This window comes from Chenopodium quinoa, unplaced genomic scaffold, assembly GCF_001683475.1.
Source record: "Chenopodium quinoa cultivar QQ74 unplaced genomic scaffold, ASM168347v1, whole genome shotgun sequence".
Lineage (NCBI taxonomy): Eukaryota > Viridiplantae > Streptophyta > Magnoliopsida > Caryophyllales > Amaranthaceae > Chenopodium > Chenopodium quinoa.
Window position 1 is genome coordinate 612574 of NW_018744656.1, and position 70945 is coordinate 683518.

At 35.6% G+C, this 70945-nt stretch overlaps 6 protein-coding genes and 2 long non-coding RNA genes across 18 annotated transcripts; 5 read left to right on the forward strand and 3 right to left on the reverse strand.

Annotated features, from left to right (window-relative positions):
- Positions 1–12192: 12192 nt before the first annotated feature.
- Positions 12193–16099, reverse strand: LOC110701758. 2 transcript variants are annotated; one of them, XM_021879391.1, is made up of 4 exons: positions 15838–16099; positions 13246–13471; positions 12771–12849; positions 12193–12604 (listed from the first exon to the last, which is right to left on the reverse strand). In XM_021879391.1, the coding sequence occupies exons 2-4, from the start codon at positions 13466–13468 to the stop codon at positions 12349–12351; spliced, it is 558 nt and encodes a 185-aa protein (XP_021735083.1). In that variant the 5' UTR covers positions 13469–13471; positions 15838–16099; the 3' UTR covers positions 12193–12348. The 2 variants fall into 2 exon arrangements, with proteins under 2 accessions (XP_021735083.1, XP_021735081.1); XM_021879389.1 differs by having other exon boundaries at positions 15802–16098.
- A 5564-nt stretch (positions 16100–21663) lies between these two features.
- LOC110701759 (subtilisin-like protease SBT1.7) lies at positions 21664–26717 on the forward strand. The gene is made up of 3 exons (XM_021879392.1): positions 21664–22898; positions 23265–23634; positions 25123–26717. The coding sequence occupies exons 1-3, from the start codon at positions 22149–22151 to the stop codon at positions 26301–26303; spliced, it is 2301 nt and encodes a 766-aa protein (XP_021735084.1). The 5' UTR covers positions 21664–22148; the 3' UTR covers positions 26304–26717.
- Positions 26718–28275: 1558 nt separating this feature from the next.
- Positions 28276–28981, forward strand: LOC110701701. The gene has a single exon (XM_021879328.1). The coding sequence runs from the start codon at positions 28591–28593 to the stop codon at positions 28852–28854; it is 264 nt and encodes an 87-aa protein (XP_021735020.1). The 5' UTR covers positions 28276–28590; the 3' UTR covers positions 28855–28981.
- A 2191-nt stretch (positions 28982–31172) lies between these two features.
- LOC110701760 (probable serine/threonine-protein kinase irlA) lies at positions 31173–32726 on the forward strand. The gene has a single exon (XM_021879393.1). The coding sequence runs from the start codon at positions 31351–31353 to the stop codon at positions 32554–32556; it is 1206 nt and encodes a 401-aa protein (XP_021735085.1). The 5' UTR covers positions 31173–31350; the 3' UTR covers positions 32557–32726.
- A 5363-nt stretch (positions 32727–38089) lies between these two features.
- Positions 38090–40602, forward strand: LOC110701761 (probable esterase KAI2). The gene is made up of 2 exons (XM_021879394.1): positions 38090–38674; positions 39951–40602. The coding sequence occupies exons 1-2, from the start codon at positions 38307–38309 to the stop codon at positions 40393–40395; spliced, it is 813 nt and encodes a 270-aa protein (XP_021735086.1). The 5' UTR covers positions 38090–38306; the 3' UTR covers positions 40396–40602.
- A 4409-nt stretch (positions 40603–45011) lies between these two features.
- On the forward strand, positions 45012–55104 carry LOC110701763. Of its 4 annotated transcripts, none has more exons than XR_002507392.1 (12): positions 45012–45432; positions 45527–45668; positions 47531–47644; positions 47760–47813; positions 49834–50066; positions 50432–50510; positions 50677–51121; positions 51692–52039; positions 52116–52420; positions 52605–52922; positions 53006–53112; positions 53196–53644. It is a non-coding gene; the product is annotated as an uncharacterized LOC110701763 (long non-coding RNA). The 4 variants fall into 4 exon arrangements; XR_002507394.1 differs by having other exon boundaries at positions 45570–45668; XR_002507393.1 differs by lacking the exon at positions 45012–45432 and adding an exon at positions 54802–55104 and having other exon boundaries at positions 45444–45668; positions 53196–53270.
- Positions 55105–56475: 1371 nt separating this feature from the next.
- Positions 56476–65049, reverse strand: LOC110701762. 7 transcript variants are annotated; one of them, XR_002507386.1, is made up of 11 exons: positions 64338–65049; positions 63263–63324; positions 60636–60724; positions 59605–59711; positions 59260–59344; positions 58689–58750; positions 58361–58541; positions 58217–58269; positions 57708–58084; positions 57518–57607; positions 56476–57023 (listed from the first exon to the last, which is right to left on the reverse strand). It is a non-coding gene; the product is annotated as an uncharacterized LOC110701762 (long non-coding RNA). The 7 variants fall into 7 exon arrangements; XR_002507388.1 differs by adding an exon at positions 61367–62147 and having other exon boundaries at positions 57518–58084; positions 60692–60724; XR_002507385.1 differs by adding an exon at positions 61367–62147 and having other exon boundaries at positions 57518–58084.
- Positions 65050–65057: 8 nt separating this feature from the next.
- On the reverse strand, positions 65058–67794 carry LOC110701708. Its single transcript, XM_021879332.1, has 5 exons — positions 67306–67794; positions 66851–67224; positions 65547–66472; positions 65246–65433; positions 65058–65096 (listed from the first exon to the last, which is right to left on the reverse strand). Exons 1-5 carry the CDS (start codon positions 67792–67794, stop codon positions 65058–65060), a joined length of 2016 nt encoding a protein of 671 aa, XP_021735024.1.
- Positions 67795–70945: the final 3151 nt, after the last annotated feature.

The window sequence follows — 70945 nt, forward strand, 5'->3', positions numbered from 1 at the left end:
TGAATCCGCATTTAGTACATCGGGTCGCATACTTGATCAATTTCGTAGTAGTTTGGGGCCAAATATGGTGGAAGCTTTAGTTTGTACTCAAGATTGGTTAAGGGCGTCAAATGTATGCATTGATATTGAGCGCTTCCTTGAGGATGTTCAAAAATATGAAGAAGGTAATACACTAATACTTCTATTATTTTGTATATTTATCTATTTTATTTCTCTAAGTTTATTACTTATATTGTTTACTGTTTTTTTTAGAATTGGATGGTAGTGACACTGGCATCACACAAGTTAATGAATTTGTTGGAAATAATTGATGTGACAAAGGTTTGTATAATTGTATTCTTAATTATATTGTATGAAAAGATATCAAATGACAAATATTCTAAGGACATTTTGGCTTTTGTTTATAGGGAATTTGTGCTTCCTTGTTGGCTGCTGCCTCTTTGCTTTGTTGTCTGCTGTATGCTGTCTTTCTCCGTTGCTTAGATGGTTGCTGACTTGCTGCTGGTCTTGTTGCTGGCTGATGGTGTGCTCAGCTGCTGCCTGCTGATGGTGTGCTCAGCTGCTGCCTGTTGCTGCCCTTCCTTTTCTTCCCTTTTTTTTTCTGAACTTTTATTTAAGTAGTTGTTTTGGTTATGTTTGGATGTTTGGACTTTGCAGCATTGTTGAAGTTTGTTGTACTGATATTTTAGGTTGTTGAATTGGTACTTTTTGGCTTATTAGTTTGTAATATTTGTATTTTGAAATATTTGTATTTTGCTAGCCTCCAAAACTAATTTAGGGATATTATTATGTTAATATAACTAGCCTGCAAAATTCCATTATATATAATAATATATTATATAACAATTATAAAGAAAAAAACAGTATTTTACTACGTTGAATAATACCGGGTACCCGGTCTTGGAACCGGTTCCTACCGGGTCCGGGACCAGTTCCAAAAAATTTGGATCCGGTATTAACCGGTTCCGGGACCAGTTCCAATTCTTGGGACCCGGTTATAACCGGTTCCGGATCCGGGTATTACAAATATGACCGGGTACCCGGTCTTGCTCACCCCTAAGCATATATACATTGGTGTGGAAATATGTAGTACATTCTATGCATATTACCAAATTCTTAAAAATGCAGAGTAAAGACATGAGATACAATCACTATAACTGGTAATGAAGTGGATTTCTCTAAGTCAGTTTAAGCAATACCATACCACCGACTTCTAGAATCAGCTTTCAGTTTCTGTACCTCTTATCTCTGATTGGACAAATCCACATCCCAGTACAAAGCAGAAAATAAAGCCAGTAGTTCATAAAAGGCAAGAGTTCCTTAGTCATGAGTCCTCATGAGTCATGACAATAGCATCATCAATCTCTAAAGTCCAAAAATTATGGAATATATTCTTAATTTGCAACACCGGTAGTAGAAGCAATAGTAATATGTTAATCTCATGCTCCGAATGTTAATCCTGCCATCCTTAAAGGCATTATAATGCTTTTCTTTTAACATCCAAGAATCAACACATTTCTTGAGCCCTACGACTCCTACATTCACACATAAAAAGAAGATGAAGTATAAAACAAAATGAGGCTAAGGATGATAGTAATTCATATCGAATCATCAAACAGACAAAAAGATGAGAAACAAATAAGAATTAAAAATAAAAATCAAAGAAAAGAACTAGATCTCATCTTCCTAAACTTTTTCACAAGCTGCCCTTTCACCCAAAGACCTAAGATGGGGACAATCCGATGTCGGGATCCTCACCACCACCACTACCTCCGCCACCTCCATCGCCACCGTTATTTGTATTTTCTCTTCTCTCTTTCTCTTTTATAGGTCATAATAAAAAAAAGGGCGAAATTCTTTAGGGCCGTTTGTTTTTTTGACAAAAAACATTTTCCATTGTTTAGTTAATAATGGATGTAAAACAATTTTCCCAAAGGTGGAAATAGTTCTCCCTAGAGTAGAAAATATTTCTTCATTTTTAAATGGAGGTATGCCACATTTTCCTCCTCACTCCTTACATTCCTCACCTCTCCTCTTATCCATCTTCTCCCTTTCACTCCTATTTTCCCTTCCTCTATCATTTTTCTTATAAGGTAACAAACATAGGAAAATTATTTGTACAATTTTTCCAAAAAATTGTTTTCCATTAAATCAAATAGAGCCGTAGAGTTTCACTACTCCATCAAGAAATAGTTCGATGTTTCAATCGAATTTGAGAAACAATGCCAGAAGATCAATCAAAAAACATAGAACAAAAATGGGGTCAGCGGATTGTTATGAAAAATTAAATCTATACCCTAGATTGTCAAATTGATATTATATGAACGGATAAACATCTTACCTCAAGAGGCTGCTTAATTGGATAAAATGAAGCATAAGCCTCTTGAATAACAACATACCACAGTGCAGTACTAGGATGATATGAAAGTCATCTTAATTCCAATAAATGAAAGCATCATGACGATATAATATGGACATTAATCATGTAGCATGAGAAAAGACTACAAGCATCCTAGCAACCCGAGCTGATCATTTAATTAATACTAGGTTTTGAGCTTTTATAGGTCCAATAATATGAATCTTAATCTTCTTTTCCTCATTGTAGTTGACTACCATCCATTACCATACAAGGCAATCCATTCTATGAGCGGGGCAGCGAAGCACCGCGAGGTGTGAAGCGATCTCGTACGCTAAAGCTATGCTTTTGGAGGAGCTGGATGACACACGATAGTACTTCCGCGGTCCTTGAGAAGTTGCGTGGTAATCATCATATTAATTACAGTGCATGTTGACAACTTTTACCACAACTCTCCATATCCTAAAACCTCAAATTCTACAGAGTATTTTTTTTTTAATAACACCAATAACTACTTGTTGCACTTTTAGGAATCAAAATACCTAAAATTGTTTTTCACTGAAACAATATACATCGTATATTAGCACGGATCCGTTCTAGTTTGTCGTAAAATACCTAGTCAATAACAGAGTATATCATGCCTTAGATGGAGCCTAGAATCATACCATCAATAATTTAATAATTAGTAGTATTCATATAGGGGAATCTATGTTGCTCCATCGGATTAGTACACAATAATCCATTTGGAAATGCAAAGTTCCCTGACAATATATGCACCATCCAGTTGCAGTGCTTTGTTGCATCTGATTCGTGATAGATGGTAACAGAGACAGACTCATTTTGTGTAGATAATTATACAAGTTCTTTTTTAAAAAAAAAAAATTATTTACATCTAGCAATTTATTAGATAATTGAGAAAATTATTTACACTGTGTTTGCATATTCCATCCCTATGAGGGAAGGGTGGGAACAGAAAGCGGGATATTCCATCCCTTTCATCTCCTCCCTTCCCAATACTTTAATGTATGTTATTTACTGTGTGTTTGCATATTCAATCCCTTTCATCCCCTCCTTTCCCAATACTTTAATGTATGTTGGTTTTTGTTGTATGATGACACGTAAATTTTACTAATCGCTGCATGATACGAGTATAATTGTACCGATTTTACAACTTTGTATCATCAAACTGTAAAAATATTTTTAAAATAATAATAAATAAATAAATAAATAAATAAAAGTAACTGCTTATGCAAACAATGTGTTATACACTACTGCTGAGTGAACTCATAAGAGATAAAAATATGACGAGGTCTTAAACAAGACTTACCTTGAAGTTGGAAGAACTGGATCCGCAAGGACTTTAAATGAAATTGATTCCTCTGTCTTCGCCTGTAAGCCAAAAAGTACAATATGAAAAAGTTCTGCATTGATCCCAACATATACACCAAAATTCCGAGGACCGAGGATATGAAGAAGCCACTTAAGTTCCACAACGCCAAACTTCTTAATCATCTGACTTTCATATTGCAATGAAGAGACCCTTTGATAATCTAATCTCACTTGATTCTTCTTTGAAGTTCAGCTTCTTGGTGGTTCCTGTCCACTACTTCACTAATAAGCACCTAACAATTTTGTAGCATTGCAAGCTCAGGAAAGAGAAAAGGATTTTTGAACAAAAAGAACAACATTTCATCATCCAAAGAAGCCAGCGCATAGTCTTGCCATGAGCAAGCCTTAGAGCTGGTTGTCGATTCAGGTGTACCAAACATACCTCTTGAATCCATGTTATTAGATCTTGGCTACATCACCGCATCGGGACCACATTGTAAAGGAATTTGAGCTTACTGCAACCGATATATTAGGCCACAACAGCCGCATTCCACCCGCATTGCCCGCGAAAGTGGTTACGCAATCACACCCGAGATGTAAAACCATGCTTGAATCTAATCTGCTAATATCAACAGAGATATTTTGCAATCAGAAAATTTGAAACCAAATATGCTACTGAAAATTTTCAACCTAGGCAAAATGCTGTGTAGATACAAGAAAGTTAAAAAAAAATCACATAAGAGCACTGGCTTGTGGGTTAGTACTAGATCCTTCAGTATCTTCTGTCTCTGACATTTGTGGCTTTTGGCTGATCTTTGAGCATGCATAGTGCATGAGGGTTGTGTATAGCTGGTTGCACTTCAAAGGCATCCACTGACTTCATCCTTGGGGCACGAGCAGCACACATAAGAGCATCTCTCTAACTCATTGTTGGATCATACATTCATACCAATATGTGAAAGAACAAACTAATATTATTGGACCAAACACACTAATAATTTGAGCTTTAGGGTCCTAAATCCTAATAATAGGACTCTATAACCCCAGAAGAAATCTTCCTTCCACACTCATATCTGCCATAATATGAATTTCCCTTGGATATCAAATTGAGAAAAGATTTCAAGGGTTTTTTCAATTTTGAATGAAAATTTATAAAAAATAACCCAAATTTTTAAACAAATACAAATTAGGAACATATATTGACTACACCAAGAATATTTGGTAATAACCATGTAAACACCAGTCCAAAACAAATTATAGAATAAAAAAATGAAAAAGCGAGTGGCATTAAACATAACAAAGCTAAGTAAAAGGAGCAGATTATAAATTAATTTAAGAGATACATTAACTTTACTAGACACTTGACAGTGCTTATTACGACCTCTAACATGTAGAAGAGTCGAGAGAAGACCAGCAAATTTCAACAAAGCCATAAATGAAACACCATAGAACATTCCATTAAAGTTTAGTGACAGACTAATTAGTAGAAAGATTAACACAAAAGCATTCCATTAACTTATTTTAAGCAACAATTTTTAAAGTTAAAAGTATAATTAATAAAGGAAGGGGTGGAGGAGGGGCACGGGATACTCACATGACATGGCACCCAGTGTCCAAAGCTCCAATTATACATGCCCTTTCAAAAATACAGCCAAAACTAATTAGAATTGTGAAGAAATTGAACAATTAAAACTAATTATTTCAGGTAATGTAATTTTCATTGAAAATATCAATCCATGTGTAACTGTGTCCTAAACTCTTTGGAAGCTAACTACTTTCCAAACATAACCTGAAAGTGAACAATAAAACATGGAATTCCCAAGGACAAGCTATATTTCTCATAGGAGAAATATTTCAGCAACTTAGTAAGTTACAGCACCAAAGTCAACAGCATTACGATACGAAAACCAGAATCTCTGTAATGTAACAAAATATAACTGAGCTATAATATGCTAAGAGACCAAATTCACCCCAGAATGGTCTAAAGCTTTGTTGATCTTGATCTAAAGATTGCCAACAGAGTCCCCCCCCCCCCCCCACATCTCCATTTCCATGTTGCTGCCAGGCTCGGCTGCTACGTATAAAAATATATAATTATATAGTATAATAAGGTACGAAGTATAAAGACCCTAAAAACTAGATAGCAGCCATTGAATCTATAATCAAGCTATGAATTAAAAAAGCTCGTTTGTGATTCCACTAATTGGTATCAGTTATTGAAATTTTCAAACAAATTACAGCATAATCATAATTATATGAATATATATATCAACTTTTCATTCTCACGATCAAACTACTCCAATTCTTAATTTATCTCTCTAAACCAATAAGACTCGGCGTGACACATTAAGAATCAGAATAACAATACCGAAATTAAGAAAATTCATAGTCTAATTCCTTATAAAAGGCAGGAAATCTGCTTGGATTATCACAAGAATACAATTCAAACTCATTTCATAAGCTAACAATTGAATATGCTGCTGCCAGATTGATATATAAAATCTAAAAACCAAATAATCAACTACTAGTTGCAAAGTTATTAACTAAAAAATACTACGGAAATTTCATGATATACCACTGAGTTTCTTCAAAATTCACCATATACCACACAAAATCTTTTAATTCACCATATACCATTCAGCTTAGGTCCGTTAGCACAGTATAGCATTAATGACAACTGCCGTCAGTGTGCCGTTTGGGGTAAATTACCAGTATGCCCTTACGAATTCAACTGGCGCCATTGTTTAGGGTTGACTTCCCCAAACACAACGTTTGTCTTCAATAAATTGACCCCCATCGTTCTTCTTTTCCATTCAAGAAACTCTCTGTTCTTCTTCACTGATCTGGAACCCTAAAAATCCATCAAAAATTTGCAAAGTGTCGATTTTGTGAAGTGAATTGCAAGTAGGAAAGAAAATTGGGAACGACGGTTGAACTTAGTGGCTGTTTGACAAGGTTTGTGAGGCAGCGTGGTGGTCGTGACTGAATTTCGCACAAAGTTCGCTAATTCGGTGGATTAAGCATACGCAAGGTATTACTATCCTTATCCATTTTCATTTCGAGTTTTGATTTTGTTGTTTTTTTGCAAAATTGAGTTAGGGTTAGGGTTTGGTGGAAATTGATCATCTGTGTCAATTTGTTTGCTATGAAATTCGAATGTGAATTATGTGAAAGTTAAGTGTGTTGTGTTGCCTGCGAATTTGAATTATGCTAAAGTGATGTGTTTTTGTTTTGTATGCGATTTATAGTTTGGATTGTGATGTAATGTGTTGTTGGTAAATGATGTTGTTAGGATGAGTGCAATGTGGTTGGTAGTTCGTGCTCCAGGGGGTACTTTTGATGTGAGGGTAGATGACACTGATAAGATCAATTTGATGGAATTGATTGAGTATATGTTTGAGGATTCAGTGAAACAGAACGTATATCTCCCTAAATACTTCACCCTGCTTGTGAGTAAACCTAGAACAAATCGTAAGTTAGAGTTAGTTGATGATGGGGCAATGTTGAAAATGTGGGAGTGGAATGAAGGGAATGATGAAATTGAAGTGTTTATAGAAGAGACAGAAACACCATCTCTTGTGTTTCAGTCTGCAGAAGCTAGTTGGGCAAAACTCTGAAGAACAGGGCTGAAAATATTAGGCTAATGGAGGAAGAGAATAGAAGGAAAGCAGAGGAAGCAGAAGCTGAGGAGCAGCTTTTGGCCCAGCAGGCATACACTGTGGCTATAGAGGTCCCTGTTGTGGATGTTGATGATGATGGGATTGAATATGTAAGAGTGTTTGCTACCCCGGCAGCTGATGAGGTGTTTCCAGGGGATTCACAACCTCAACCCTCACAACCTCAACCATCACAACCTCAACCCTCACAACCTCAAACATCTCAACCAAAAAACCCTCCAAGAAGAAAAAAGCTTACTCCAAAGAAGAAGAAAAAACCCCCAGGACAGTCAACTCAACACAGACAACCCACACCTACATCACCCAATGTTCCCCAACAGCAGCCTTCCCCACCACAAACACCAATAGACCAACCCAGGCAGGCTACACCCCCTCCACCACAAACAACAGACCAACCCAGGAAGCCTACACCCCCTCCACCACAAACACCAACAGACCAACCCAGGCAGCCTACCCCCCCTACAGCACAACCATCACACCCAACAGCTAGAAGGCCTAGGCAACCAACCCAGCCCAAAGCACAAACCAGGCTTAAACCCAAAGAATGGAGGGTGCCTAGAAGCACTGTTGTTAAGTTTGGCCTTGATGTTGGCAAGAAAACTGCAGCAGGGAGGCAAATCAACACTAGGAGTGTTTCGGGGTTTTCTGATGTCCTGCGGGAGAGTTACAATTCCGAGACTGGAACCGGACGCCTGTACCTGCAAAATAACGGAGACTCCTGAGAGCTCCGCCTCCAACGGTCAAGTTAGTACCTGATTAAGGAGTAATTAATACGGAAATTAAAGTAATAAGACCTCTCTAGGTGAGAGTGTTTAATGTTGGTAATCTGCTTTGTTAGCGAGATTAGCCGGTTATTAGTGTTCCGTAATGTTTCTGTTCTTCTCTGTTCTTCAGGTGAGATTAATTGCTTGATCCATTGCTCCCTCAATTGCTTCATTCCTTTTAATGAGGATTAATTAAGTATTTATAGTCTTGAGAAGCGTGCCACTCTCTAGGTTTAGGGTAAACCTAGGGCTGACCGGGCCTCTAGACAGGATTGGGCCTTGTTGGCCGGTTTTCCCATTTGGCATGGGTGGACACGTGGCGTGCCTCGATTGGTCCGTAGAGGACGTATCTGTGATTGACACGTGGCAGGCTCCTATTGGCCTACGTGAAGGACACGTGGCGGAACCTGGTTGGTCCACTTGTCAGACGGTGATTGGTGGATAAAAATCCCCTAATCAAGGAGCAAAACAAAATTGGTGGTTGAAGAAATTGATGTTGAGTCTGATGGTTGGCCTTCTAGTGATAGTGAAGATGGTGATTATGAAGCTTCTGATGTTGAGGCTGATTCTGATATGGAGTTGGACATTGAAGATGAGTACATTGTGAGAGAAGAAGATGTTCCTGATAATATACATGAGAAGACCTTTGAGGATTACTTAGATGGGTCTCATGTGTTAGATAAAATGTACAAAAATGGTATAATCTGGTCTCACTCACCATTTGGATCCATTGTTCTTGAGGAGTGGTTGATTTTTGAAACCAAAACACAGTTTCTAGAGGTATTCAGAGATTACTGCATACAAGAGGGCTTCTCTGTTTCAGTTGACTATACTGACAGTAAGAGGTACATAGCAAGGTGTTTGATGAGGGATTGCACTTGGAGGATTCATGCTTCAGTTCTAAGAGACAAAGTCAGTTGGGCCATAAAGAAGCTAGAAGGAGAGCATGCAACTTGTGGGAGGCTGGAAGAGAATCCTATGGTCTCTTCAGCATGGCTATGCAGACATTTGCTTCAAGACTTAGAGACAAACCCAGATGTCCCAGTTGAGTCATTGCAGAGGCTGTGCATGGAAAGGTACAGGATCACTGTGAAGTTGAGATTGTTATACAAAGTGAGGAATTTAGCCAGGGAGCAATTACATGGTGGGTTTGCTGAGTCCTATGCAGCTCTTCCAAAGTATGCTGAAATGATAAAGTCCACAAATCCTGGGTCATATGCCCTTATTACATGGACTGGCAGTGAGGATCACAGTTTGAAATTCAAGGCATGTTTCATATCTTTTACAGCTCAAGTTAGAGGATTCTTAGGGGGTTGTAGACCTATCATAGGAATAGATGGTGCACATTTAAGTGGGTATTACAAAGGGATTATGCTCACTGCAGTTGCAATTGATGGGAATAATGAGATCTTTGTGTTAGCATATGGGATTGTTGACACAGAGAGCATAGATTCCTGGACTTATTTCTTCAGAAACTTGAGGTGCCTGTTTGCTCAGTATGGATCTCAGAAGGATGACTGGACTTTTATCAGTGACAGGATGAGAGTAAGTTTCTTCTTTGTCTTTAATTTGTGATTATGAAGCTGTTTACTAACTACTCTACTTTTGTTTAGGGGGTTGAATCAGCATTGTTTGAGGTGTTCCCAAGAGCTACAAGGAGAGTATGCTGCCAGCATTTGTACTCAAATCGCAAGGCTGCAGGATGGAGTGGGACATCATTTCATAAGTTGTTTTGGATTGCTGCAAATGCCTACAATGAGTATGTCTTTGGAAAAGCTATGTCAAAGATAAAAGAGTATGATGCAACAGCATTTGATTATCTGACAAAGGTTGAAGAGCAATGGAGTGTGCACATGTTTGACAGGACAGTTTGTTGTGATCATAACACAACAAACTTTGTAGAGTCATTCAATGCCATAACAAAGGCCAACAGGGACATGCCTGTGTTGACATTGCTGGAAGGTAAATTTGGTTCCCTGTTTTGCTCATTTCAATGCCTGTGCACATGGTTGACTTTTTTTTTTTTTTTTGGAATGATTAAGCTGTCAGGAATTGGTGCATGAAAAGGATGGGTTCCAGGTTTGATAAAGCAGTGGCCATGGATCCTCATGAGCTGACAGAGCATGCAAAGGGGGTGTTGGAGACTAGGACTGATGAGTCTAGGTTCTGCCATGTCACTGCAGCTAGTGGTGGAGAGTTTGAGGTGAGGGATGGCCATGTCAAGTTCCCTGTCACCCTTGGAAATATGACTTGTGGGTGTGGGAAATGGCAAGGATCAGGGATCCCATGCAAGCATGGTCTCAGGGTCATTTACAACCAGAGACTTGATCCTAGGGACTTTGTATCTCCTTTCTACAAGGGGGCTGCATATAAACAGACTTATGGAGACCACATCCACCCCATGGCTGATCCAACTCACTGGCCTTCACTTGATGTGCCAGAAATTGCACCTCCCCAAGGGAAAAGAAATGCAGGCAGACCACCTAAGCAAAGGAGAAGAGTTGCTCATGAAGCAAAAAAAGGGAAGAGGCACAAGAACAACAAATGCAGCCTGTGCAAAGAACTAGGACACAATACAGTGACATGCAAGGCAAGAAAGGCAGCAGCAAAGAAGGCAGAACATGCAGCTTCCTCTTCACAGCAACCCAACACAAGGGGGAAGAAGAGAAAGGCTGCTACTTAGCATTGTTGAAGCTAGTTGTGAAGTGTAATTTTTTGGTGAACACAACTCAGTGTCCTGTGTTTTTGAACAAAATGTTGCAGCTAGTTGTGAAGTGTAAATTTTTGCTACTACTTGGTTTATATGGCACTTCTTATTTAATGTATGTAATGCTAGTACTCAACAATTATGTAGGCATATTTTTTTGACAAACAATGTTACCAATTTAAGTACAACTTATTTAAAATACGAAATATTTTGTCTTACATTTTTCATTTTAAGGCTAGAAATACAATAAACACAAACAAAATTGCTCCTATTTTAATTGCTCCATTCACTATCTTTTGCTGTTTTGCTACTTTTTTCTTTAGCTCCTTCAACTCATGCTTCAACACGGTCTCACTTCCATGCGTGGTATTCCCTCCCCTACTTTGATTTTCATAACCCCACGAGACATTTTCATCAACATTGCCTTTGCACCATCTGAATGTATCACAAACATCACACTTGTAGTACAACCTTTGTGGATTTTTTGCCGAATCGGAGCTTCTTATTGCAAACTTCCTACCACAAGAACATGCTTTGTTTGGCACCCTTACATACGATGAATTAAAAGAAGACGACGACGATGATGATCTTGAGTTTGTTGACATCTTTGCAAATGCTTTTAGAGGTTAGAGGTGTGCCTTGGTACGTGACTCCTTCAAAAATCACATATATATGCACAAACTAGCCGTTACACTCTTCCAACGGCTACATTTTAAAAAAAAAATGGTATTTCATGCAAAATAAAAAAAAGTAATGGTATACGGTGAATTAAGAAATTACCCCAAACGGCACACTGACGGCAGTTGTCATTAATGCTATACTGTGCTAACGGACCTAAACTAAATGGTATATGGTGAATTAAAAGATTTTGTGTGGTATATGGTGAATTTTGAAGAAACTCAGTGGTATATCATGAAATTTCCGAAAATACTATGAGTATACCAAAATTTTCAAAATCCAATTCAAACCAATATAAGGTGCACGCAAAACGGCATTATATCAAATTCCAATATAATATATTATTATTGTAATATCATAAGAGATTAAAAAAAATAATAATAAATAAATATATTGGAAATTACCAGAATCTAAATACTGAAAATTAGGATGAAGAATACCAAATCAACGAACACCAACTAGTTAGTCGAGTCGACTTGCCGGACTTACTCGTCTATGTTTCTTCCTTAATTTATTCGCTGCTATCTAATGTTTAAAGATGATACCAACAAATATACGGAGTAGTGTTTATCTCGATCTCCGCTATCTTCAACCTAGCCCAAGAAGCTGGTATCAGAAAATTGAATTAAAATCGAAATTAATTGAGATTTTGGAGGAGAGTTGGTATTTGGTACGGAGTAATAAAGAGGGCAATACTTTGGTTTATTTTACGGTACTAGATTAGGTCCCGTAGGCCGTATCATGTACGGTAATTGATTTCACTATTGTTTATAATTCACACAAAATTTTTAAAAATCAAAAATAAAATATTATTTTGCTTAAATCAAAAATAAAATATTATTTTGCTTTGGTGGAAGAGGAGGCTGGAGCCTTGGTGGAAGAGGAGGCAGCAGGCTCATCATACAAAAATTTACTAGCTCTTTCCACTGCAATTCTATCCAAATCTGGTTGAACTTTCGGTTGTAGTCTTTTTATCCATTTGAGACAAATTTTGAATATTTCATCATCCACACGCACTGCACCCTTCTGATCATGCACATATTTATAAAGGAGATATGCTTCCAAAATGTTATTTTGCTTTCTGTTGGCATAACTGCAAGGCATTTTAAAAAATTTAATTAATGTCAACGTGATTAAAGATGACTAACTATTGTCTACTGTATTGTCTGTATAGAATCAATTCAAATAAATATCTTGTAACAGTTACATCATCCTGATAATTTATCAAAAATCCTTAGAAAGGAAGATAATAGACTTACGCAAACATAAACCATTCACCAAGTGCCAAAGTCGTTTTATGTCCAAATTCTTCGAGTCGTTTTTGCAAAGCCAATACCTCTGATCATACAAAATTAAATGAAAACATTAAGATAAATGAAGTACAAAATAATACAAATTTACAATACAAATAACACAAATATGCTTTCCAAATTTCTAGATAAGTCTTAATCTAAACAGTTTAACCTAGTCAATATTTATTAGCTTTCATTATCTCTCAAGTTGTTAATTTCAAATTAATATTCGCTTGCTTTCTCTATTGTTTCCTTAGGAAACTGAAAATGTTGTATTTATCTTTTCCAAGCTTTCTTTCCCTAAGCCTTAAAGCCACTCACTTGTAAAAGGAAAATAATCAAAAGCTTTCTAAATCTTACCGATCCTAGTAGAAAATAAGAATTAAAGCAAACAATAGACCATACTACATCAAACCATTTCATTGGAGGAAAATAAACTTACCTTCAAACCGTTTCAAACCTGCAAGTACATGCACTTTCATAGAATAGACTTTTAAATTTTTCAACCACTCATCATCAAGAGAAATGATAAAATCCAAGCACTCTTGTAATCTTTCTTGCTCCCACAAAGCTGAAATCTTCTTTGTTATTTCATCCTCTGAAATTTTATCCTTTGAATTCTTTTTCTTTTGCTGCCGTTTCTTCTTTTTAGCACCTTGAGTCATTGTCTTCACTCAAATTACAAGGCAAGTCATTGATAAGAAGCTAAAAAATTGACATCGCTTGGCATAATATTTGGTTGTGACACTAACAATAGTAAGAGAGAAAAGAAACAATCGGTTGGCATAATAATAATAATTATTACTGTATTATTATTGAAGTATGAGGAAAAACAGTTGGGTAAACATCACCATATTAATATTACCAAGTATTAATTAAGGGAGTATTGTATATCTTGTTGAACTAATATGTGATGGATCACCAGGAAGTCAGTGGTCAAGATACGGCAATCAAGAACAAGAAAACAGCAGCATCAAGGGAGGAAGACTAGAAGGGGTCAACAAGCAACAAAGAGCAAGAGACAAAAGTCATTAAGAAGAAGTTTAGGAAAACTAGCAACAAGTATTAGCTTTGTCATATTTTGGTTTTGCCTTTTCGGCTAATATTTTACATGTAGGCTAATTTCCCTTAGATCCTTGAGTATTATAAATGTAGTAGCAAGTATGTAGTTCACGCAGGCAGAAAATTGAGAAATTGGGCAATGAAAGAGTTGTAGCCTAAAGCTACTTTGGAGATTTATAGCCTAAAGCTATTTTTATCAAATCAGTATTACATTGTACTACTTGTATTACAGTGTAATTTACAATTCCTATTTCAGTAATCTAAGCTCTGTTGCAGTATTATTGTCGTATCTTCTGTTTGTGAGCTCCGTAGTGTTTGTGGTGAGGTTGATTGTTGTCGGGTGCACTGTTCTGGCAGCCCAACAATCTGGTCCATAACAGGGGCCTATGACTACTACTCGTAACTCTTTTTAGACTCTTACACTATATTTGGATAGCAATAGTGAAGGGAAAGGGAGGGGAAGGAAAAAGAGGGAAGGGAAAGGGAGGCGAGGGAAGGGAGAAGGAGACCTTCCATTTTCCTTCCAAATCTCTCCAACAATGGAGGGATTTGGTTTATTAAAAGTGGAAAAAATGGATCCCTCCAATTCCCTCCTTACATTAGATATCCAAACAAGGGAGGATGCATCCCTCCATTTCTCTTCTCTTCCTTTCCCTCCATTTCTCTCTATCCAAACATAACATTAATAAGAGTCTTAACTCTTAACCCACAAAATTATAAGCAAAAAGGCAAGACATCCAAGAGAAAATAAATTTATACTCCATATATACCCAAAAAATCAGAGCCTTCAAATATGGCAAGTTTCACAAACCAAAAAACGGCAAGTTTCACAAACCAAAAAATGGCTCCAATTATACATGCCCTTTCAAAATTACAGCCAAAACTAATTAGAGTTGTGAAGAAATTGAACAATTAAAACTAATTATTTCAGGTAATGTAATTTTCATGGAAATTATCAATCCATGTGTAACTGTGTCCTAAACTCTTTGGAAGCTAACTACTTTCCAAACATAACCTGAAAGTGAACAATAAAACATGGAATTCCCAAGGACAAGCTACATTTCTGATAAGAGAAATATTTCAGCAACTTAGTAAGTTACAGCACCAAAGTCAACAGCATTACGATACGAAAACCAGAATCTCTGTAATGTAACAAAATATAACTGAGCTATAATATGCTAAGAGACCAAATTCACCCCAGAATGGTCTAAAGCTTTGTTGATCTTGATCTAAAGATTCCAACAGAGTCCCATCCCCCCCCCCCCCCCACATCTCCATTTCCATGTTGCTGCCAAGCTAGGCTGCTACGTATAAAAATATATAATTATATAGTATAATAAGGTACGAAGTATAAAGACCCTAAAAACTAGATAGCAGCCATTGAATCTATAATCAAGCTATGAATTAAAAAAGCTCGTTTGTGATTCCACTAATTGGTATCAGTTATTGAAATTTTCAAACAAATTACAGCATAATCATAATCATATGAATATATATATCAGCTTTTCATTCTCACGATCAAACTACTCTAATTCTTAATTTATCTCTCTAAACCAATAAGACTTGGCGTGACATATTAAGAATCAGAATAACAATACCGAAATTAAGAAAATTCATAGTCTAATTCCTTATAAAAGGCAGGAAATCTGCTTGTATTATCACAAGAATACAATTCAAACTCATTTCATAAGCTAACAATTGAATATGCTGCTGCCAGATTGATATATAAAATCTAAAAACCAAATAATCAACTACTAGTTGCAAAGTTATTAACTAAAAAATACTATGAGTATACCAAAATTTTCAAAATCCAATTCAAACCAATATGAGGTGCACGCAAAACGGCATTATATCAAATTTCCAATATAATATATTATTATTGTAATATCATAAGAGATTAAAAAAAATAATAATAAATAAATTTATTGGAAATTACCAGAATCTAAATACTGAAAATTAGGATGAAGAATACCAAATCAACGAACACCAACTAGTTAGTCGAGTCGACTTGCCGGACTTACTCGTCTATGTTTCTTCCTTAATTTATTCGCTGCTATCTAATGTTTGAAGATGATACCATACAAATATACGGAGTAATGTTTATCTCGATCTCCGCTATCTTCAACCTAGCCCAAGAAGCTGGTATCAGAAAATTGAATCAAAATCGAAATTAATTGAGATTTTGGAGGAGAGTTGGTATTTGGTACGGAGTAATAAAGAGGGCAATACTTTGGTTTATTTTATGGTACTAGATTAGGTCTCGTGTCAGGTATAGTAATTAATTTTACTATTGTTTATAATTCTAACATAAAATTTTTAAAAAACAAAAATAAAATATTTTGTATAATGCATGTGGACAAAATATATAACCATACTATTTTTGTTTTTATGTATATAATGAAATGAAACATGAAATATAATGACGATAGAATAATTATACAAATAAGTTTAAAATTTTAATGATAAATTAATATCGTTTTTCTTTTTATTAACTAAATAAGTAAGTATTTTAAAATTGTATATTAAACACTATGGGATTGTAACATAAATAATTATTATAGTGTATTTGATACAGTTTAGGATAGTTTAGGCTTGCCCAAAACGGTCAGGCCAAATGGGCTTTTTGGACTTCTTTTGGGTCGGGCCTAAAATAAACTAAAAATGCATAAAGGATTCCCAAGCCCACCAAAAAAGCCTTATAAAAATCTTAGTTTTGCATGAAAAACTTTATTATTAAAAAAAGGAAAAATTGAAATTAATAATCCCACCTTTGTATCATATTCTCAAAACAATCCCACCTTTATATCATATTCTCAAAACAATCCCACCTTTACATATTCCAGAAATAATCCCTCCTTAACACCTCATATTCTCAAAACAAGCATTTTTACCTTCAACCAATTTTACAGGTTAGATTTTATTTTTATTTTATTTTTCTTTAATCCCTCTTCTCCTACCTCACCCCATTCCTCCATCACCACCACCATCACATCACCACCCACCACCAAACTGACCCCCACTTGAATCAAGGAGGAGGGAAAGGGAAGGGGCTGCCATGTCCAATCCCCACCCCAAATCCCCTCTTAACCCCCAAATCCATAAAAAGAGTGTTAAGTTCAGGAGTGTTTCTTGGCGTTTGGGCGGACCAGCAATGGCAATAACAGCAACAGCTACAGCAGTACTGCCGCCACTTCCGCCGCTTAAGAACAGGGATAGTCCACCGATGCTACTGTATAAGCTTGAAGATCTAACGCTGTTCAGCATTGGAGGAAAGAGAAAATACAGGGTAGTTTATAAATTGCCCAAGAATGGGGGATTTAGGTAATGAAACCTTTTAGTAAATGAGTCATTTTTCTTCAGTAAGGCTCAATACATAAATGAAAAAGGCAATATTGTACAAAATGTTTCGCCCCCCTCTGTTCGAAATTATTACAGGTCCCAATTGAATGAACAACTAGATCATTGGAGTTATCGTGTTATTAGTATAGGATTTATCTTTTTAACCATAAGTATTCTTTTAGGAGCAGTATAGGCCAATGAGGCATGGGGATCATATTGGAATTAGGACCCAAAGGAAACTTGGGCATTTATTACTTGGACCATATTTGCAATTTATTTACATATTCGAACAAATAAAAATTTTTGAGGTGCAAATTCTGCAAAGAAAATTACAGTAGTTTTGATGAAGAAGATAATGAAATTGGGTTTTTTTTTTCTTTCTCTCAAATTTCTGCAATTTTTAATTTGTCTTAATTTTTAAATTGTCTTTTTTTGTGGAGGAGAGAGAGTGGGAATGCAAGGAGGAAAGAAATGGGAAATGAGAAAGGGAGGGCGACTCGCTGGCTGGTCTGGCTGTTCCGGCGGCGCGGCTGGGTCTGGCTGGTCGGCGAGCGACTCCAGCAGGGGAAGGAATACAAAGGTTTTTTTTTATTAAAACCCAATTAAAAGGTGACACGTGTCAAATTACATTTTAAAATAAGTTACCAATTCAATCAACCGGTCAATAAATGAAAAAGGAGCATTTTGAGAATATATGGGGTATGAAGGTGGGATTATTTCTGGAATACGCAAAGGTGAGATTATTTTGAGAAGATATGCCAAAGGTGGGATTATTCTTTTCAATTTTCCTTAAAAAAATCACCAAGTTTATTTTTTTGCAAGAAGAAACATTACCTAATTATCCTCTAATTACTTTATTACTCTTTAATTTTCTCCAATTTTCCTTATTAACCTTAACTCACCTAATTCTTTAAATATTTAATTAAAATAAAAAACAAAGAAAAAAAAACCACCAACCAACCACCCCCTCCCCCTCCTCGGTAGCAGCCCTCTCCCCCGTCAAATCCGCTGCCCAAATCCCCCTACCCCAGCGACCTATCTCCATTGCCATTCGATCCTCCCTTTTCCCCTTTATCCATGCCATCGTCTTTAGTGTATTTGTTTAGAAATAATGTTTCGAATCGAGTTTGGGCGAAGAAGATGATCAATGGTGGTGGTGGAGGATGTAGGATAAGGAGCCGATGGGGATAATTAATGGACAGGGCTGCCCATTAATAATAGGGTCGGGCCAAAATTTAAAGGGTCTTGACCCTTTAATATTTTAGTGGATAGGGCCACTAAATGGCTTTAAGATATAGGGTGAATAATGGACTTTTATTGACAGTCCATTAATATCAAAGAAAAATTAAAGGGCCAAAAAACCCAAATTAAAGGGTCACTAATCTCTCCTCCGCCCATTTCTATTTTCTCTCTCCTCCTCCCCATACTCTTCTCCGCCATTACCGACCACCTCCGATCACACTCCCCCCTTCTTCTCCCCCTCCACTACATTGTTTTGTTACTTCTCCTCTCAACCATCTGACTCGGACTTCACTCACTTGCTTAACCCAGTCTTCACTTACTTGCTTAACCCAGTCACTGAGTCGGTGCTCCATATATTAGGGTTTATCGACGGTTCTAAGATTTCTGATGCTGTTGGTAGCCTTTTAGATGATTCTGTTCTTTCGATTCGTTATTTTGTTTCCGTGCTTGATGTTTTACATGATCTCACTTGTCTTCCTTGGTAATTCATTTGTTTAAGTTGAGTTATTTTTGGTGATCGACATTGTTTGATATTTATTTTAGCTGTAGAATTATAATTGTTATTTTTATTGATTTCAATTCGATAAGATTTACAGTACTGGCTATTTTCTATTGTTCTTAATTAGTTTTTACTTTTTCAGACTTCTTCAATTTCAGATTCTGCCTTTAGGTTTTGGATTGGTTGATCGTTTCTAATCTGATGATTGTTTGTTTAATTCAATCCCTGAAGAATTAGGGTTTCGATTGAGTTATTGATGTTCAATTTCTGCGAATTGTATCGACTGTTTTGTTGATTGTTGCTGCTTTCATATTAGTCCGTTAATGGCTCGTTTCACTTTTACCTCGACCCTGACCCGCATTGACCCGGCCTGACCCGACCCTAACCCGCTAAATATTTATCATGACCCGCAACCGACCCGCCCCGCTAATGACCCGCACTGACCCTCCCAATAACCACCCCTAGGAGCCGATGTTACATTGGTAAGAGTGGGGTTTCATCGAGGATTTTGCAGTACATCTTGCTCATGGATGATGATATCTTGTATATGATGTGCTTCGTGTAAATAAAATATTTTTTTTCCAAAAAAAACTCTTATTAGTTAACTAGAGGTGATTAATTTTCAACCATCGACCATCAATGATTGAGTTTTTCAAACAGTGATTTAGTTTTTTTAGCTAGGTAATCTTAATATTTTTTGGCCGAAAATACACTTCCAATCATCAAAGGGTGAAAAATAAAACTTGATCAACAAAGGTGAAAAATACAAAAACTTCATCATCGTATTTATGCTTAACTCTGTTGATGTACTTAACACTTATTTCACTGTTGTTATTTGTTACATTGATGAATCTTCTATCTAATTTAGCAAATCCAGGCCATTAGTGGTTGTATATTTATTACTGTATGACAATGTGTAGGTAGACCTATTTACTTTTATTTTTGGGTTTTTCTAAGTTAAGCCCCTAAACTTCTTTATTTTCTAAGTTGTACCCTCCAACTCAGTTTATGTGATCAACAATACCCTTGGCACCCATAATTAACGGATGTTAAGTTGGCCGTTAGTGGGCCCACTCTCAAAATATCGAATTATTTTTTCTCGTTTTGTGTGCCGAAAGGTGTTTCCTTAAGGTTGTGGGGGCTATGAGCTCGAAATTGGCAAAAAAAATTACGTAAAACCCTCGTTTGCTTGTTTAAAAGTGCATCGGTTTGCGTGTCGTTTATTGTTTTGCCGATAAATTTGTCTGGGTAAGATTTTAGGGGTCTATTTAGTCCTATGGATCCAAATTGAGCTCGAAATTGACAATAAAATAACAAAAATGTCTCGTTTTCTGTGTTTAAAAGTGCATCGGTTTGCGTGTTGTTAATTGTTAAGGTTTTGCCATGCGTTTATGTTACTTTGGTCCGACCCGTAAGCCCGACTTGATCCGCCTTAAAAATGGGCGAGTTTGGGCAAGCCAAAAAACAATATTAGTTAAAAAACTCGGTCTGGTCCAAAAAACCCACTTAGGTCTGACAAGCCCGACATTTTTTTGCGGGTTTAGGCATGGCATGAGTTTTCTTATTAAAGCTTGCCTTAGCCCGAATTTTGATCACCTTTACTGCTGATGTACTTAACACTTATTACATTGTTGCTATTTGTTACATGATGATTCTTCTATTTAATCTTGCAAATCCAGGCCATTAGTGGTTGTATTTATTACTGTATGACAATATGAAGGACTGAAGGTAGACCTATTTACATTGTTTTTTAGGAAAGGACCTATTTACATTAAATGTTCTTCTAACTAAACTTGTTGAATGAAAAGCAAAAAATATGAATACCCTCAATCAAGTTACCACCCAAACTAAGGGAAAGTATTTAAAGGGTGTAGATTTCGTTTCTTAATACCTTAACTTTACCGCATTATTATTTTCTAAGCAAATGATGAGACAACAAGGATTAAGGTATATTAGTATGTAGGATAATGCAAGTAAACCCGTGAACTTAAACTCAAAGACAAAGAAATTTCAAGTTTTCAACTGTTTTCATAATTGCATTCAACATCACCCACAATAAAAGTGTAGGAATAGTGAGTTTTAGTGACCACCGAAAGCTTTGCATCATGGATATTGTTTCATTCATTGTGGAATGCATGTGGACCTCATTATCAGCAACTTGTTATGGTTATGCAAAATAAAAGGAAAATAAAATATAAAATTAAAAATCTTCCATCCAATAATGATTCTATGTTTTTTTTTTCTATTAATATCATATGTAAAAACAAACTATTGTTTAGTTTCTAAATTTTTTTTTTTTTTTTATGTTTCAATGGTATGATATAATTGACTAATTGAGGGATTCTCGATTATTACTCGGTAATTATGATAGAGTAATAATTATATTCCCAATCAATGAATATCCCTTCATTATATCCTCAACCTATTATTACAAACACTAATATCATATTCATATAGCTCTAGTATAATTATTATATTTTTATTTAACTTATCGTAGTAATATTGATGAAAAGAAACTGTTTTTTGACAAGGATGAAATGAAACTTTATATGATCTTTTACGAGTGTTTGCTTAAAATGAGAATAACAACATACCGCTAAAAAGATTAATTATCTTTTCATTTTTTTTTCAACAAACACATACCTAAGCCATTACATAACCGCCTTCAAAGTTTCCGAAAGAAATGGTTCACAAAATAAAAACTAGTAAAACGTGACAAGCTACACAATGAAGAAAATTATTACGTGAAATGAAAGAATTGCCAACACCATTTTAGGCAATTTCTTCTATAGATGGGTAACCTTCCACACCCTAACCTTCTCACAATCTTATCATTTGGTTTATTAAAAAGATCCTAATTATACCATTCACATAAACATTTAGCAATTGATTTCCCTCTCTCCCAACTCCCAAGCACTTTAAAACAGAATGTCGATAAATAGAAAACCTTGAAAATTCTAAACAAAATTTTAAATAATTTAACCAAAAAAAAAAAAAAAAAAAAAAGCACACGTGACGAAAGCTGATCCTAGCTAATGCTCTCTGCTCCACACTCACTTCATTTGTCTCTCACTTTGTCTTTTTCACTCCATCATAAATTCATTTCACCATTCTCAATATTTGTATATAATACCCCTCACTTCCACTCTCAATTTCAGATTTTTATTCTTCTAACCTAAAAATTATTTCAAAAATTAAAGATAATGGGGTTGCGAAATAGTTATCCAAGTATGATATTGATGTTGTTACTGGGTATCTGCCACGTGGCCTCATCGGTGTCGCCGGAGAAGAAGACATTCATTGTCCACGTGGAGAAGTCAAGAAAGCCGGCAACCTTTGACGAGCATTTCCAGAAGTTTCAGTCATCTCTCCGACAGGTTTCCGACACGGCGGAGATGATGTACACGTACACAAACGCTGCCCACGGGTACGCTACACGGCTGACCGAAGCAGAGGCGGAGTCGTTGTCTTCCCTGCCCGGAGTTCTGTCGGTGCTGCCCGAGACACGGTATGAGTTACACACGACTCGAACACCGTCATTTCTCGGACTCGACAAAACTCCGGACGCTGTTCTTGATTCGGAGACAGCAAGTGACGTCATTGTCGGGGTGTTGGACACGGGTGTATGGCCGGAGAGTAAGAGCTTCGACGATAAAGGAATGGGTCCTGTGCCAAGCACGTGGCGTGGCGCGTGTATGACTGGGACTAATTTCAGCGCGTCTAGTTGTAACCGGAAGCTCATCGGCGCGCAGTACTTTTCTCAAGGGTATGAGGCTGTGGTTGGGTCGTTTGATGGGTCACGTGAGTCGAAGTCCCCACGTGACAATGATGGTCATGGGACTCACACGGCGAGTACTGCAGCTGGATCCCCTGTGGAAGGGGCTAGCCTCTTTGGGTACGCTCCTGGTACGGCTAGAGGTATGGCCCCTAGAGCCAGAGTAGCCGTCTACAAGGTCAGTTATTACTTCCTCCGTTTTTTTATACTTATTATATCTCAACCGTAGTATTATTAACTTATTCTCATCTACTTCATATTAGTTGTCGCTTTAAGATTAGAACAGTTGTCTTAAAATGTGGTGTACAGATATGATTTGTGGTCGAATTTCTTAATTTGAATTGATAGAGATGGGAGCAAATTTGATAATTTTTGTAAGAATGTGCTTAATTGTGTAAGTTCTAATTCCGAACAGAGGAAATATCGGTTATTGGATTAATCTGTTGTCAATACAGGAGAGATTTTGTGATGGTCATACAACATGAAATGGAGTAATTATGATGGAGTATTGAATTTGTTACTGATGTAGGAGATGTTATTGTAGGTGTGCTGGAAAGGAGGATGTTTCAGTTCAGATATTTTAAAGGCAATTGATAAGGCGATTGAGGATAATGTCAATGTGCTATCCCTTTCATTGGGCGGGGGTATGTCGGATTACTATAAAGATAGTGTGGCCATTGGTGCGTTTGCAGCGATGCAACGGGGGATTTTGGTGTCGTGCTCGGCAGGGAATGCAGGGCCTACTGCCTTTAGCTTGTCGAATATAGCACCGTGGATTACTACTGTGGGGGCTGGTACATTGGATAGGGACTTCCCGGCTGTTGCTAGCCTTAGTAATGGGAAGAAATACTTTGGAGTTTCGCTCTTCCGTGGTGCATCCTTGCCTAAAAGCATGGTTCCAATTATCTATGCAGGTAAATTATTTTGCTAACCACCATAATTTATTAAATACTTGGTACTTATGTTCAAAATGTAGCTTACTCCATATATTTATCCTGAGGACAGATTTTGGTTAATGATTGCACATGACTTAGCTAGGTTACATGAGAACTAATATGAAGTAGACAAGAGTTGTATAATGTGGATTTGGCTGGTGATCTGAAAAATACAGTTAAGTATGAATAGTTGAATACATGATTTTGGTAAAGGCAAGATATGAACACGGAACTTAATTACTATATATGGAGTACTGTCTACGATATAAGATTTATACTTATTTCAAAACAATTTAATGCTAAAAGATATAAGTAATTGACACAGGTTTGAGATGTGTGTGAGGTACGTGGACTTGTGGTATGTCTATGTGTTTATGTGTCGAATGTTGATCAAACATGCCTCTTCATTGAAGCGTCCATGCTAGCTTGTAATAAATCTGTTTTAGTACTTGATTTCACTACATTGGCATGATGACCATTTAAGTAGTGATGCTAAAGATTATTATTTTGATTTTCCCTAAATTGCTCAACCTCTCCTTATTTATAGAGCTGATTACTTTTGGGTTACTACTTAAGACAATTGTTCTCAACTAACTTGAATTTGATAGATATATTATACATATTCCATGATTGCGGCAATATTTTACCATGGCACAATATAGACCAGAAATTTAGGTGACATGCAATCTACCATTAGTTTTGAGGGTAAATGTCAAGTATTTGACAAGAAAATTTATTTACAAGTCTTTATTTCAACACACTAGTGGTTAAGTAATTGAATAGATTTCAGTTTTGGGATTCACAAAATTTACTATGGAGTACAACTGTACAAGTAGTACAATATTGGTTAGAAGCAAGAAGCTGCAACTAAATTCAAAGAAAAGTAGGTAAACTGCATTACTGTTAACAATACAGAATCCTGTGATCAAGATTTTTTTATTCATTATCTTATTTTATATGCTCTACGAATGGATTACGAGGTGTAAGGTGCTACACAACAATACGGAGTAGGCCAGTTTTGGGAACATCTAGGACTCTGGAAGGGAGGTTTAGCTACTGAATAGCGCTCTATGATCTTCGTTTTCCTATAGCATATAAGCATACTGCATACTGCCTTTGTCCGGATTCCGTTCTCACATTACTAGTTTGAAATTAGACAAAGTAACTAATTTATCAGACCCACAAGGACCACATCACAAGTATTTTGAATATCATGATTCTTAGAATCAATCTGCTTTCAAATTTACTTGGTTAATCCTGTCAGTATAGTCAACAAATGTATGCTAACTAGAACAATGTGATACTCTGGATGTTCATTGCGTCTGCACATTAATAATACAAAGAATGACAGCCCTGCAATTTGCGGCTAAGATATTTATGCCAATTCATATTGTTATTCATGACGTTGCAATAATAATTACAATATTGTAGCTGATGGGCACAATGTGAACTCTGATACTCTTGCAGGAAATGCGAGCAAAAGCGGCAGTTTATGTATGACTGGATCATTAATTCCGGAGAAGGTGAAAGATAAGATTGTCTTGTGTGACCGTGGGGTGAATGCGAGGGTACAGAAGGGTGCGGTGGTCAAAGCTGCCGGTGGTATTGGTATGATATTGGCGAATACCGAGGCAAATGGGGAGGAGTTAGTTGCTGATGCACATTTATTGCCAGCCACAACGGTGGGCCAGAAGAATGGAGATGCAATAAGGGACTATGTGATCTCAGACTTGAATGCGACTGCCACCATCCTTTTCGAGGGAACAAAAGTTGGGGTACAACCGTCTCCTGTGGTGGCCGCCTTTAGTTCTCGGGGTCCTAATGGGATCACCCCCGAGATTTTGAAGCCTGATATGATCGCACCAGGTGTCAATATCTTAGCCGGGTGGACAGGGGCTGTGGGGCCCACTGGAGAGGCTTCTGACTCGAGACGAGTTGAGTTTAACATCATCTCAGGGACATCGATGTCATGTCCTCACGTAAGCGGCCTTGCAGGGTTTTTGAAGGGAGTGCACCCTGATTGGAGCCCTGCAGCCATTAAATCTGCTTTGATGACTACAGCTTATGTGACCTACAAAAACGGGCAGATACTGCAGGATGTTGCTACTGGGAAGCCGTCCACACCACTGGATCATGGGGCTGGACACGTCGATCCTGTATCTGCCCTGAATCCTGGTCTCGTGTATGATCTCACAGTCGACGATTACTTGGGTTTTCTTTGTGCACTGAAGTACACCCCATCACAAATAAACTTAGTTGCTAGGAGAAATTTCAGTTGTGACAGTGCCAAGGATTACCGTATATCAGATTTCAATTACCCTTCGTTTGCAGTTTCATTTAAAACAGGCCCAACAACTGATGCAGCCGGAAGTCCAAGCAGTGGACCCACCGTGGTGAAGCACACACGAACCTTGACCAATGTTGGCCCTCCCGGCTCATATCAGGTTACCGTTACTTCACAGGCACCAGAGGTTAAGATATCAGTGGAGCCAGAAATTCTAAGCTTCAGTAAGATGAATGATAAAAAATCATACACTGTTACTTTCTCCACCGGACCAATGCCTTCAGATACAATGAGATTTGCTAGGATTGATTGGGCGGATGGTAAGCATGTAGTTGCTAGCCCAATTGCATTTAGCTGGTCGTGATAAAGCTTCTTATGACGAAAGGAAAATGCAGTTGGCCTTGGTGATTTCGGGTTAAGTCAATGCTCACTATATTCGAGTATAGTACGTAGAGATTTATAATGTTTGGTTCTCAGGAATATGTGCAACAAGTAGCATCGCATTACCATGGAATTGAACATTCAGGTGTTGCTGCCTTCGAAATTCGGGTATGAGTCCAGGGTTAGAGACCAACCAAAGCCCTGAGATAAGGCTCCCCCATTAGTCTATTATTTTACTTTGGAAAAAAAAATATTTGAATTGTTGTGCCACTGAAGAGTGGAGGAAAAAAAAAATCATGTACTGTTCTTCAAGATAAGAACAAAACAAAATAATCATGTATTTCAATCCAATGTTCAATTGTTCAATGATTTTTATCCAAAGAGAAATTATTAATCACGAGTTCATATTTACAGGGTGGCAACTTTGGCCTTTTTTGATAATGCATTTGTGTACTTGGGGTTATGCAGTGGTAGTTGAATCCTGCATCCCACACTATCCTTATCGCTCAATCATTATAATCCTACCAAGTATAATTGACAGTCTCCAATATTTTTGTGTCTTTACACTGCACCAGTTTGGCATATTCACTTAAATTCTCTTTTTGCACTTTTTTTTTTAACCTATAAAAAACCACTTTAAATGTTAATTAGTACTTGAAAATTGAAGGGAAAATTCTACAGGACCGCCATAATCAGTGTTACTTTATGGTACAGAATGTTGGATTTCTAAGAAGGAGCACATTAAAAAGATGGAAGTCACGGAAATGCGCATGTTAAGGTGGATGTGTGGGAACACTATAAGAGATGGAATCAGAAATGAGGTTATTCGCAAGAAAGTGGGTGTGGTAGGCATTGCAAATAAATTAAGTAAAAATCGCCTGCGTTGGTTTGGGCATGTAAGACGGAGACTAGAGGGTGCACCGGTGCAAAGTGTGGAAGAGTGGGACCATGGAGGGGTTAAACGAGGGAGAGGGAGACCGAAATGACTTGGTTGGAAGGAGTTAGGAACGATATGAAGTGTATACATTTACATGAGGATGAAGCATTGGATCGTAAGGGATGGAGGAGAAAGATTTATGTTTATGACTACACGGAATAATCAAATTTGGTTCATGTTAACCGACCCCACTTATAGGATTAAGACTTTGATTGATTAATTGAGTACTTGAGTGTTGAGAGTAGAAGGAGGAGGTAAAAGGAATCCTCGTACTTCCAAGCAAATGTAGTTGGTGGGGTCGAACTTGTTTGCTTGGTATCAATATCACTGATATGAAAGCTATTGTTTGTAAACTTGTACTGTATACGAAATAGTGGAAATACTCCGTAGTAATGATACATAATGTATTGTTTTCCAGCTCAAAAAGAGGAAAAAAAAAAGGTACCATATCAGACCAATTAGGCAATCAATTCTATTAAGACTTCAGGGCCGCACATTTTGAGCTTTAGTGAAGGTCCAAAAGGCCCTATGTCAACTGACCAGCCCTCTCATCTATCATTGTCAATTTGTCATCTTTCTTCAGTCCCATGACGGATCGATGGTGAGAGATTGAGAGTGAAGGATTGATTAGAGCTTTTCTCCCGAATTTACGCAATTATCACCAAATTTACAATCCGAGCTATTATTACTGTAACTCTGTAAGGACTATGAAAAAACGTAAATTATGTCCATAGTATTTATCCGCGTAGTATTTCTTTTTATAATCCAACATTTTAAATTATCCAAAATTTTAAAATAAACCTCTATAACTCAGATTAGTTAGTTCATTCTACTGTCTTAGTTCCTAAATACTCTGTAAATGTGTACTAAGTTGAATTTAGACTTTGTATTTGATTTAGGCCATTTAGCCCATCCTAAAACATGTGGAATATTGTATGTAGAATTGTAGATATTTTAATTTACGCACACATCACCAGATTATTGAATATACGTTGAAGAATTTACTAAATCAGTACTCATAAAATTCCTTATCTATACGTGTCTAGAGGAGCCATGGTCTTGAAACACGGGAAATAGAGATATACAGTAGTCCTGAAAATCGAAACAATTGCTGGAAGCACCAGATCAAAACCATGCAAAATGCACTGAAACCTTTATGTTAAAACTTGACACGTATTTACATAACATAAAGGTGGTGGCAGTACTACATAAATTGAGGTATATCAAGAAAACTATAAAATCTGATCCCCTAAAAATAACAATACAAAAAGTAAAAGAACCTACTACGTACACCAAAGAAGTAATTAATTAGTAAGTGTAAAAAAGTTTAGAGATGGAGAAAGACAGCAGCACCCCAAAAACTGAAGACAAGAAACAATCAGAGGAAGCAACGAAGTTAGAGGGTTTGCCAACTGAGACTAGTCCTTATGTGCAATACACAGACTTGGAAGACTACAAGCAACAAGGCTATGGTACCGAGGGCCACAAGGATGTAACGCCCGGCCGTGGCGCTGGAGGGACCGATGCACCCACCCCTTCGGGTGGTGCACCCGCTGGCTCAGCCACGGATGTTATTAACCAACAAGGTGTTCCATGAATAATGCCAAATTGGTTTTGGTTTTATGTTAATTTAATTGCGTCTTAATTAAAAAGATAATGCATATGTACACGTTTTGTTCAGTTGCGCTTCTTGTATTTTCTAATGAATATTTATTGAGTTTTATATAAACGCGCTTTTAATTAGGTATTTGTTGCAGATATATTTATCTACTTATCTATGTTATGCGATCATTTGAAGACTTGAAGCCCCCCGACCCCCCACAAAAAAAAAAAAAAAAATAAATAAATTGAAAATTGAACACTTGAAGTGTATTTTAGTGTATGTCCATCCCATTTTATGGCCCAAGCAATACAATTTATATTTACGGGCCGAAAAATCTAGCCTTTTGTTTAGGCCTGATCCAACATTTGATTACGTTATTCTTCCATAAACTTGCCGCTTGCACATTGAAAATTCACACTGTAGAGTCTAGTCTCACTGTCTAGACCCAATTTCAAGCTAAACTTGGTGAATAAACTCTAAACATAGATGATTTGTGATATATATAACCCCAATTTTAGTACTGAAAGATAGATGATTTGTGATATATAACTGACTTTCTAATCTTACAATGAAAGTAAAACTTTATCATCTTTTATTTATAAAAAAAAAAAAAAAAAAAAAAAAGAGCAATGATATATATTGTAATACAATGTATAGTGTTATACTCATCTCTATCTTAATTTTAAAGGTACATGTTCAATACCCAAGAGACTTGCCATATGCCCATATTCCTTAATGATCACCTTGAGAAAAGGAACCCTATGTTTAATTTGTGAACAAAATTGAAATTAGATAATACTCCGTATAAAATTTTCATTGTAAAATCCATATTACAATCCATATTAGTATGTCTAATTCATTTTACAATCCATATTACAATCCATATTACAATCCATATTAGAATTCAAGATCATATATAATTCATTTTGTTTATTTTTTAAAATCCATATTAGTATGTCTAATAATTTAACTATTGTACATGTAATCTTATTAGATCATATACAAGTTGTACAACCTTGTGTGCAAATCCCCGAGATGAATACAAGTACAAGTCCTTCGTAATTTTTTATTTTCCCTAGCTAAGATCGAATAAAGATAAGAAAGAAAAAGGTTGATGAAGAAAGGACATAAGAACAGTGGTACATTCCTTTCCCTATCCCGGGGGCAAAGGCGTGCAGCAAGAAAAGAAAAAGGCGAAGCGAACCCCATGCCATTACTCACAAGCCGTCCATGAAAGCTTAGCTTGTGCCTTACTGCCTTATTAGCTTGTATCATAATATCAACCAATAACCACAAACTTAAAACAAAATATCACACATATACAGCTTAGTAAATTACTAGTAGTTGCATGCACTGGACCATATCTCTCACGTCACGTTTTTTTTTTCTTATTATTTATTTTGTGCAATCGCATCACATCTTTATTATTGGTCACCCTAATTAATTTAGGTTCAATTTGGTCCTCTTATATCTGCCTTTTTTATATTATTGAAATTAGTTAGCTTCTACATTATTCTCTTAGATTCTGATAGCTATATGTAACGATAATGAATTAAATAATTGATGTCGTCTTTTTTTTATTGGGGGTTAGGGTATTTTTATTGTCTAACATAGAAATATTCTAACTACCAGTAGTAGTATGATCTTTTAATCTATGCTAAGGGTGTAATTTTGGAGATGTTCATTATTACAAAGTCTAACTCTAATAAGGCAAAGATCGATGGCTTGAATACAACAATAGCTAAAAATTTGAATTTCCCATCCACTAATTTGTAATGACCTTGTGATTCATTCGGGAAAAAAAAAGTGGATATAAAAATATTACGGAGTATTTTTTTTTTTTTGGTGCACACGAGAGGCAAAGCCGCGAGAAAAAACAAACAAAGGGGGAATAAAGATATTATTGAATGCTATACAATCTATTTTATATGCAAGTTGCATGATCAAGTTGTTTAGTTTTGCAAGGCCCTTAAAACAATCTGATCAATATTCCGATCCAATAATAGTTATTCGAGTTTGCTAGATGATTTAGATTTTATGCATGGGATTCGGTTTGACTTTGGAGGGTAATCTATGCAATACAACTAGTAAGCAAAATTACAACATTAAAGTCATCTTTTTTCTCCCTCAAAAACATCATATACTTGATCCGTTACTAACCAAAAAAAATATTGTCTTTACTTGGTAAACCACAATCACTAAAATTGTCCCCCATACCTTTTATACACGTGTCCAACTTTATTTTCTTTCAAATAATTTCAAATCAAATCTGTTATACCAATATATATACGCATTCAAATTCCTGGCTCTATTAGTGGCCGGCACATTTGCCTCTGATTATTTTCGTCATTCTTCTACAAAAAGAATGTTACACTGAAATTTTCTTCCAATATTCTATCACCCCTATAAAAGTTTGTTCTATTCTAACTTTTCTTAATTTTTATAGGAAGTCTTTGTATATTTCTTAAGTTTCTTGTAGAAATTAAAAACATGTCATCAAACCAATGTTTTGAAAATCGGAATTGCGAAGATCATGATTGTAATGAAGAGGAAAGAGAATCGGAAGAAGCGTTATCGCTGTCTGATCTTCCAATCTGTTGTAGTACTGGGAATCAAGATGATTCTGGTGGAGTAAAAGATGAGGAGAACAAGAATGAAGAGGATGATTTGGAATTTGATTTCGATTTCGGTACCGGTTCTGTAGTCGGGTCAAGTACAGCACTAGAAGGCGAAATGTGTGCAGCTGATGAGGTGTTCTCGGGTGGCCTGATGCTGCCTTACCGCAACTCGATCAGTTCGATGTCCGGGTTGCGGAGCGTGTCGAGGTCCGAGTCTATGGACCGTAGAACATTTGGGTCAAGGTGCAGTAGTAGTAGAAGTAGTAGTATTAGAAGTCATTACTCTGCTACTAGTAGTAGTGGTAGTAGTAGTTGTTCTAATAACACGGCAATCAGTGCCAAAACTGTTCCTTTGGTATCAAAATCGTCTAATAAGGTTGTTCAAAATCAATTCCACTCGTACCCGAGCCCAAAACCTCAAATTTTAGGCACGGGTCCGCGTTTTTCAGCCTACACGGCCTCACCCGTAGGAAAAAAATCGAAAATGTGGGACGTCTTAAAGCTTGGACTAGTTCGTACCCCGGAGATTGAGCTACAAGATCTCAAGCTACGTCACCACCGTACAAACAATTTTGGTAAGACATTCACAATTCCTCGTAATAACAGTACGGGTAGCAGTAGCAGTAACAGTAGCAATAAAGCCGGCAACAATAACAACGATCGTCCTCGTAAATCCTGCGAATTCGTGTCGGAGATGCAGAGGAGGAAGAATCAATTACATGAAATCAATAACGGTGGATTTTTTAAGAGTTGCAAATGCACAATTGGGGTAATAGAACCAATTCCCACCACACCAAAGTATAATACCGTTGTTAAGAGTGGTTATTTTGGAAGTAACAAGTTTGGAAAAGGCCAAGTTTTAAATGAAGACAAGAATTCAGAACAAAAGAAACATCAGCTGCTACAACAACAGCAACAGCAACGTCAACAACAGCAGCAACAACAGAGAAGAAACAACCAAATCCGACAAGGAAAGAAAGTCATGTCACATCATCATCATCATCATGAACATCGTACATTTGAATGGCTAAAGAATCTTTCCCATGCAAGCATCCTTAATAATAATAATAATTCTTAAATTTTAGGAAAACTCTAATTCAAGAAATTTAGATTCTTCCACGAGGTTTATTTACGCATGCTATTTTTTAAAAAATTTAATTCTTTTACCATGTTTTTATATTTTATTTTGTAACCAGGAGATCGATGTACAATGGAGTTTAACTTTTTTAATAACAGTAATTTCTTTTATTTGGTTGTATAATTTTGTCTTTAATTTGAAATGTGTGATTAGTAATCATATCAGGAGCTCATGTTAAGGTGGGAACTGAGAATGATGACGTCTATATAAAACAACTAGGTATATTTGCAAATCTTAGTTGCAATTTGGAAAAGGTGTTTGTAAATTCACGAAAGTTAACTTTCTTTGGCTACCATACATTCTTCTAAACTAGGCGCCTAGGCATGTCCATACGCACTACAATTAAGTCTACATTTTTGTCAGTTTTGTACCTAATTAAGACGGTTTCTCGCAATATAAAACACTATTTTAGAATGGTCGTTGACTCATTGAACACAACTGAGTTCGAATAAATTTGATTTTCATGAACCAAAATCATAATTGTTTAATAATTAAAGCCCTAATTATTTTTGATAATAAATTAGTTGATAACTCGTATTGATTATTACGATATTTAATATTTATTTCAATAAGTCTTTACATTGATTTAAAATTCACCAATTAAAACTAACTTAACCCATCAAATTTGACTAGTAAAAAAAAACCATCAAAATTGACTTTTGTAACTTGATATACGAACAATTAATTGACCGCTTTTGTTGTACAATTTGTTTAAATGATTACAAGCATTGTCTAAAACTAGATATCTCTTTATCATGCTAACATTATTAGCAAATAATGCAAACTAAGTGTATATAATACTTGAGCAATTATGTATAGTACAATATAATTCCCTCAATCTATTATCAAATTTTAAATTTTTTGAGCAGAAACTATATTATATATATGTATATAAATGGGTGACATACTAAAAAAAAAAAAAAAAAGTAGAAGGCGTGCTAATGGGAGGGATAATTTGAAAGAGTGGCCTTAGAGAGATGGTGGTGGTGGTATCATGATTAAAGTGTGAAGAGAGTTAAAAATATTTATGAATGATGCTTACTTTTCTAAGGTCTATGAATAGAAAATGGTCTCTCGTGACATAGGACAGTGGTGCAAATGCTGTATAAAAAGCTAAGTCACATTATTATAAAATGTTGCAACGGCGTGGATTACAAAAGCTAAAAAAATCCATCAAAACAATTTTTTTTTTTTTTTTTTTTTTTTTTTTTTTTTGTAGTAGTATTTCATGTAGTTGTGAGAATTAATACCATAGAATGAAGTTGACTTTATAAAAAAAATGACTAATGAGGTCGGATTCAATCATTAAAATGGTACCTTAAATGTTTATAAAAGGTGACAAAATGCTTTGTAGAATCATCATAATTCATAACTGGTTGAGTGGTTGTCTATAGTACCCACATAAAATCTTCATAGGATGCCTTGCTTACTGGTAGCAGTTGCAAAAAGTACTTGTACTGTTGTTAGCTTCTTTGGATCTTATTAAGTATAAAATTTGATTTATGGATCTTATAAGGGTTCCTTCTTTACACCTAAAGTTTCTTTGGATAGAAACCTATAAGTTTAGCTAGGATGTTTAAAGAAAGGAACTTTAAGGATATTTTCTCACTTTAATATTGATGTCGTTTTTAAAGATTTTGATACGTTTGCTTGACTATAAATTGATAATGGTAATAAGTTTTATGAAGTACATTTGTTTTTTAATAACCTAGAGAATGATAAGGCCATGAGAGGTCATTGATATAATAATACAAGTAGATATTAGTGCAATTAATTACACTATATATGTAACAAAATACTTCCTAAACTTAGCTATTTTGTAGCAAGGTTTTCTATCAGTAAACAATCAACAATAGAAACACCATTTGCAAAACTTTTGCTTCCACTTTTATCTTTTAAACTTACTCCTAATTCTAAGTTTAGTCATCCACACACATAATGTTACATCCTTGACAAATCCATGCTCTTCGACTTATGTTAATTTTTAGTTGCGAAATTTTTTTATGTATTATAAATAATACCCCTTTATTGGAACTAAAAATTATCGGAGGTAGTACTTAGGGGATTTAGGCAAAGCTAAAGCTATTACAGGGTTGAATGAAAATTTTTTATGCACCAAATTTGTTTTTGTTTGTTTGTTTGTTTTTTTTTTTTTTTCTCATTTAATTATATATACTTTTTAATTTTTGAAGCGATATTTTACTCACTTTTAAATCCTTACATGCGCAAAAGATTAATTAATGAAGAAAACTTACCCTTAGAATCAGATGCATGCATAGTAGAGGTACCCAAGATTGGACAGAGTTTGAGTCAAATTTTCAAGCCATATAAGAATGGGCCCAATCCGATACATTTGAATATCATGGGCCTAAAGCCCTGAAATAAATTGGGCCTTTATCCATTCTAAAGTCTGATCTTTAAAACTAGGCTTCAATCCCTTGAAAGTTGAAATAGCAAAACTGGTATGCGAGATGGAGAGAAAAAATAAAAATTGTTCGTTCCCGGTGCAGGAGGAATTCAGGTAATTAATTATTTCATTAGTAAATTTCTCCTATAAAAAAATTTACATTTGAATGTCTGATGTGAATATTTCTTTGATATATGGTAAATGCGAGAACTGTGAATCACTTGTTCAAATTCCATTTGATGATAATATGATAGTATTTGTTTCAAATTGAAGAATTTCTTGAACAATTGATGTCTTTTGATATAATTCAATTTAGTTGCTCGCTAGTTTTTCGACAATGGATTTCGAGTTTTGAGATTGCTCGACAATAATTTTTGTTCGTACTTTTTAACTGAATATTTCTGTTACTTTTTCTATAGTTGTGAAATGAACTTAAAAGCCTTTTTGCAAATTATCCATAGATATTCCAAGGTGATGGGATATTCTTACATTGTGCTGAATGGTGATTACCCTTGCAAAAGTTAAATTCCTCTTTTTCGAGAGAAATTTTTTTGTATCACCTCCTAACGCTCTAATATCATATTTAGGCCTTGGATATTATATGGTTTATCAAGGATATATCTTGTTGGAATTTCACCCAAATTTGACCATTAGGAACAGATAGAGAAAGGAAGGAGAGAGGATTATGGGAATTATGTAGCTTTGAAATGAGATGGAATGCATAAGTCCATACTGTTGTCCGTTATGATTTACTTCGAAAGTAACAAGAATCACCTCAGGCTAGATTGCTAGACCAACTCTCCTATCTAAATGACCAGTCTTCTTTCTTGTTCGAGACAATGTGTAAGGCTCAAAAAACGAACTAAGTTGGAAAAATCAAGTCTTCTTGTGTTGGCTAATCGATCATTAGTGGTGGTGGTGTTAGAATTGGGATCGGTTAAAGCTTCTGCCACTCCTTTCCTTTTGTCATGCTCTTATTTTTATCTGTTTGTCTGTGTTAGTTCTTTTTGCTGTCAATTCCAGGAGACGAGTTCTCTTAGTTTGCTTCAGCAAATGAGACTCTAAGAGTTAGTGTATGAGCTTTAGAGTGGAGCTACCCAACTTCTTCCTATCACTCTCAAGGATACTTCCAAGTTAGTTTAGGGCATTAAGTGCTATTGCTCTATAAAGGGCTTAATGTTCGTCGTAGTTCCCTTTTTGATCGTCCTACATGCTATGTGCCCTGGATGAATTAATTATGCACATTTCTGTTTGCCTGTGTTGTGTGACAAATTTCATTATTTTGCTACACTGCTCTTCTGTTTGATCTTCGAATTTCTTCACTGCTGCTTTGACAAACCACCACTACATCCTGCTTCTGCTTTTAGTATCCTTATTTTGTGTCAGTTCTTCTTCACAGCCCCATGCACTAATTCTGTAAGAGTTACTTTATTATCATTGGTTGTACTCAGGTCTCCCTTCTTCAACCATATAACTTTAGATATAACCTCCTGGAGGTTGCTGAAGAGTGAAGACTGTGTTTAACCCTTCATCACCTTTTCATATTGCTGGTTTCCATTATGCCACCAGTGTTAGGGTCTCTCTCACTTCTCGAATAATTGTTAATGCTATTCTATTCATGTTGCATCTTTTTTTATAAAAAAAATAAATAAAAGAGGCTATATCCCTGTGTACTCTGTAGTTCCTTTGCATAGACATGGGCAATGGAATAATATTAGTATGAACTAAAGACTTATCACAGTATTATGGTATACTTTCGAATTTTCGATGCTTTAAGTCTTGCAGTCTTCAGTCCAGGCTTCAATACTATGGCCAGGCTTCAGAATTTTTCTGTAAATATTTTATGCAGCTGCCACAAACTAGCTTAGTTTGGTCATTTTTTGTGGTGCATAAACAGATTCAGGTTATTTAGATGCAAGTATTGCATACTTTTTCTTAATCATTTTCGCTTGTGTTTCATTTAGGTGTCAAGAGTGCTAAAGATGTTTAATTTGGAGAGCTTTTCCCTGAATCTAAAACTGTTTAGTCTTTGCCAAAAGTACGGAGCATCAATTCCTCTAAAAGAACTAGAATCAAAGCAGGGCCCTTGATGGCTTTTTTAAGCACTTAAATGGTGAAGTGGCCCAAGAGAATATGTAAGTTCTTGTTCCAGTGCAGGAATGTCACTTCCCTAGTTTCTGCCTTTGGTGACCTTAGTGAATTTCTGACTGCATATAATGTACCAAATGTAAAAATTCCCGCAGGCCCTTGAATTAACTATGTCCCATGTTTAAATTTACGAGCCAAGGGTATAACTTGTACAAAGCACAGAGTTACACATTTATTATTTTTCAAGGTCCAAATGGAATATTGGAACATGGTGTTTGTCATAAAAAGGTATCCATTGTAACAAATTACTCCGAAGTTCAGAAAATCTTCTTAGCTTATCTCAATGCTTCGTATATAACAGTAGAACTCAATTGTCTAAACATTTTTTTTTCTTTTTTCTAAACATTTTTTCTTTTAATTATACACTGCTATGGGCTATGCCAGTATGCCACTATGGAGTATGAAATAAACTGAAATGAATGCATTTATTAACAATACAGTTTAACGGTACAGCTAGTATTGATGATTTAATCCCAATCAATTTGACTAATTGGTGATTTTGTCATCATATATACTTCCAGAAATTATATCACTATCATAATTCCACCTATCACTCCAATATTTAATCCACAAAACATCGACTCCTCTGACTCTGACTCCTCAAATTAAACACAGTCACACTCACTCTCATCTCTTCTATCCAAAAATCAGAACCTTGATCCTAATCCGTGTCCAAAACATGCATCCAATATATCCTCAATCAAGTAAGGTTTGACTCACTTTGGTAAGACTTTCAGCTCAGATGAGTCAGATCCCTAATGTATGGAAAATGAAACTTATTAAATGAGGGTGCATGAGGGTTTAAATCTCCTTTACTTTCTCTCATACACCCAAGTGCGTGACGTGTTTGCCTGTAATAATGGACCTAAAACAATAACACAAGGTTTAAAGTCTGGTTCGATACTTCTCCTTACCATAAATACATGGAGTACTAAAAAAAAAAAAAATCTCTTTAAACCTATCAACAAAACAAAGAAAAAATATATCCTTGTCTCCTGTGGCTATAAATTCTACTCGTTACCTACCTTCTAAAAGCTTCCTTTTTCTCTTCAGAAACACACAATCCTCTTTCACACTAGCCCAACATAAACGTATTACTTAAAAAACTAATCCCCAAAAAAAAAAAAAAAAAAAAATGGGAATAGTAGAAGAAGCTCATAATGTAAAAGTAGTAGGTTCTGGTACAAACGTAATAGTATTAGGACATGGGTTTGGAACAGACCAATCAGTTTGGAAACATTTGGTACCTCATTTAGTTGATGATTATAAGGTTGTTTTGTATGATAATATGGGAGCTGGAACTACTAATCCTGATTACTTTGATTTTGAGAGGTACTCTACTTTGGAAGGTTATGCTTATGATTTGTTGGCTATTTTGGAGGATTTCAAGTTATCTTCTTGTATTTTTGTTGGTCATTCCGTTTCTGCTATTGTTGGTGCCATTGCTTCCATTATGCGTCCCGATCTTTTCTCTAAGCTCCTTTTAATCTCCGCTTCTCCGAGGTACTACATTTTATTACCCCTTCGGTTTTTTTTAGTAACATAAATAATAGTCCGTACTTCATACTTTGTGGTATATATTAGGATTTTTAATCTCCGTACCACATAAATCCGCGCTGTGGATTGAATTGGATTGGATTGAATTGATTCTGAATAATTTTTTATTAAATTATAGCTCGAAATTGTAATAAGACTACGGCTTTTGAATTGGGAATGTTATGTGCTACGTACTTGTAATGTTGGATTAATCGGAGAAAATGGTTTACATTTGGATTGTCCATGTTATTAAATTAGATTAGTATCTGTTTATGTCGAAAACGTTCTATGAAACTGTCCTTCATATAAGAGTGTGCTATTTTGATTTTGCTTCTTTAATGGTGAATAATTGCTTGAGTTTTAGTTTCTGTGTGGTTGAAAGAAAATTAGTTTTCCCATTTTGTTTGTCGTTTCTAAAGGGCTAAAATAATTTCTAAATTTCAAGAATTACGGGTGGAAAATATGTTCTTTATCTTAGGCTAAATTCCACATTTTTCCGTCCTTTTTGTTTCTCCTCCTTTCCTCTCCGTCATTACAAAAGCTTCATTTTACTATTTTCTAGTTTAATGAAGTACATCCGGTTAATGATGTACATGCATGGACAGTTATAGTCTAAAATTTTACGAAAAAATAAATTTAGTTCAATACAAGTATGTTTTTCTTCGAACCAAACACAACTAACTGCATATGAAGTTGCCAAATCAAACTTTTTGTACAATTTTATCTTGTTTGTTACGTCAATTCGCGATCCAGATAATTTAAGTTAATGCTAATGTTGATCTTACCTCACCTTGTGTCTCAACCTATGGTTTTTGTTCACCCAATATTGTGCAGCAGAGTTGAGGAATCAATTCCCATCGTTTGTGATTTGTTTGATGGTAAGAGGGAAAATGGTATTAGAATTTTAATACTCGGAATATGTTTTCCAACCAATGATACATTACACAGCCTTAATCTAGAACATATTTTTATTATGTCTATGGTCTTGGATGATTTAAAGTCCTGTAATCTGTTTACAGATGATTATAAAAGTCGATTAGAATGTATTTTTATTATCTGCTGCTCTGATCTGTCCTGATTTTCGAGCGTTTTACCTGGTAGAAATTTCATGTTCATATCAGTTCCTCCTAGCAAGTGGGATAAAGTGATAGAACTGGGGTCTGTAATGCTAGTGACACACCATAAAGTCATCACATGGGTTGTCTAAATTTTGGGTCTTTATGTATCACCAATTATTTTCCAGGTACTTGAACGATGTTGACTACTATGGAGGGTTCGAGCAAGAAGATCTAGACCAACTATTTGAGGCAATGCAGTCCAACTACAAGGCTTGGTGCTCGGGTTTTGCCCCATTGGCAGTGGGTGGGGATATGGACTCAGTAACTGTCCAAGAGTTCAGCAGGACTTTATTCAACATGAGGCCTGACATCGCCCTTAGCGTGGCTCAAACCATTTTTCAAAGCGACTTTAGGCAATTGCTCTGTCATGTGACTATTCCTTGCCAAATTATTCAGAGTATCAAGGACTTGGCTGTTCCAGTGGTTGTGTCTGAGTATCTCCATCAGAACCTTGGAGGAGATTCTATCGTCGAGGTCATGTCATCGGAAGGCCATCTTCCTCAGTTGAGCTCCCCTGACAGTGTGATACCAGTGCTCTTACGACACATTCGCCATGACATAGTTGTCTAGTCTAAAAAAAAGGTAGTATTGAGCTTTGTTTAGTTCCTGTTCTTGTGTGTTTAACGTGATTAGGAAAAAATAACTAATAGTAGCATGTTTGATTTTCATGCAAGTGTATCATATATTATGGGAGGCATACATATTGTGCATAAGATTGTAGCAGTACTTGTTTCAATGATTTGAAATTAAAATAGGTACTGTATTATGTTTTGATGATTGATCTGCCAAGATTTTCACCTAGACTTTTGCTCGTACTTCATATCAAATGTAATAATGGCTTTGGAAATTAAATTCTGTCAAAAGAATTGCATAATGATACAAAGTGGGATCAGTATATGATTTTTAGCTTCAAAATCACCTAAAAAGTAAATTTGTTTGCTCCTAAAACTTGAGAAGTGAAATTCACAGTCAAATGACAAGTGAGTTATCTTGTATTCTATTATATATGCTCGAGTATACTTAACAACATGCTCTATGCACCTAGCGATTTTAATGTGCTTCCCATGCACTAGGTTCAAGATATAAACATGATGAAAAGGAGTGAGGATTTATACAAGCTAAAATTCTGATGAGAGTTTCATGTTTGGTGCTTGTGCTTGGAGGTGGTGGGTCTTGATGGTTTAATATAACTTTTGTTTTTTTGGAAAATTTGAAAAATACCATCACTATTGTTCACATTTTGTACAATACCACCTTAAGTTTTTTTTTTTTTTTTTTTTTTTTTTTTTTTTTTTTTTTTTGTATATTATCACCTAGTTTTCTCAAAACTCAAAAAAACTCCCACCACTTTTGCCCAACTCCCCTATATGACGTCACGTTGGGTCCCACTAACCAATTTTCCTTTTTTTTTTCTTTGAATTTCACCTTTCTTCTTCCCTAATCATCCTAATTAACCAATTTTGCAACTAATTAACCCAAGAATCAACTCCCCAAATTTAATTTATAAACCCTAATTTCAATTGAAACACCCCCTAATTGATTTTATAAACCCTAATTAAACAAAACTCTCTATAACATGATTATGCCCTTGATTTTGCATTGTCGTTTGGCTTGAAAAACAAATTAGCGAATTAAAACCCTAAATAATGCCTAATTGATTCGCAAATTGATATTAAAATTAGACAATGAGGAAGAAGAAGGAAGAACAAAGGTGAAAAGAAAAGGGGTATTAAATACCGCCAACAAAAATCAAAACCGCCAACATTTCAAATGAAATGTCATTATTGCCCTTACTAAAATACTAAACTCAAACCCATCTTTCTCCTCTTTCTTTTTTCTCTCTCATCAACCACCCCCCAAGATCCCCAAACACAACCACCACCACCACCACAATAGAGGCAACCGGTATACTAGGCAACGACATTCAGGAGGTGGTGGCTCAAACAGACGTTGGTGTCGGGTCGTTGACGGCGACGAGATGGCTGGAAATCCGAGGAAGGAGATAAGTTTACCGATTAGCTTTTTGTTTTGAATTTTAAGTTTTTTTTTTTAAATCCCGATGGCTGGTAACCGGCGCTCAAAACCGGTTGATCGCCACCGTGTGCGGTCAAACGATTTTGACCGTTGGTTACCAGTGGCGGCCAACTGGTTTTGAGCGCCGTTTAACGGCCAACATTTTTTTATTTTAAACTTATTCTAATTAATTGTTATTATTATTACATAATAATTATAATTAATTTTATTATTATTAGATAATTATTATGATTAACTGTTATTATTATTATTGGCAGTCTGGTGTAGATGGTGGTGGTTGAGATGGTGGTTGTGGTTGTAGTGGTCGACATGGTGGCGTGGGTGGTACCGGTGGTGTGATTGGTGGTGGTTGATGTGGTTGTTTTAGAAGTGGTGGATGGAAATTATGGAATAAAGTTAGAGAAAGAAAAAGGGGAAGATTTTAGTAAGGGTAATGTAGTCCCTTTGCTTGAAATGTTGGCGGTTTGATAAATTTTGTTGGCGGTATTTAGCAATCCACAAAATAAAAGGTACAATTGGTAGTGGGATCCATCGTAACGTCATGTAGGGGAGTTGGACAAAAGTGGTGGGAGTTTTTTTTGTTTTTGAGAAAACTAGGTGGAAAAAAAAAAAAGAAGGTGGTATTGTACAAAATGTGAACAATAGATGGTGATATTTTTCAAATTTTCCTTTTTTTTATACAATGGTTTAATATAACTTGGTACTCTCTCCGTTCCTATTTATTAGTTACGTTTTGATTTTTGACGCTATTTTATTGCCAATATATAAGGCATAATATAGGCATGTGGGTCTTGTTTGATTCGTCTTAATAAGTGCTTTATTAATATTCAATGAATCGTTTTAATTTTTACATGTATGCAATGGAATATATCAAATGGTCAAACAAGTGCATTGAGAAACGTGTAAGGTTAAAACATAACCAGTGGCGGAGCTAGGGTGGGACAAGGAGGACAGTTGTTCCCCCACTTGAAAAAAAAAACAAAAAAAATTTAGATCAAATACATTATTTGGTGAAAAATTAGTTATGGGAAATGAATTGGTGCAGTGGTCAATGGATGAGTTGTAGAGGTTGGGAACGCGGGATCGATCCCTCGGGAGTTCATTTAAAGCTTTATTTTTTTCGTTTGGTAGGGGTAAAACATTTTCAATGTAAAATGGTTATCCATGAAAATCATTTTACAATGAAAAACTCATTTTCAAAAAAGTTTTCCGTTGTTTGGTTGAATGGAAAATGATTTTCCATTTTAACCATTTTCCAATGTTTGGTTGAACTGAAAATTCAATTGTGAGGGAAAATATTTTCCCTCCAATTTGTGATGGAAAATGTTTTCCCTCCACTTGTGATGGAAAATGTTTTCCTTCTAAATTGGGGGGAAAATGTTTCAATAGGGTGGAAAATCATTTTCCACCCCAAGTTTTACATTTTAATATTTTACACCAAACCAAACAATGTAAAATGGGAAAACACTTTTCAGTGAAAATGTTTTACGCCCTACCAAACGGGGCCTAAGTGAAAAATATCTAAATATATATTTTAAACCTCAACATTATACAAAGAATAAACTGTTGCCTTCATTGTTAGGGAGTTGAACTTGTATACTTCATATAAGATACTGGAGTTCAATTCTTGTTGCCAGCCTTTTTTTTTTTTTTTTTTCCTTCTATTTTTCAACATTATAACAAGTACTGCATTTATTAACTAGAATTCAATTCTTGTTGCCAGCCATTTTACTTTTTTTCAATTCCTATATTTTTTTTTTTCTATTTTTCAACATTATAACAAGTACTATATATTTTTTTTTGAAAGAACAAGTACTATATTTAATCAACTATATTATTTAATGTTTCAATTTTTCAAAAAATCTGAACACATAATCAAACACTTTTATGGAGGAAGAATTGGTATATAATGTTGGTTTTTGACTAAGTACTTCGTATTTAGGATTTTTTTTGAGTGGTAAAACTTTAATTATTTAAGTATCTATTTGTTCTAATATTAAAGTTTACTCAGAATCTCGAAAGCAACTTTCTTATTTGTGCTTTTCAAAGCTTGCATAAGTGATCTGCAAATTAATGTACCAAATAGAGGGTAAAGAAGAGACTTGCCAAACGAGCGATTAAAAGTCGAATGTGAGATGATAATTTCCTTGGATAGTTAGATTGGAACAATAAGTAATCACCTATATATATTTATTATTGTTATGTGACGAATGATAAAATGTGTATAGCTAAAATCTTAGCTACATAAGCATAGCCATTTTGCGTATGCATCAAGCCCGTATTGCTTAATATTATGTAGATAATTGATCTTGCAGGGGCGGACCTATTAAGGGGCCTGGGTGGCATTGGCCCCACCAAAAATTGTTTTTAAAAAAAAAAATTAATTTAGGTAAAGGTGTAAATTTACAGGTTAAATACAATTTTAATGCAATAAATAACATGAAATTAGCTTTGTCATAGTGGTAATGCATTGATTTTGTGCTAAAAGTCTTAGGTTCAAATCTTCACGCCACATAAAGATAAAGGATCACATAATAGTTTAGAATTAACCTTTGATGCGTTAATTCCCAAGCTTTCTTCAACCTCCTTTCGGAGATTAGAGCCTCAACTGTTACTCCTCTATTATTGGTCCACAAGCGTAGATCGAACCTCCACCAATATATGCTAGTTGGACGGGAGGGATTAATCTCCTCTTGCATGGAGAACTTCTAACTGGTTGTAGAGAGAGAGGAAAGGTAAAATATTATGTTGTTTCTTTGTGAAAGATGAACGTCTGTGTTATTTTTCCTCAACCCCTTTATTATATAATCATATTATCCAATTAGGGCAAGACCTATTCCTCTCTTACTCCTTATGGCCAGTCATTCACTAAGCCCAACTTTTGGACTCGGTTTCCTTGTTCGACCTAACACTGTAACACGTGACCTCATAGATAGGATCCATTTAGTTGGCATTGGTTTGACCCAATGATCAATATTGGTCTTTAGCAAGACGTAAAAACAACCCAACTAAACAATCTTATTATCTCCATAATGCGATCACTAGTAGAAATTTTGAAATAGACACCCTCTCTTTAGCACCGGTTCTTGAAAACTGGTGCCAAAAGAAATGGGCGGGATTAGAAAATTCAGAGTTGGCACCGGTTCCAACCAAAACCGGTGCCAACTAATCTAATTAGCACCGGTTCAAACCGGTGCCAACCAAAAAAAAGAAACAAAAAACGAAGAAAGCAATAGAGTTGGCACCGGTACGTCTTAAACCGGTGCCCACTTTAGTAGTTAGCACCGGTGCCATTAAAAAAACCGGGCTTCTCAGCTCGTATTTCTTCTTCTTTTCTTTCCCCATGATTTTTCAACTTGTTTTTTCCCTCAGCTCGTTCTCACCTTCTATTCCACGCCACCACCTCCGAATTCCCACCTTCTCCATTGAAGCCGTTTTCGAGCTCTCTCACTCCATTGAAGCAGCTGCATGCACCTCCTTCTCTCTCCATATCTCTCCTCCATTGAACTCGTGCTCTCTATCCTCCATTAAGCGCATTCTGAGTTTTCTCACCTCCATTGAAGCAGCTTCGAGGTAAGAGTTGGGCCATTGTGGTCTTCTTAATCTACCGAATTTCTTCGCAACCTAGGGTTTGTCGTTGATTTGGTTTTCAATTTTGTAATTTTAGGGTTCTGGTTTTATTTCTATTTTTTGTCAAACAAAATAAGTAGGAGAAGGAGAGAGTAGGTCCTACCCGCCGCCACTCACCCTTCGCCGGCCACCCTCCGTTCCCCTCAGCCGTCCTTCGTGCGTCGGCTACCGACCACCAGGTAATGGTTTTTCCTTTTTTTTTTTTCGTTTTTAAAAAAATATTGCTAACCCTAACCCTTAATTGTTATTCGGTTGTTATTTTGATTCCCTGTATTAGTTGTTGCTGGAGTTTGTTAGGCTTAATTGCCGTATTAAATAGTGATAATGGGATAGGGGGAATGAATGCAGTTTATGTTCTGCTATTGATGATTGATCTGGTTGAATTTGATTTCGGCTTTGATTACTTATTTACTCCGTATGATATGTTATGCTATTGTTGATCTGGTTGAATTCGATTTACGCTTTGATTACTTTTTTTATAGATTTAGGATCCAGATTAATTGATTTGAGAATTATTGAATTATGTCAAGGTCATAGGTCTGAATGTCAAATTGTGGTTGAAATTGTCGTTTGCCTAATGTTATACTTCGTATCTCCGTATGATATGTTATGCTAATGTTACGGCATTTCCTTTTTGTTCTAGCTTCACTTCTTCCTGGCTTTCCGAATTCGTTTAGTTGTTGTACTCATTTCCTGGATGTTCCGATTGTTCCCTGATAGTTATGAACATCATGCATATCCTCTGTCTAGTTAGAGCCTCTGTTTTAAAATTATTGTATAGTGCATGGCATTTTGTGTGTGTCAATTTCACTTATTTATCTATTTATTTAAACTAACATAGTGGCTGGTAAGGGACCATCTAAGCAAACCATTGCTTAGCTTGTTTGATAAGATAAATGTACTAATCTCAAGTATCTGCTGCTTTCCATTCAAAGTCTTGCTGTTTGTGGGTTATTCAAATTCGTGAAATTTAAAAATATTATCGTCCCATTTTACTTGCATCATCAGACTGGTATTGGTGGGAGCTGCAATGGAGAAAAAGTAATTTGGTCGAATAACCTGCAAGTAAATGATCCTCATTTTTAGCAATTTCTTCAGCGTTTCTAGTTGGAAAGTTATCAATATATACTTACTACCAAGTTTTAACGGAGTTCAATATGTGTAAATCTCCATTTGCACTTCCTTTGATCAATTTTAAAATTGAACATAAGCTCCACTTGCAAACAAAGTTGATGTGTCATTTAGAGAGTTATAATGCCACTTCGTCGTTCCTTTTTATTCTTTACATTTTTTTACTTATATGGTTGAAGTTGTTCCTGGCCTAATTGAAAGTCGTAGTTGGTTTTCCACTCTATAGATAAAGAGGGGGAGAAAAAGGAAAGGGCAATTGATACAAGTAACTTAGGCTCTCTAGTGATAAGGGTTAAACTCTTTAAAGTCAGTGTCAAAAGATTAATGGGTTTTGTTAGTGTCAGCTACTCAGCTCTGTTATGCTTCTTACTTTCTTCTTAATGCTATTGCTTTCCTTGTGTCGTTGGCCCACGGGCAATTGTGCATGTTATTGTTTATGAAACCCCCCTTATTTGATTGCTATTACTGTAATCAGTTAAGCTTCAGAGTGACTTGGCTCAGTTGAGTACTACTAGTCTACTACTATGTTACAAATTCATCCTTTTGGTATACATATAGTGGGTTCATCCTCACCTTCCACATGTTTTAGCTCAACTTCTTTTCTTAGTCTTTTCTCCTTATGCCATCCGACCTCGAATCGCCTTTCTTGAAGGACCTGTTGGAAGCTGAAGTTATCCTGCACTTGGTATATATATATATATATATATATATATATATATATATATATATATATATATATATATATATATATATATATATATAGCATACTCATATCTCTTTCGGTTGCCTTTTGACTTGGAATCCTTGTTGGCAAGCTTGAAATGGCATTTGAGGCTTTAATTGCTTGTTTAATTTGATGTAAGTGGTTTCATGTGAACGTTGATATTATTAACTAATTCCATATTCAAAGGAAGTTTATGGGAAATGCCGTTGACATGTTGTCAATAATGCTCTAAACTATATCAGGAATGAAGTGATCCCTTACATTGCTAATGGTGTGAGAGGTGTCACCAGCAATCCCGCGGTATTCTATCGACTTTCTCTATCTATTTATCTATTTGTGTTGTTTCTTTCTTTTCGATTTTTTTTGCTTATCACTTGATAGTTGATACTCTTATTCTTTTTTTTTTTTTTTCCAGATTTTCCAGAAAGCCATTTCATTCTTCTTCAGATGCTTACAATCATCAATTCAGGTCTTCAAAACTTGTTTTTTCTGAACTAAATCCAGTTTTTGCTTAATATGTTGAAATATTTATGTCACAAATCAAGCATGTGGTATATTTTGCATATTATATGAGACTCTATTTCATATTTTAATATTGATATGAGTTGTTGTGATTATAATTTTTGAAGGGAGTGATAGAGCGCAATCAAAATCAACTATGGACTAACTTGGGCTAATATATCATTACTTATTTGATCAAAGTGAATTAAAGCGTAATTGGGAAGAACTTTTTAAAATGATCTTAGTAGAGAGAGATAAGTTTTCTGTAATAAACTTAAAAGAGAATTAAGAAAACTTTATGGAATGGAGGAGTAGTAAGTGTTTTTTTATTAGTGATATTGATTTGAATGATGAAATAGAACACATTGGGTGCAAAGATACAATGTCAATCAAGAGTAATTATGATTTTGAGTATAATATTAAAAAAGTAAAAGATAAGGAAGGGAAAGTGAGAGTGAAAGGGAGAATGGATAAGAGGATAGAAGAAGAATGTAAAGAGTGGGAAGAAAAGTGTGGCATACTGTAAATATTTTTCACTTTAGAGAAAATTAGTTTCCACCTTTGTGAAAATTGTTTTCCACCTTTAGAAAATGTTTTCTGTCAAAACAAATGGAGCCTAAATGCTCCTCAACATTTTCATTGCTTGTTCAGTAGTTCAAACATGTCATGAATCAATCAAGCCTACTTTCTATCGTTTAAGCTTCTCTTGAACATGAAATTGGTTGAAAAGTAGAGGTGAATGAAATATGCCTGTAATGCTGCACATTTGTCTCTCCGACTCATGAGATGCGTAGTTGTTGATCTTTACTCGTGTTTTTCGTTACTGTTCAATAGTTGATCTATGTCCTGAGTCAGGCCTTCATTTAGTCTAAGTCTGTCTTTTAAGCTTTCCTTCAAGGTATCTACCCTCTTCCCTGTCCCCTGCTCTCTCGTATTTTGGGGTGAACTTCATATTGTACCTGTTGGACTATTTTAATACCAGTTTCTGCACCAAATGTTATCACTCTTACCATGTTTATTAGGGTCTTGGAGTTGAGGGTAGGTTTTGAGTCCATTATGGATAATGAACCTGAACCATATTCCATTTCTTCCGTTTCCTATGTCTCTTTTCAATTTTTTTTTCCTTATGTATGCTCATTAATATAATGCAGAATTAAGCAATTGTTACAAAATGTAGAATTAAGCGTATGAGTTGTGATGGATATGTAATCTTGAGAATTGATACAAGAAAAGAAGGTTAAATTGTTGTCTGGTATTGGCATGACATCTTAATTTTGAATTTCTCTACAATTTAGAAGTTCCATAAACATTATTGCCTATCACTGTGAAGATTTCAGTCTATATCAGTCATGCATGATTGTGGGTTGTTTTCCTAGTTGGGTTGGGTGGTAGAACTATCTTCCTTTTTTTCTGTGTGTAAACAAGCTTATACTAGCTGGTTGTATTTGAACACAACCTGTGCTAGTACTGATGGGTGTTCAACTCCTAAGCAAAAGGTTGTGAACAGTTGTTGTGAAGTAGTACGGCTTTAGTATGAGTTCTAGCAGCCAACACCATTGATTGATAGCTTAAAAGTCATGCCTCCAATTTCTAAAAAATAATTATTTGATGAAGTTCTCTTCAATTGGTTGAAGTTTGCTTATGGGAAAAAACTTATTTACATAGCTTAGGGTTGAGAAAATTAAGACTTGTTCCATTAGACACTTGCCTTTTGTGTTGGTACATGCTTGTTATATGGTTCTCATTTTTTATTATTATTATTATTTTCTTGTTATATGGTTCCCTTAATTAATACTTGGTAATATTAATATGGTGATGTTTACCCAACTGTTTTTCCTCATACTTCAATAATAATACAGTAATAATTATTATTATGATGCCAACCGATTGTTTCTTTTCTCTCTTACTATTGTTAGTGTCACAACCAAATATTATGCCAAGTGATGTCAATTTTTTAGCTTCTTATCAATGACTTGCCTTGTAATCAGAGTGAGGATAATGACTCAAGGTGCTAAAAAGAAGAAACGGCAGCAAAAGAAAAAGAATTCAAAGGATGAAATTTCAGAGGATAAAATAATAGAGAAGATTTCAGCTTTGTTGGAGCAAGAAAGATTACAAGAGTGCTTGGATTTTATCATTTCTCTTGATGATGAGTGGTTGAAAAATTTAAAAGTCTATTCTGCGAAAGTGCATGTACTTGCAAGTTTGAGACGGTTTGAAGGTAAGTTTATTTTCCTCCAATGAAATGGTTTGATGTAGTATGGTCTATTGTTTGCTTTAATTCTTATTTTCTACTAGGAACGGTAAGATTTGGAAAGCTTTTGATTATTTTCTTTTTACAAGTGAGTGGCTTTAAGGCTTAGGGAAAGAAAGCTTGGAAGCGATAAATACAACATTTTCAGTTTCCTAAGGAAACAATAGAGAAATGCAAGCGAATATTAATCTGAAATTAACAACTTGAGAGATAAAGAAAGCTAACAAATATTGACTAAATTTGGAAAGCATATTTGTGTTATTTGTATTGTAAATTTGTATTATTTTGTACTTCATTTATCTTAATGTTTTCATTTAATTTTGTATGATCAGGGGTATTGGCTTTGCAAAAACAACTCGAAGAATTTGGACATAAAACGACTTTGGCACTTAGTGAATGGTTTACGTTTGCGTAAGTCTATTCTCTTCCTTTCTAAGGATTTTTGATAAATTATCAGGATGATGTAACTCTTACAAGATATTTATTTGAATTGATTCTATACGGACAATATAGTAGACAATAGTTAGTCATCTTTAATCATGTTGACATTAATTAAATTTTTTAAAATGCCTTGTAGTTATGCCAACAGAAAGCAAAATAATATTTTGGAAGCATATCTTCTTTATAAATATGTGCATGATCAGAAGGGTGCAGTGCATGTAGATGATGAAAGATTCAAAGTTTGTCTCAAATGGATAAAAAGACTACAACCGAAAAGTTAACCAGATTTGGATAGAATTGCAGTGGAAAGAGCTAGTAAATTTTTGGATGATGAGCGTGCTGCCTCCTCTTCCACCAAGGCTCCTGCCTCCTCTTCCACCAAGGCTCCTGCCTCCTCTTCCACCAAGGCTGCCACCTCTTCCACCCAAGGCTGCATCCACCCGACCAAGGCTGCATCCACTCCGACCAAGGCGGCATCCACTTCGACCTTGGTTGCGTCCGCTTCGACTTTGGCGATCCCTTCTTTGACCTTGGATCCCTCATCTTTGGGTGTGGATGCCTCTTCCCAAAAAATGATGAAGGTAATCTCTTCTCAACTTTTCGTTAATTTTATGATTTTTTTTTATTTGGAAAGAACAAAAAATATTATTAGGTCACTGATTAGCCATTACATTCAAGACCTAAGCGTAACAAACACTAAGAGTTAAAAGACTACATGTTTAAATACAGTTCTCAACCATTTAACTTCATTAGCTCATCACTACTAGTTCCTGGAAGAAATCTGTAAATTCTATAATGCATATTTTGTTTCGGAGGACTAGTTACATGTGTATGATCATCATGATGAAAAGTCTACATAGCTTTGTTTCTTTGCTGCCAAATATAGTATACTAAACCAGCCAGACATCTTTAATATATCAATTTGAAATAAGCTATCTGTTACAATCTTCAACATAAGCAAAGTTAGTAGAGATTTTAAGCCATTTTCTATAGAACAGTAAAACAATAATGATTGCAAGAGTAGTCAAAGAATATATGTTGTCTAGATTCAGTGTTATTGCACAAGGATCAAGAGTTGTCTAGAACAATATGTATCGTTTTATTTGTTATACATTTTTCTCTATTCTGTATTGATAAATATATATTTACAGTTTACAGAGGATGGTGTGATATACTTTGAAATGACCCAGCTTGATGAATTTTCATATCTTGGTGTAATGAAGATAGGCGGGAGTTCTTTTCCCAAGTCGTATATCAAAATTGGCGAGAATTCTACTTCAGATGTCTCAATTAGGCTTAAGAAAAACTCATGCCTATTGAAAATTGAATTTTTAATGTATTTCCACTCCCTTTCCAGTAGGGTAGCAATTGTTGAGCCGGTCCGTCCAGTAAAAGTGTTCTTTGAATTGAAGCTTGAAGATTTCAGATCGGAAGCAATGGCTCAAACTTGTAAAAAATTGGTGGGAATATATCAAAGACGACTTTCAATCAATATTTCGGTAAAAAATTTACTTTGTTAATTTAATATATTTTTATTTTATGAATGAAATTTAATAATATATTATTGTATTGTAGAGGCGTAATATGTGGCATGCTTGCCATATATTCAGATCAAGAAGTCCGTAGTGATCTGGAAAAATCACTTTTTATGTCACTGAGGAGGGAGAAGCCAAAATATTCCATATTTCTCAAGAAAAATTTACATTCAGTCAAGCGCAAAAAGAAGTGTATGACTTGTTGTCCATTATTGAAGGAGTCATTACTTTGATAAGACCAAGATCAATACCAGATTTGGAAACTTGGCGTAAAGAATTTGAGCTATCTACTGACCTGCCTTTAGAATTGCGTCATTTTTTAAAAAGCTTAAGAGTCAGGAAAATGTAAGTAAATTTCCTTTAAATCTGTTTTCATATCCTTTTTATTCATTATAAGTTCAGTTTATGCTAATATTATACTTTGTATATTTTGCTTATGTAACTATTAAAAAGCATGTTATTTGCAATTGTACATTACTTATAAAGTTTTTTTTTTATGATTAAAAATTTTATGTTTTATTTCTAACAGACATGATAACATTCATCCAATGTTGTTGATTGATCACCCGTTTATGTGGTCGATAAATCATCGGGTTTCTTTCATCCGGTGTCTTGAAGAAGCTATTAAAGAAAGGTTAATCGATGAGAACGATTTCAGTGAGCAATTAAAATCGAATTTTAAGGCTGCAAATTGGAGGATTGAAGTCTCAAATGACATGTTATTGACAGCAATCTACAACTACAAAGGATCTGACTTTTATGTTGAAACATCTCGTGTCATTAATTTTATTCATGCAGTGTTTTCCCTGCTAATGACTATCAATATGATACTGTACGCGGGAAATATGTAATGACTTTATTTCTATTTTATTTACGAAAATATTAATTAATTATTGCCATCTGCTAATTTTTTATCTTTATCTTTTATAGGGCGGTTTGACTCTTGAGGAAAGGGAAAGTCTAATTACAAAAGTGTTTCCTTCGATATATACAACACTTTATGACACCGTGTGTGATTATGCAAAAAATTCTAGTTGGTAAGAATTTAATATTTTGTTATTTCTAATGTACATCTTTTATGTTGTTTAAAATTTTTGTTTAACACTTTTTAATTTAACAGGGCATATACGAAGTCATTTTCAGATGCTCTTAAAGATTTTCAAGTTGTGGATCTCAATATTGATTTCCTGTCCTAGTAAGCATTTGATAACGATTTGGGGCTATTTTGGTGTGGTGTTTTCAGGTTTATTTTAGACAATTTTGTGACTGTCATATGGGCTAGTTAGTGGTTTTTTTAGGTTACATTGTGTGTGAATAGTGTTTGAGGTGTGTGGGCAAAGGTGTCGTATTATTGCTTGTGTGTCTTGGACGATGTGAGTATGTGATGGGTGTTGCACAGGTGATGGTTGTCGAGTGGTATTGTGTATGTGATGGGTGTTGAGTGGTATTGTGTGGGTGATGGGTGTTAAGTGTGTTTTGGTATTGGGTATTAAGCATGTCATCTATGAGTTAATTTGTATGTTTGGAATTTTTGATACTCCTTGTTACATGAGTTGTAATGGACTAGAAGTGCGTAATTTGGCATTATTTCTTTGGTTTATTGGTGATGATGAGTAACTGAACTTTTGGATTAGGCGTACTTCTGCGGAATATGCAACAAACTACTGTGAAAAGGCATTGTAAATAACTGTTAATTGACACATAGATTAGACTAAATGTCTTTACACATACATTATGTTGTATGATTCATATAACAATTAATATTTTCTTTCTAATTCCTTTTGGAAGTCTCGTATAATAATTACATTCATTGTCATTGCTGAAACTAAAAGGTTGGACAACTATCGGTACATCACTTGTTACTTATTCCTTTTCTTGTTTCCTGTTTCAGTTGATATTTTTTCTCTTTGTAGTTGCGTCATTTCTTGAAAAATCTCATAATCTTATTCTGAATTTTCACTCCATGTTCTCATCTCTATGAAACGTCCATCAAATTATTTTGTTATGTACAGGTTTAAAATAAAATTATGCATACGGAGTACTGGATTTATGTCTATGAGTCTGCATTCAACTCTCTGCGTGTAGATTAGTTTTTGCAGAAAAGTTCCCAATTGATGTGTTATGTCTTATTGTATTGTATTTTACTATTGTTTATGAGTACTAAGATTCATGTCTCTGAGTTTGTGTTCCAACTCTCTGGGTGTAGATTAGTCTTTGCAGAAAAGTTAATGCAGGTTGATGTTATTGATGTGTTCTGTCTAATTGTAGTTGGAGTATTATGGCTATTGCTTCACTGCTGTTCTGTTGGCAAAAAAATCTGTCAAAGTTGTAGAATGTAGTGGCATTGGGGGTCAATGTGAGGCAGAGAAATGTATGAACCTATGTGTGTATCCTCAGCTTCAGCTAAGCCTTCTAGATAATATAACACAACTCCCTCATCGAATCTTGTTAGCAGCTATTCATATTTTGTAAACATGATTAACTTGATAGATTTTACGATATGCTAAGGAAATATAATTACTCTCTGTATCAAGGATAGATTTTAGCAATCAAACATACAAGTAGTTAATATCACATAAATACAATGAATTACCAATTTAATATCAGATGTCGTTCTTGCTTGTTGTCTTACAATTTAAAGATATATTTTTGTTATACATAAGTTTGTTATAGATATATTTCTGTTATCATCCGATAATTTTCTTATCATGTATACAATTACGCAGTTTGCAGGTAGGTGAAGGGGGTCGATAAATGAATTGATCCACTAGATGCATACCCTCTGATGTCTGCAGCACTAGTAGCAAGCCTGATTTATTTTTTGGTTCAGACAGATCATTATGTTGCTTGAGATTTAAGTATAGAGCTGACTTTTTCTTATGTGAGCTAAGCTACTTCTGTAGAAGTTAAACATGGAACTACTGTTGTTTACGCATGGGGTTGTTATTCTCAAAAGAAATATGTCTGTAAAATTGTACCTGAATTTTCTGTTCCCGGATCAATGTGCAGCAAGTTGAGACCTTAAAATTTATGCTTCTAAACATATCTGTTAATTTTATGCTAAAGCTTGACTCATTGAGCTTCCTACTTATGCACTCAATTTGACAATAAAAATGCTAGCAACAATCTACTTTTTCTACTTCTAGTAATATGAAATTAAAAGAGGTTCCCTGTATGTTCATTTTATGCTTCAATGATGCACATATACCTTTGACTTTTGTAAAATAACGTCAACAATGTACATATACCATCCTAAACAATCTTGATAAGAAGCAGAGAAGAAAAGCATTCTCGGCCTATTAATGGCCTGCTTTACTTTTGCACTGACCCTGTCCTAATTATTAATACCTACACCCTAGTTTAGGGCCGTACTAATACCTACACCCTACGAAGATGTCATTGTGATGCACTTGCTTGTGCATCATTGTGAGGCCTTTAGACTTCCTCGTTGGTATGGTAGCCCAGTAAAACCAAGTTTTCAGACTTCAGACGAAAAAGAAGAAATTTTCGAGGACTTTATGCGTAATGCTGGCTGCGTTTGGCAGATATTTTGGACACAAATTCCTGTCTTTCTCTCACATGGACTTCCTAATGTTTCTTTTCTTATAAATTAAGGAATTAAAAAGCGTTGAACAGTGAACTACTGTTGTTTCGTAAGGCAATTTCCAATATGATTCACAGGGTCACTCATGCATAATTCACTGTTCAACGCTTTTTAATTCCTTTGGTTTTCCTGATTGGCTACTCGAACTAACTTTCATTACGCACACATCCATCACTGAAATGAATACTTGGTGATCAGAAGGAAATTTAACAAATGGAAATTAAAAGCCAATGTCCAAGATTATTGATGACCATTGATATCATAAACATGATGAATTATATCTCAACACCACGGGCACCTAGGTAGCTAGCAAGTGAATGCTGAGGCTGAGATAGACTGAGACATAAAATAGTTCTGCCCTTCCAAAATTTAAAACAAAGGATTCTTAAGATAATGAACATTTAAAGAGGAAGCATGGCCATATATTGCTCACCAGATACACATCTAGAGGTGGCAAGTGGGTTGTTCAGAAGTGGTACAATTCAGGCCATGTCAAGTCATGTTTGGGTATGTTCAACTGAATCAGGTGAGTTTGGGCCAAATCATATTTAATTCTATATGCCAACTATCTTACTATGTTAAATAAAACGTATTAGACATATTAAGTGTCGGAAGTCACCCCCCTACGGCCCTACACCCATATCCCCGTTAAAGCATAGGATTTTTATGGTAATGAACATTTAAAACAAGAAGCATGACCACAAATTGCTTTAGAGGTGGCAATGAGGTTTTTTGGGTTGGTACAAAATTCAGGTCATGATAGGGTATGCTTCAGGTCGGTTCAGGCCAATTCATATTTGATTTTATTGCTAGTAAACTTATATGAAAGTAATCGTAATAGACATACTAAATCTCGGCATCCTCCACCCCCCCCCCCCCCGGGGGGAAAAATAAACAAGAAAATTGTTGAGGAATCCATGCCAAATTTCAGACACCATCTCCAAATACAGAGGTCTAGGACAAACACAACAACATCAATGGTGTCTAAATCGTAGCAGACATGGTGATAAAAAGGATACCTGAGCTCGGAGAAGTAGCTTCACAAGACAGAGTCTCAGATGTTCCATAACTTGTTTGACTGAGAGAGATGATTACTGGGATAAAGGTATTCCAACATCTTCAAAGATTGAGATGCTAGGTCCTCTGCTAGTTTATATTTGATCCAAGCTATGACTTTTAGATTCATTTGAGTCGTCAAAAACAGAAGGCTGCAAATCGAAGTATGGAGAATCTAGACTTATTTCTGGTTACCGGCTCAGGAAATTAAGATGCGTATCACACTGTGTCAATTTCTCAAAATGCTTGTTTAATAATAGACCATAAGGCACCAGAAGGAAATGCTTCCTGTAAAATTGCAGTAGTATAAAAAATATAGATTTTAATATTCCCTAGCCGAAAAAAGTAAAATTAATAAGCCTTAAAATTACACAATTTTAAGAAAAGGCAGTGCTTGTAGAAAAACTTTATTTAATGCCAAAATAAATTCAGGAAAATTCATATTATATTATTTTAATAATATACATCCTCCGTTTAGTAATAATGGCAACACTTCCTATCTAGCAAGGAGTTAAGCCTACTACAATTTTATTATATCACTCCCATTAACCCCACAGCCCACTTGTACAAATATGTTATTATTTCTCTCTCCTATTATTGTTAATTTGTTACTTACACAACAAGCAATGATCAGTGGATTTTTCAATATCTTTCTAATATAATGCAACATTGTGTCCAAAGTCTCCAAACCTCTTAACACTATTAGTATCTACTGTAATTTACTCGTTTTAGTTAGAATTAACAAACAAGTGAGCACAACAGAATATATAGTTCCTTTTTACCTTGTCCACATTCATGTGAGAACAGAGGGTTGCACCAGCAGTTGGTTCATAACCTGAAATCACATTTAGAACGCCTAGAGGGCGTCTGGCCTGCCATGATTAGTTGATCAATCAATAAGATGATAGTCATTAGCGCCAAATTGGTAAAGCTAAGTAGTTAATTATACTCTGTTGAGCCCGGGTCACCCACATCGTCGGGCCGCCCACACACTCTGCACCACATTAGTATGATATTGTCCGCTTTGGGTTTGGGCCTAGCCCGCACGGATTTGTTTTTGGGCATCTTCCTAAAAGGCCTCATACTAATGGAGTGTGCTTCCCCTTATAAGGAAGTCATCCCTTTCTCATTTCTTCCATGTGGGACTTGGATTGCCAATCCCAACAATCCTCCCCTCAAGCCAAGGACCACATAACTCATGACCTGCCCTTCAGCGAAACCATCTTGCACCGCCGTTATCACCCACAGGACCCGCTGCCTGACCATCTACATTGTTAGGAAGACTTTCGACGCAAGGCTACAAACACCGTAGCACGCACCGATCTCTCATCTTGTACCGCTGCTACCACCTGGGAACACGCCACATGACCACCACAATATCAAGTGGACTTTCGGACATAAATCGATTAATGATGAACCTTAGATTGTGAAATTGGTGTTCAATGAAAGGAAAAAAAAAAAAAAAAAAAAAAAAACCTTACCTAAGAAGATTGTGAAATAGGTATTCGATGAAATTAAAACCCATGAGCAAATGCTGAAAATTGGATCATCAGAACAATTAATTAAGTGAAATAATTGATACTAATAATCATGGAATAATCGGGATATGTAGTGCTATTCCTTACCTAAATTCTTTGAAAAACCCTCAAAAACACCCATTATAGAGAGAGAAAGCGAGATAAGAGAAAACAGCAGTAGCAGCAGCATTTCTCTCTGAAAAATGGAGGGATATCAGGGATGATGAACTCTTGTTCGATGATCTTCTTGATTGCTGTGATATGTATAGCTTTTCTTCGTCGAGTACTGCTGCAAATTTGTTAGGGGAGTTTTGGTGGGAGGAAGAGAGAGAAGGAGAGGGGGATGGAGCAGAGAAAATATGGGAACCGAAATTAGCAATTGAGATAGGCAGAGAAAGGGAAAAAAGAGAGACAAATTTACAGTAAACATCAGTACCTCATCCCACATCCGACCAGAAGATAAAAATCCCTATTCTTCAGTACCTTGTTCCTTATTTCCTATTAAAATAATTTTCACGTTATCAGAAGCATGTTTCTCAATTTTGTGTAGCTAGTTTCTAATATCTGAAAAAAGCAGAAGCAAGATTCAGTTTAACTCTAAATGGAAGAACTCTGAACAATTAACGTGTAACTCTTTAAGAGTGAATTAAAGAACGTAAGGAGCATATTAGACTCCCAAAAAGTGCAAGATTGAGCAAAAACGGTCAAGTACTTTGTCCAATTAATAAAAAGGCAAGAAATGATCAACTTTCGCTCAACACACCTTAAAAATCATTTATGATTCACAATAATTGCCAATCACCACGATAATAGATCAAAAAGGTTATAGAAGGCCAAATTCCTGGTTATAAATAAATGAGCATGCCTCAAAGTATACGTTGTAATCACACAAACATGCCAAAGATTATTCAACAATGAAAAGTCACATAGAAGTTATACCCAATACCTGAGAGAATCAACACAGACCAAATCAATAGGCTGGAAGTGTGACTGCACCATACTATTACCTGAAATATTTCTGCTAGACTCTCAAAGCTTATCATAAATGAAACCTGACTCCAAAGGTTCAAGCCACTTATATTCATGCAACAGCTGAAAAAAGGCAGCATGTCAGCTAACAAAAGGTTGGAGAATTAACATAATCCATTTGCAGTGACATTGATCACAAAAAAAAACACAATACTTCATTCAAATTCTTTATTAAAGTATTACTTCTTCCATTCACCTCAGACCAGTATACCTCTGAAGGGAAGCAACAAGAGAACAAAATGCAACAGATCTGAAGTATGGAAATAAGGCAGATAGGATGTGGTTATAAGATGATATATATATGACAAACATTCATCTTTTACCTTCTCTCCAGCGGCTAGGATAATCAATTGACCGTCCTCAGCAGTTTTTTTTACTACCGGAAACAAGACCTTCAAGAAACCACGCACCCACCCTTGGATATAATTCCCTGCATATCAAATTAAATTTTGAGTTTACAAAGAGGAAAGTCTATTAAAACAAAAAAATATTAAAAAATGAAGTATGAACCAAAGCTCAGATTGGTAATTAATCAACTGAGGCAGTGAGGCTACAGGGAAGATAAAAATTGAATCATAACTCAAATTACAAAAATTCAACAAAGCACCAATAAAGGGCTTAAGAAATCAACTTATTAGGTAGCTTAAGATATCAACAAATTCAATCTATAAAATAGGATCAACTCAAACTTCAATTTATTTCCAATGGTAAGCTATTGCACCAAATCATCAAAACCAAGAATCTCCAATCAACTTTCAAGTAAAATTAACCAAATTAATGCAAATAAAGGTGAAAATTGATCAGACCTCATAAGAACGGAACATTAGGTTAACATACAAATCTGATGGAATTCACTTTTCAACCACTATCGAGCCTCTTCAAATCCAACCCCCACAATATTCCAGCGGATTATAAAGCAAAATCCAAACCCACTCAACATTTTCCAACAACTATTTTCATCAACACCATCATATACCCAAGAATTGCAATATTAACAATGACCAAAATCGTATTAAAATTAAGAAATTTATAAAATGGGTATAGCTTATGCATAGTCTTTTTAAGCTAAAGACAAAGATATAAAAATAAAAAAAATAAAAAAAATCTATTACACATAACAGTAAAAAAATAATCTTCTAATTTGTCCATTTTAACAAATCATCTAACTTGGTATCTCTTGCATAGGGAAAAAGGCCTAAAGCTCATACATTATAAGTTTTCATGTCCAATTTCTACCTATCCCTTTCAAAAAAATCATCTGATAATAACACCAACAATCCCCCACGAAACCAAACTTAAAATCTTATTTATACTCTAATTATTCCAAATTTCCCAGAAATTCGAAAGGCATAACCTCTTAATCCAAAGACCAACAATTTTGCATTGTATCGAATGGATAAAAAAATGCACCAGGTTTGTTGTGTTGGATAAAAGCTCGACAACCTACAAAACAAGAAGAGAGAGAGAGAGAGAGAATAAAATCAAAGTGCAGATAAAAAACTTAGCAAATGAAAACGAAATCAAGGGGTGACCCAGACACTTCAATCACCCAACAAATATAAATGTTCCTGATTTGCTATCATAGAAATTAATAAACACTAAACAACTCTAAATAGCGTATTTAAAAAGAATAAGACATAACAATTAAGGTTCTTCAAACATGTAAATGATGTAATATCACTTCTAAATGTTCTAATACCCAGTAATAGCATAAACATAGGCGTCACATATAAACAATACAGCATTAGGCACAACATACAATAAAAGCACTACATCTGGCCATCCCTAAACCCCAGCTCCCAAAACGAGCCCAACATCATTTATATACATATCCGTCCTTCCCTCCCAATAAAATATAGGGAGCTCTTCATTTAACTAAGTCCAAACATAATCAGACATTTTCCAATGTTAAGTAAGATGAAATTTATAAGTATCCCATATTACTCTAAATTATACCCTTATAATTCCAAAGGGGCATTAAGAACATAACGCCCACAGGTCACAGGACGAGGCAGTTCTATGTTCATTTGCTCAATAGTCGGATCTTTAAATAAGCATCTGAGAAAAATATAGCATTGGTTGTACCATGGATACTTGGATGAGATAAAGACAGCCGTATAATGGAAAGTGATATAGCTCAATTCAAACTCAGAATCTCTTGATTGAAAAAATTCCAAACGGGTAATTCAGTATTGATTGGCTCTATCTCCCTTGCTTTCTTGAGATCTTCATAGGCCTTCTTTAAAGCCCCTAACTCCATTTGCGCCTGAACAAAGCTTTTACATTCCTCTCATCAACTACTAAACCAGAGATCATGAAATGATGGCACTGTCTAAAAAATCATTAAGCTTGATGGCACAAGCTGCAATGTTGAGTTGAATGGAAATTGTAAAATATACATATTTTTATTGTATTTATTTGTGTATATAGTAAAACGATCAAAATCTGATATACATAACGTGCCATGTGTAACACCCCAATAATTCTCTTTTTACAAAAACCTGTAAAATCCTGTATTAACTTGCATAACCTGTATAACCTGTAATCTGACATAACCTGGGAAAGAATTATTGGAGTGCTACCGCCACGTGTTCAAACGTTAAGGCTAGTTTCAAATATCAGCAGCGGAAAACTAATTTAGTTTTAAAAGAAAATGTAAGTTTCAAAACTAAAAGTCAAAACTCAATTTAGTCTTACAAGTTGGAACCGTAACGGCCCTTATTCAAAATCCAGTAAAATAGGAAGTAAACAGAATTTGAACCAAAATAAAATTCAATCTATGGTATGAAATAAGCTAAGTAATTAACCAACGCTCCACTCAAATCCCATCACCCCGACTCAGTTTATGCAAAAACCTGTGATTAATCTGCTCCCAATATTACAAGTGTAAGAATTGGATCATTACAGGGTCATTGAAAGGCGAAAGCCATGACCAAGAAAAGACACACAAAAGCACGCAATTAGCAACGCTGAGTACATACAAGCTACGAAATATAGCTAAGAGCCCTAACATGTTACTAAAAATCAATCTGCACACACAATATAATCAATCTGCACACACACACAATATAATCATTGACTCGAACACATGACTCAATTGTTAACATTACTAAGACTTCACTAATTAATAAATAATTCATTTTATTTATTGGTTGGATTAAGCAATAGACCAGGTTGTCCCCCTATGCTCCGTTTCGGAACATTAATAAAAGAAAACCCTATGCCTCCTTTCGGAAACATTAATAAACATCCAATGGCAGACGGGCGCGACTCCGTGACCATAGCTAGTATGAGATCTCATCTAACTCATTATAATTTTAAAAGAATTTAAAACAAGAGACTCGTAGATCAGACGGCCTCTGAAAAGTGCACGGCTAATACCCCGTGAACCCCAACCCATGTTTGTCATTACTCTAGATGTGCACAAATCCAGAGTTTTATTGCTCATCCTTCTTGCACTTTACGTGATTTACCATTTTAGATTAGGTGATGACTCGCATGCAATCAACACGACCAATCATACATCAATCGTACAAATCATTCAAGTTTCCAATTCAATTCTTAATTTATTAGTGACAAACAACATGTATTATTGCATCCTTTAACTACCTCAATGTATAAACACCTTAAGTGCATAAGGCACCTCAAATCCACAATCCTGTCTTATCAGACTTTAACTCTTTCTTTACTCATTCCAATTCAATACAATTGAATAAGTAGTTAAAACAATTCATTCCATATATATATACTTGTAGCTTTGCTTCTAAGCTCTCTTTGCAAAATATTGCATGAATAATGCTCAATAGGAAACATCAATGCAATTTCTCATACATGAATTAAAGCAATCATCACATTTATCAACAATCAACTTATTACCAAACAATTTCAACCAATCCACAAGTCTCCTAACATGATTCTAGGTCTTTTCCAAGTCCTTAAACATGCTTCTAAAGTCAAGGTTCTTCGTATACTTGTACGTACCTTGAGTACACAAATTGATTGGCCACTTTAAGGCTAGAAGTCACCCTCTACGAAGTCCTCTCCTAGACAGAACAACAATAGCTCAATTAATACCCAAGCAACATATATTACAGCAATACTAAACTATTTTAAAATCCTTTAAATCATTGAAATAATGTTCTTAAATTATTCCCAATAGCCAAAGTTAATAATTTAGTACTTGAACTATGAGTTTATATGCTTAAATCACAAAAATATGGCTTATAGCAAAATTTTCAACAACTTTAAAGTGATGTTATAAATCCGAAAATTCGTTTTAAGCATGTAAAACAATCTCGCAAACATTTTCACTTGAAACAATCATTATATAGTACATTAGTATGTTAGGGCTTGAAATTTCATCATAAAACCATGATTTAAAGCTATTTAAACTAAGATTAAATCTGAAAATTTAATTTAATAGTAAAGTGTATGAATACAACAATTAAACTTGAAATATATAATCATAATTTAATTAGTTTCATAAAAACTCAATTAAACCTTCGATAAAAATAAAAAAACTGCACGAAAACCATATTTAGAAGCTGAATTTGGCCACGAAAGGGTGGTGCTCACTACCATAGGTAATGAGTTTTGATTAGAACATCATTTACACACGAAAAACACTATTTTTTTTGCGAAAATCAGACGAGTTACAGTCAAAATGCGATTAAAACGTAATTAAGAAATTTTACGAACGGAAATTCAGAAATTAGCGAAAAATTAAGAACTTGCTGTTGAATTAAACATCATCATAGTCATAGCAAAATCACAACAAAATCATGCTCAAATTAAATAACTTTAGCAACACGTTATTAAACCCTAAAATCATGAAAATCAACATTTAAAACCCCAATTAACGCATAAATAAAATCTGAAATTTAATCCCATAATTTGAATAAAGTATAATCCATAAAGTTACAATCTTTTATAACTCATAACATAATCAAACCATGATAATTATAAATCATAAAGAAATTCGTATAAAAATAAAGCTTTAAAGTAATTTAAACAAGAAAAGAAAGGAAAATAGAAGAGAGGGGGAAGTAGAGGAAACCGGCGGCGGCAGTAGGGCTGAGGGCAGCGGCGAGGGTCGCCGGCGGCACTGCGGTGGTGGTGGGTTCCGGCTGAGGCAGCAGCAGCAGCAGCGCAACAAAGGAAGCAGCAGACTTTTTTTTTTTTTTTTTTTTTTTGTTTGTGAGTCGTGAAAGGAGGAGGAGGGAGCAAGGGAAAGGGAGTAATAAGGGGAAGCAGTAGAAGGCAATATACGAGGGTTTTGAGAAGGGGAAATAAGGAGCAAGTTTCCTTAATTGTAAATGTGAATGAGGAGAGACAAGGGGTAAGTTTACTTAATTGAAATGGAAGTATGGGTTTAAAAATTCTTGTTTTTATTTTGTGAAATCTTCCCAAAAATATTTTTGCATAAATATAAAATTATTGTATAAATATAAAATTATTAATATAGTCATATACATAAAAATATATATAATTATTTACTAAGAAAATATGGGGGATTACACCATGTCATTATTTTTCGGTGATAATTTGGCCGGAAAATTGAATTTGTATTTAATTTCACGTATTTAAAACCTAATGGGGTTTAAATGTCACATTGTAAAGTTAAGGGGGTTAATTACACTATGAATCTAAGTTAGGGGGTCATACTGCCACATTTGCAATTGTAGAAGGTACTTTTTTTTTGAAAGGTATGTTAGAGCAATTTTATTAATTTGGTAAATCCATCTCCGCTAAAGATACAATGCTTTGGGGAAAAGACTCAAAGCGTATGAGCTCTGAATGATCCCCTGTAAAGTCCCTAACAATAAGGTGAGCAACAGTGTTGCAACTACGCTTAGCGTGAGAGAAAATACAACTATTAAATCCAGCTCTACACATCCTAATATCATCAAAAACATTAAAGATTGGGGCATAGCCCTTCGAATTAGACGAGATGCAAGAAATCACATTGAGGGAATCCGACTCGATCCATATATTTTCGAAGCCGAATCTTCTGGCAATGATCATCCCATATCTAACAACAACGGCTTCAGAAATCTCTGGGGACTGCTGGAAAATGGATTGAGTAGCAGTCAACACAATAGTTCCTTCCTCATTCCTGCCCACAACACCCACAGCTGCTTTCCCAGCACTACCTACATGCGCATCAACATTCAGTTTAAGTACACCTCTTGGGGGAGGAAGCCACTCACTGTTGCTTTAATTCCCACCCTTTTGTGAGGATTAAAGACGCACTTTGCATAAGTACCGTAATCAGCCACCCATTTGCAGAGATTCCCAGCCAACACTGTCGGGCTGCTGCGAACTCCTTCAAATAGAAGCAGGTTTCTGCAGCGCCAAGCAGCCCATATAAGAGCTGCTATTTGGTAAATACCATCACCCTGCACCTTCTGGTCAAGCCAAACCCATCTACATGCAAAAGATTCTGCAGGCGCCTCGTCTACTACCCCCCTGTATTGACTATGTAGCCATATTTCTTTAGCCATGGTACATTCAAACAAAGCATGTATGATAGTTTCATCCTCATTCTCGCAGATTAGGCACTTACTGTCACCAACAATGTGACGTTGCATTAGCCGGCTCTTTACCGCTAGATTACCTTTCGCCGCATTCCACAGGAAGTGTTTAAGTTTCGGTGGACCTTTGTAGTTCCAGATTAAACACCATAGTTTGTGTAGGCTGTTTGTATCAATAGCCTCTATCGCTCCTTTCCTGGCCAGATAATAGCATGATTTGACAGAGAATACACCATTCTTTGATTGCATCCAGAAAGTTGTATCTCTTGTCGCATGAATTGGGAGAGGAAGAGAAAGAACCTGGCTACATAACTCCTCACCAAGCACCTGCCGAACCTTCATTTCATCCCACATACGCCCATCCTCTGTCAACAATTCACGAACCTTCATCTCTTCATCAAACTCCGGAGGTCTTTGGAGGTGAATAGGCTGCCTATTATTGACTAGCCAAATGTCAGTCCAGATATTAATGTCACGACCGTTGCCAATTTTCCACGCCAGACCGTCTCTGAACAACCCCTTAGCTCCCCAAATGCTTCGCCAAATGTAGCTGGGGTCGTGCCTTCTGTTGGCCTTCAAATACACTCGAGTTTTTGAAATAGCGAGCCTGTAGTACCTTGTACAACAGAGTATTCGGATTTGATTGCAGCCTCCATATCTGTTTAGCAAGAAGCGAGAGGTTGAAACATTTCAAATCTCTAAAGCCTAGGCCCCCAAGAGCCTTTGGACGACACATAGCATCCCACGACTGCCAGTGGAGCTTCCTTTTATCAACCGTCGTACCCCACCAGAATCTATATAGGATGGTCTGTATTTCATCGATTAAACCATCCGGGATATGAAACATACTCATCATGTACGTGGGTATCGCTTGGGCCACGGCTTTAATTAGAATTTCTTTCCCCGGCCTCGAAAGAAACAACTCTTTCCACCCATTTAATTTTTTCCATATCCTCTCTTTCAACCCGGCAAATATGGCTTTTTTGGATTTGCCAATAACGGTAGGCAATCCAAGGTACCTCTCATGCTTATCAACCTCCCTGCCCCCAATGTGCTAACAATAGTAGCCCGTCTCTCCGGGGGAACACCTCTAATGAACGCAATCTCCGTTTTATCTAAATTAACTTTCTGACCGGATGCTCTTTCATACACACTGATTATTTCAGCTATCTTAGAGCATTCATTAGGAGTTGCCTTTGCAAACAAAATGTTGTCGTCTGCAAAAAATAAATGTGAAATCCTCGGAGCCGATTTACAGATTTTAGCCCCCTGTATGAGTTTGTCATTTGCAGCTTTTGATAGTAAACCAGAAAAAGTATCAGCACATAGGAGGAATAAATATGGGGAAATAGGATCACCCTGACGCAGGCCTCTAGAGGGGATTATCGAGCCACATATCTCATTATTCACCTTAAAAGAGAAAGATACACTGGATAAGCACTGTAAAATGCGTTTGATCCACTATTCAGAAAATCCCAGCTTACACATCACCATTTCCAAGAAACCCCATTCTACCCTGTCATATGCCTTACTCATATCCAACTTCAGAGCTATCAACCCAGACCTCCCATCACCACCTCTCTTCATAGCATGGAATATCTCAAAAGCAACCATTGCATTATCAGTAATTAATCGGCCCGGAATGAATGCACTCTGATTAACAGAAATAATATCATCTAGAAAGGGCTTTAATCTGTTAGCCAGAGTTTTAGAGATTATTTTATACAGAACATTGCAACAACTGATCGGCCTAAAATCCTTCATGTACTTAGGATCATTACATTTAGGAATTAGAACGACACAAGTCCTGTTAATCTCCTTTAAATCCCAAATGCCATTCCACCAGTTTTGCACATATGTAATAATATCAGGACCAATTATATGCCAGAATTTTTGAAAGAAAAGAGCATGCATACCATCTGTACCAGGAGCTTTATTATGGTGCATTTGAAACAGGGCATTTGATATCTCCTCAGCCATAGGAATAGCATCTAAGGACTAGTTAATCTCGCTAGTTATTTTCATCTCCAAGCCATCAAGTGCAGCATCCATATCCGCAGGGTTCTCCGTAGTGAAAAGACCATTAAAGTACTCTGCGATGATTTCCTTAATTGTCGTCTCCTCAACATTCCATACTCCATTATTGTCAAACAAACCATCAATTCAATTTTTCCTTCTTCGCTGGTTTGCCTTATTATGGAAATATGCAGTATTCTTGTCTCCGTCTTTCAGCTCATTTGCTCTTGCCCTTGCGAACCAATAGGACTCCTCCAATCTCCTGAGCTCATGGACTTCCCCTGCTAACTCATCACACCTCTTCAGCATTCTCACATCCACCCGACCCCCTTGTGCAGCCAGTAAATCTTTCTCCTTATGTCTTATTTTCTTTTTTATAGCAATTGTAGAAGGTACTAAATGTTCAGTTTTTTTTTTAATTATTTTTTATTAAATGTTCAAATTATAGTGGTGCATTTAAAAATAGGTGCACCATGTTACACGTAATAACTATTGATCCCCGCTTCCCCACCCACTAAACAGAGACCCATCCCTACCCGTCAGAGCGGGTCTTCTTCTTAACCCGCTGACAAGCGCTAAATCGGTCGCACAATCTAGGCTAAGTCAAACACATTTATAAGCAAACATCTCACAAACCAAGCATAATGATAAGCAAGAGTTCGGTCCACAAGGAACGGGATATATATAATCGCTAAAGATCTTAATACGCAAGCTAGTTCGAAGACTTTTGTTGATTGGGGGTTCGCCAAGTAGACAAACAAACTATTTTTCTAAATCAAGTAATTAAAAGCACTACACTACACGAAAAGAGCAAATTGGCAACAGTTCAAACCCCCCCAAAGGCAACGGTTTTGAACCGTTGCGTATTTGAGGGTTGCCAAATCCCAAATTAATTGGCAATGGTTCAAAACCGTTGCCAACTCAAGCAATTGGCAACGGTTAACCGTTGCCATTAACCTGTATTTTTTTTTCTGCAATATTATTAATATTATTATATTAATATTAATAATAATAATTAATATTATTATAATATTAATATTAATAATAATAATTATTATTATTATAATATTAATAATAATTATTATTATTAATATTATAATAGTAATAATAATAATTATTATGATAATAGTAACAATAATTAGTATTATATTGAAAACAAAACATAAATAATAATAACAATCGCAAGAGATGATATTAATTAGAAAAATGTTTCATGTTACCTACAAACAATTTTAATTAGTTATAATAATGTATAGTACATAATTAGTAAGCTAAGGCTAGGATTGATGAAGTAGCTAGCTAGTAAACGATATTTACAAATTAAATGTGATGTAGGTCGCCAACATCTCTCGAGTTACATGGAGTTCCTCGCTCGTGTATGGCTGTCCCATTTGCCCCTTGCAAAACTTAGAATACACAAAACGTGAGTTAGTAGAAGTGAATTAATAATAATTGGGGTTAGTTAGTAGGAATGACCCGAACAAAACTTGGAATAATACACAAAATGTAAGTGAACTCATACTTAGCTTACTCATAATAATAACATGACATTATTAATTAGTTATATGTGACTAAGGAATGAAATTACAAGAAAATAGCAATATGAGGGTTTAGGTCGCATTTTCGATCAATATAGCCCAAGTAAGGCCATTTTGGCTTCTAAGATGCCTATTTTCTATAATTCTTGTCTATCAAACTCATAACTAATTAAAACATGTCATTAACACTTAGTTATAGGTGACTAATTCTTGAGATTACAAGAAAAGAGCAAGTAAGAGGTTTTAGGACGCAATTTCAACCAAAATGGCTCAAGTAAGGCCATTTTGGCTACTAGGATGCCTTTTTTCTATATTTCTTGTCTATTGAACTCATAACTAGTTAAAACATGTCATAATCACTTAGTTATAGGTTCCTAATGCTTGAGATTACAAGAAAATAGCAAGTAAGTGGTTTTGGGACGCAATTTCAACCAAAATGGCTCAAGTAAGGCCATTTTGGCTACTAGGATGCCTTTTTTCTATATTTCTTGTCTATTGAACTCATAACTAGTTAAAATATGTCATAATCACTTAGTTATAGGTGCCTAATGCTTGAGATTACAAGAAAAGAGCAAGTAAGAGGTTTTGGGACGCAATTTCAACCAAAATGGCTCAAGTAAGGCCATTTTGGCTACTAGGATGCCTTTTTTCTATATTTCTTGTCTATTGAACTCATAACTAGTTAAAACATGTCATAATAACTTAGTTATAGGTGCCTAATGCTTGAGATTACAAGAAAATAGCACGTAAGTGGTTTTGGGACGCAATTTCAACCAAAATGGCTCAAGTAAGGCCACTTTGGCTACTAGGATGCCTTTTTTCTATATTTCTTGTCTATTGAACTCATAACTAGTTAAAACATGTCATAATCACTTATTTATAGGTTCCTAATGCTTGGGATTACAAGAAAATAGCAAGTAAGTGGTTTTGGGACGCAATTTCAACCAATATGGCTCAAGTAAGGCCATTTTGGCTACTAGGATGCCTTTTTTCTATATTTCTTGTCTATTGAACTCATAACTAGTTAAAACATGTCATAATCACTTAGTTATAGGTGCCTAACTTGAAATTACAAGAAAAGAGCAAGTAAGAGGTTTTGGGACGCAATTTCAACTAAAACAAGTAAGGCCATTTTGGCTACTAGGATGCCTTTTTTCTATATTTCTTGTCTATTGAACTCATAACTAGTTAAAACATGTCATAATCACTTAGTTATGGGTGCCTAGTGCTTGACATTACAAGAAAAGAGCAAGTAAGAGGTTTTGGGACGCAATTTCAACCAAAATGGCATACCTCTTCAAGCTGACGTGTGTCTATACAATGACTCATCACTATGTCATACATGAATCTCATCACGTATAGGCCACAGTCAACTCCGTTTTCCTGTTGTGCGCACTAGCACGAGGAACAAAGCACATGAATCAAAATGCATAGCAAATAAGCAACATCTTAAGCATTGTAAAGTAAAAAAATCACAACATCATGGGTGAATTACCTTGGGTGCTTTCCATGTAGGACCTCGAGGAGATCGAGGATTTATCTTCTTCATGGTACTACAAAAAATCAAAGTAATAAGT

What these genes read in the sequence shown, in the direction of transcription:
- LOC110701758 (XM_021879391.1), bottom strand. Translation starts at nt 13,468, where the DNA reads ATGACTCAAGGTGCTAAAAAGAAGAAACGGCAGCAAAAGAAAAAGAAT. An exon ending in AGGTTTGAAACGGTTTGAAG is followed by an intron (nt 12,850 to 13,245) that starts GTAAGTTTATTT and finishes TTGTATGATCAG; the next exon opens with AGGTATTGGCTTTGCAAAAA. An exon ending in GGTGAATGGTTTATGTTTGC is followed by an intron (nt 12,605 to 12,770) that starts GTAAGTCTATTA and finishes AATGCCTTGCAG; the next exon opens with TTATGCCAACAGAAAGCAAA.
- LOC110701761 (XM_021879394.1), top strand. Translation starts at nt 38,307, where the DNA reads ATGGGAATAGTAGAAGAAGCTCATAATGTAAAAGTAGTAGGTTCTGGT. An exon ending in TTAATCTCCGCTTCTCCGAG is followed by an intron (nt 38,675 to 39,950) that starts GTACTACATTTT and finishes ATTATTTTCCAG; the next exon opens with GTACTTGAACGATGTTGACT.
- LOC110701759 (XM_021879392.1), top strand. Translation starts at nt 22,149, where the DNA reads ATGGGGTTGCGAAATAGTTATCCAAGTATGATATTGATGTTGTTACTG. An exon ending in CCAGAGTAGCCGTCTACAAG is followed by an intron (nt 22,899 to 23,264) that starts GTCAGTTATTAC and finishes ATGTTATTGTAG; the next exon opens with GTGTGCTGGAAAGGAGGATG. An exon ending in GGTTCCAATTATCTATGCAG is followed by an intron (nt 23,635 to 25,122) that starts GTAAATTATTTT and finishes ATACTCTTGCAG; the next exon opens with GAAATGCGAGCAAAAGCGGC.
- LOC110701701 (XM_021879328.1), top strand. Translation starts at nt 28,591, where the DNA reads ATGGAGAAAGACAGCAGCACCCCAAAAACTGAAGACAAGAAACAATCA.
- LOC110701708 (XM_021879332.1), bottom strand. Translation starts at nt 67,794, where the DNA reads ATGGCTGAGGAGATATCAAATGCCCTGTTTCAAATGCACCATAATAAA. An exon ending in AGCACATTGGGGGCAGGGAG is followed by an intron (nt 66,473 to 66,850) that starts GTTGATAAGCAT and finishes CTTGCTAAACAG; the next exon opens with ATATGGAGGCTGCAATCAAA. An exon ending in CAAATGGGTGGCTGATTACG is followed by an intron (nt 65,434 to 65,546) that starts GTACTTATGCAA and finishes ATGCGCATGTAG; the next exon opens with GTAGTGCTGGGAAAGCAGCT.
- LOC110701760 (XM_021879393.1), top strand. Translation starts at nt 31,351, where the DNA reads ATGTCATCAAACCAATGTTTTGAAAATCGGAATTGCGAAGATCATGAT.